Here is a 72,089-nt window from a genome sequence, read left to right on the forward strand (position 1 = left end):
TCATTATTATCCTTTGGGATGTTTGATTAGGAAACACTGAAAGACATGAGTTTAATTTCTCTTTCTGTTGTGTTTTATGACAATTCTTTTCGGTCATTCTGTTTTTTCAGTGCTTTGTATTTTTGTTTTTGATTTTATGTTTCCCTCCCTCTCTTCCTCTCTTTCTTTCTTCTTTCCTCACTTCTTCTCTTCTTCCCTCCTTCTTCCCCTTGCTTTCTTCCTGCCTGTGTGCTATTTATATAAAAAATATATTATGGTGATAAGCTCATTGTGTATTTACCTCTATAATTTGAAGTTCACTTATTTCCCTTATTGAATACTTTCAACTTCATATCAAAATGCTTGACATTATTATCAGAGATCCCTTTTTCTTTTTGTTAGCACTTGCCTAGAATGCATTTTTGCATCCTTAAAGAATCTGAGTTACCTTTCTATGTCATTTTCATTTTAGATATATCTTTTCTAGTAAACTCAGTACAGGATTCTTTGTTAACACTTGCAACTAATTATTTTAATAATTAAATGAGTTCTCTTTACAATACTTGGTAAGAAACAGGAATGTTCTGATTCTACTAACTTATATCTTCTTCCCAAATACTGTTTTTATTCTTTACCTTTTAATATACGGGATTGCACTTTTTACAAGTGGGAATTTACGTGTGTGTGTTTGTGTGTGTGTATGTGTGTTACTATAATAAATTGGAAACTTTATAGTTGGTTTCAGTAATATGAGTGATTTCATTTAAGACTTTGTCTACTACATTCAAACCTTTTATTTTTCTTTATCAACTTTAGCAACTGTTACATCATTGGTCCAATCATTTCTCACCCATGTAACGGCAACAACTTCTGCACTGGTCACCTATGTTCACTCTTACCATTCCTCTCTTTATCCTATCATCAACAGAAGCTGGAGTGATCCTTTAAAAAAATGTTGCTTCCTGTTCAAAGTCACTCTGTGTCTGACTGGTCTCAGAGCAAAGGTCGTGTTTAATCCCCGAAGCTTTATTTCTACTCACAAGTGATCCCTTTCAAATTCCCTTCCAACAACACAACTTCCTCACTGAAGCCTTTACTTGTCATCTTTCAGAAAAATGTAAGTTACCAAGTCGCCCTCACCTCACATTGAGAAAGACTTTCAAAAAGTCCCTCTTACCTATACTGGGAAGTGGCTTTCCCAGAAAATGAAGCTCAAACTATCTATTTATATTCAAAGATGTTATCTGTATAGATCCTTACTCAAAAGACAATTATTAGAGTGCCAGGAAACCTTTTACTCCATTCTGTTTCCTTCCCAACTGGTGTAACATCAAATTAGGAGTAGTAAAATATAATTCTGATGCTAAAAACCTACCCAGAATTAATGTATGAGTGACAAGCTACAAATTTTGATGGTTTTATAATCCCCACAGTTTTGATAATTTATTAGAACAACTCACAGAACTCACTGAATGTGCTACACATAAGATTACAGTTTTATCATATAAAGGATAAACATAAGGCAAGGTCTGGGAGGTTTCCAGAGACAGAGCTTCTGCGCCAGCTCTCTGTGTAGTCGGGCATGTCACCTTCCTGACATATCAGCATTTCCCAAACAGGTGAATGCAAGGCAGCTCTATTAAACTCTGTGTCCAGAGTTTTTATTGGGGCTTTATTATGTAGGCATTAGTGATTAAACCATCGGCCTCATGACTGAATTCAATCTCCTCCCTCCTCCATTCCCCAGAGGTCTGGTAGTTGAAAATCTCTACCCTCTAATCACAAGCTTGGTCTTTTTGGTGACCACCTCCCATCCAGAAACTATCGAAGGACACTGCATGAGTCACCTTCAGGACAAAACAAAGAAACTCTTTTCACTTTCTAGGGTTTTTGAAGTTCTGTGCTGGGAACCAAGGACAAAACCTAGGTTCGTCACAGTACACCTTTCTAATTCTCATGCTGTTCCCCACCTCATCAAGGCCAAGAAAGTCACCTCATATTTGCATTGAGAACATACATGACAGTGATAGAATGCTGAATTAGAAGTTCCTTGATTTCTTGCAAATCTACCCAAATTTCTTAAACCCTGCCTATCACCAACAACTTCATTAACTGAAGCCATTTTCTTTCGAATAAAATAACTTCCAAACTCGTTGGGTCCAGATAACACATATACCTGTTTAAGCCATAGCCACGGCCACCTTTAATGCTATTAATATCAGCAAGTTTATTTTTTATCAGTCAAATTTTATTCCAATTATTATTATTTTGGGGAGGGCCTAAACCAGTCATATTCAAACCAGCAAATTATAAAGAGCAACTTGATCCATTTCCCACTCCCAGTCATGAGTCTTAGGGTCCTGCCTATAATAAAAAACAAAACAAAACAAAACAAAACAAAATATTAAAAAAAAAAAACAACAGTGAAAACACTGAGTATAAAGTAACTGAGCCTCAGAATTTAGAAGGATTCTATTGATCAAACAACCACCATGACATGGAAGTTAGACACTGCCTGACTTTCTTCTGTTAGAGAAGCTAGATGGGAAATATGATTCATTCCTCTGAGTTTAGAGCCCAGGTATAAGGTCACCATGGCAACCTACAGAAGGATTCCAGGAAAGGTCTTTGATGTTATCTTCAAGGAATTTCTCATCCTTTGAAATTCCAAATAAACTATGTATAATTTCAAAAATCCTAAAAATCCTAAAAATTATTCTACCTAATAAATAGAAAAAGCAGCATTCTTTTTGTGTGCTAACCTATAATCTTTTGCACCTGATGGTTACAGATGACCAAAGGGAAACATTCTTCCAGAATTTAATGACAATATCCTCAAGATATTACTTAGTGACAAAAATTATACAAAATTCATTTTATAAATATAGAGCCTTCAAAGAAATATTCTACTTAAAAATAAAGTCAAAGAACTAATGGAGAAAAGAGAAGAAGAGTTTTAAATTTTCTCTGGCTTACAGAGTTCATTCTAAATCTTAAGCCGTCTTTTAATTAATGGTAGGCAAGTCTTGCATAAGGTCTCAGAATTCTTATCTTATTAATATACCTAAATCTACTGATTCCTGAAAATACTTGACTAAGTATACTTATCACATTAATTAACAAGGTGGGCAAAAGAACATAACCCTCCTAGTGATCTTAGAGTGAGTTCCAATGACTCCTAAGGGAAGTGAAAAATCATTTAGTTTATTTTTATATTTTGCCTTAAAATGTTCAGGTCTATTTTTAATTAAATCTATGATAATGTGATTTATTTACTATTTTTAAAAATATTTTTTAAAAATAAATTACCATAGAACAAATCGGTGCTCCAGGACTATGTGCCGTGTTTTTCCTATGGTTCCACCCAGCCCATGCACACATTGTCACAAACGTACATACACCTAGGGCATACAGCTCCTTCACGTTAGCAGTAAATTAAAGGCCCATGTCCTATAGTAAAACCATTTGTTATCATGAATGTTGATTCCCTGAATGAGGAAAGTCTCATGTCATAAAAGTCAACTCTTCCTGATGGTGGTGTTCAGTTATGTTTCAAACCTACCTTAAGAGTGATGAATAGGTTAATTGACAGGACTCATTCATTGGATTACCTGGATCTCCTTGAAGAAATACTTATTCTCATAAGCCATGGTTTATACCTTTGGTAAACAATGACTTCTGTACATAAGCATATTTGGATTGTGTAGAATGTAAAAGAAAAGACTCGGGTGACTTGTGGAACTAGACTTCGGGATACTCACATACCCTCCAGTTTTTGCCATGTCTAAAAGGAATACTTTTCAATGAAAAGAAAAAAAAAAAAAACATTAGAAGAAATTTGTCACTCAAAATCCTTTGTGTATGGGAATCATAACGCTAACAGAAACCATGGTAAAATCAGATGGAGGGAACATGAGATATTTTAAGCTAAAATAATAATAATAATTACTTTAAAGGTAGCAGAAAGCATACTAGGAACACAAAAAGGCTAAAGAATTAGAAACATTTATTAGGAAAAAGGTTTAACTTACAGATGAAGTTAGAACTGAATGAAGGAGGAAAAAAATCCCACAGCACAGAGCAATTGAACTGCTTATGATAGTTCAGGATACGAGACTGCTGGAAAGGAGGAAAAGTATGCAAGAGGAGAATACAATGAGTCTATGCAGAGGCAATATGCAGAGGAAATAAGTGTGGGGGAAATACAGGGAGAGGAGGAAGGGAGAATACTCAGGGGGAGTGTACCAGGGAAATATGCACAGGAATTAATCCAAATCTAGAGACATTTTATGAAGAAGAGAAGTGGAAGAGAGAAGAGTTCGCACAAAACCTTTCTGAGAAAGCCAAGATCCACAATAATATTTAAAGGCATTCTCTGAACAGAGAAATTGATTTTTTAACAAATGATTGGGAATTTCCCACTTGATGCTGGGGGAATTACCACAACAATCACAGCAGCCCACGTGCCCTCAATGTCATTCTATGGTGAACACAGTGCCAAGGATTGGCCTGCTTTCCATCAGGTAATCTTCACAGAAAATCTATGTGTCCCAAAATTTTTACTTATTTCCTAGAACAAAGGAGATATTGGTCAGCTTTGAGTCTTAAAGCTGACTTGCTTTTTAGCAAGACCATATTAGCCAAGGCAGACAGTAGTTCAGGGGAAAAAAAAAAAAATTCTGAAGTCCGATATTCTGTTCAATCTTTCAGCATAAAATGCAGTAGCCCTGACTACCATGAATATAGAATATTACATCAGTGGGAAGTAGGGTCTTCCTCAGACTGAGAGGATTTAAGGAAAGCCTATGCCACTCGGTTCCACTAGATTGTGGGGAAAGAGAGACTTAAGTAGATCTAGGGGGGTCAGAAACACATGAGTTATGCTTCCAAACTTGCCCAGAAGGATGAACATAGGAGCAGGGTGTCGCCACACAGCAGCCTAACCCTTTGTTTCCTTGTACCTGCCCCCAAAGAAAGGAGAGTCTGTAAAACGGATCCTTTCAGGGACTTTGCTAAACCTTTGTGTTTGCAACTTATACTCTCTGTTTGGTCCCAGAAAGATGGCAGGACAGTCGATGACGAGTAAATTTCCTCACGGAAGGAACAACTCAAGCCAGGCACAGTCACGTGGGGACCAACAGGAGAACACACGGGGTTCACAGAGGTGGGCACAGCCCCCCACCTTCCTCAGGCTAAGGAAAGCCTCAGCCTCTGTAGCTGCATTCCTTGCCAAAACCTGCAAGGGAAGTGATTCAATGAGGTGCTCAACATCTATTCATATGCATATAGGTTTTGTCCCTTGGGGAAGTTGAGACTTATGGTCTAGCTGCCTGCAGACAAGGGTGATTGACTTAAATTGGTTTCCTATTATGGTGTATGGAATTCACAGATCTTGAGATTGACAAAGTTTATCTCCTTTACTTCCTCACCTAACTAATAAAAGCTCATGCTTAGGCCTGATTGGGGCTTCCAGTCCTTGAGATTGGGGGTACCTTGGTCTGCTTAAACTCTACTCATGGCTACTGTATTTTCTTAACCCTGCACCGCCCTCCTCACTCCCCACAACTCTTATTGCACAGGACGTGACAGCAGGGGTAGAAATAATGAGTTATCTGGGGAAGCTGAGAGCTTTGAGGTCTATTGGCATACTTCCAGGCCTCCAGGGGAGGCTCCACAGAATGTCACTTTCTTCAAAGGTACAGGGTAACCCTGAAGCAGCTACAGCAAAGGGCAGCTAGATGGGCAACCAGAACCCAGTGTGGTTTCCTATGTGCCAGGAATTGTGAGAAAGGGACCCAGAATTGTCCATGTGACCAGAACAGAGACACAGAGTGTTGAGAAATCCTATGGACCAGAGAGACATGGGATTAAAAAGAAGCGTGTGTGTGAGGTGTGAGGACTTTGAGTCCAATGGTAAATGGCCAGTGGCTACAAGAAAATCAAGTTCCCCAAAGACAGATATTATTATGTCTTTCCCCAGGAGTTCCCAGTCTAGGAGAAGCCTAAACGAGGCACCTCAGAGCAGGGTCGAACAAGTCAGCAGATACAAATACAAATACCTCAATTTTCCTCTGTTGATTTGAACTCACAAGCCCTCTCTAAACACCTAATCAATGGCTTGAAGTGGGAATTGGAGAGGAAGAGGAGGGAGACAGAATAGGAAAAGACAGCATTCTATCCAAAAGTGGCTCAGTGTTTACAGAAAAATACTGATTACATTCTCTGGATCAAGACTTACAATGCAAAAACAAACAAACAAATTAAATCTCCCAGCAACCACCATCCGAAATCAATATGCACAGATAGAGGTGCTTATGTACCAAATGTGAATAAATTATGGGTACTGAGACACTAGATTTTGGGGTTTTGTTTCATTGTAGGCTTTTAAAAATCTATATCATATTGTTCTTTTTTCTTTAAAATGGAAATATTGTTTTGAAATTATCTACTACTTGAAGATTTTAATAATACTACCTTACAGTTCTGTTTTGGCAAATTTAAAATTGTTTGATAATTTAAAAAAATCTCAGGTTATTTCCATAATTTTGGATCAATTTTTGTATTTGAGTCAACTTTAGTTTTGTGCCATTTTTATTAAAATTATCATCTAAGTTTGATTTGGTCTCTACTGCAATTTTTTTCATTCCCATTATTTTCCCTAGTTGGCTTAGTATGTTAATTAATTTTAAACTCTTGATTAAACCTTAATTGATTTTCCTTGCTTTTTTAAAAATATATTTTTTATGTTATTCAAATGGTTTTTCTTGTAAAATATGATTAATGATTTTTGGTCAATATTACATGGCAAAGAAAATATATTCTAGATTTGCAGCAAATCAAGTTAAATAAGAACTCAAATTTAATCTTTTTAGTGGACATCTGTTGATTGCCTCTGGCATTAAGCATGTCCCCGTTGCCCTCCTTTCATGGCAACGTTCAGAATTTTGCGCCGACATAGTTTTAAATTGGAGATGATACTGGCCTTGAGGCCAGGAGACCTAGGGGCCTTCTGGGAGGTGCCAACTCCTCCTTGGGAGTTTTGTCAGAGACCAGGATGGCATAGACCAAAACTTTTCATAAAACAATTTTTTTTAAAGTCTCCATAAGTAAATACTATGTATTTATCTTTCTAAGAGAATTATAACAATTTCACCAAAGTTTAATTTTTCACATGAACACTGAAATAAAATTTTCATTTATATTTTCACTGTTTACTCGGTACCATGCCAAAGCTGATGCAAAAATTTACAGCATTGACAAGGTGTCTAGTTAGATTAGTTAGATTTCTCTGCAATTTCTGCTTTATTTTGGAGATGAAGTCTTAAAACTAAGCATAACAGCTGGGATGGGTAGGTATCTCAGTTTAACTAATTATAGCCTAACTACTGGTGAAATAAATTGTTTGGGTATCGATACCTTGTAAATATTCATGCATATTCATGCATTCTGAGAATGTATCCTAAGTGACCACTTTCAATTATTCTCTTACTAGATTTTGAGGATGCATTTTTTAGTATTTGTTTATTTATTATTTGTTTGTTTTAATAAGAAGCTTTGTTACTCTGCTATGAAAGCTTCATTTTTCTGTATTTGCCAGATGGCCTAAATTTATCTATGATTTGACTCCTCTGCAGCAGGAGTCACTGCCCTCATTGAAACTGTGTTATGCAGTGGCCACTTCATTTAGAAATTTGTTTTAAGCAAGGTCAAGCAGGATTTCCACAGACTTTCATTTTATTTCTTAAAATTATTCCCAGTATTGAGATTTGCCCCAGGCTGACTAGCCTATGTGATATCATCTCTGCAGTCCTAGATTCACTGATAATAAGAATATTTTGGAAATGTTATCTGCATGTACCATGTAATGTTTATTTTCTTTTTAAATCAAGAATCAGATCTATATTTCCTTCCATCCTTCAATTCTTCCTCTGCTATTTTACCCTGAAATTATTTTTCAAGTTTTTTCTCCTGTGGATGCTAATTTTTACTGTCCTCAAGTGACAATACAAATGTTTCCTAATGATTTATATTTCTGTAATATCTAAATCAAAATTTGACCAGAATGGGAAATTAAATAAATGGGTGCAAATCATGATGTTGATGGTGTACAGTCATCTTTTTTCCCCAGGGGTGCTACCATTTAAATGAAATAAGACACTTCAGTACCGTTTTACGTTATTTTACATCCATATGTGTCTACACAACCTGAGAAATGGAGCTTAGATAAACATTTCTCAAATAAAACTACCATCTGCTTTTATTGCCCTTTGATTTTCAGTAAAGCTTCTAAGATTTAACTATAAGAACAAACACACTGATGACTTCTCTCTTCCATATAGGAAGGGATCATAAACAATGAAAATACTCCCATGTCATATCCTTTTCCCCATGATGTCCTAAACAATAAAGCAGTAACAAAATAGCTAAATGTTTGGCAAATTCCTTTCTTTACAATAGCTGTATATCAATTCTTAACATACTCATATATTCGACCCTGGAAAATCATCAGGAACTATCTTTTGCTGTTGACAGTGCATAGCAAAGCAGTTTCTGGTTTTGAAAGAGCAACTTGCAATATTGCAGTGGCTAATTGAATTGTCATCATTATTTTAGGAAATATCTATAGATAAAATGTATCTATACCTATAGATAAAATTTAGATCGGCATGGTTTTCATATAATCTCTTGTATTAGTTTTCTTACACTGAATAATTATCACAAAGTTAGTGGCTTACAGCAATTCTTATCATTACCTCACAGTTTTCATGGGTCATGTATCTGGGTACAGATTAGCCGGATTCTCTGCTCTGGGTCTCACCAGGCTGAACTCAGAGTGTTGGCCAAGACTGCAATCTCATCTAAAGCTCAGAGTTTATTTAAACCTTACGAATTTGGGGCAGAATTTCATTCTTTGCTTCTGTAGGATTGAGGCATTCAGTATCTAGAGGCTGCCTGCCATTTCCTGCCACGTGGCCCTCTCCAAAGCATAGCCGTTTTGCATCCTTTTCAGGATAGCAGAATATCTCTCTGACTTTTAATCTCTGATTTCTGAGAAGTCATTTCAAAGAACTCATCTGGTTAGTTGGTTGTCACGCCCATCCTGGATAGTCTCCTTTTGGCTTAAAGTTAACTGATTAGGGAGCTTAATTACATCTGCCTAACCTCTTTTGCCATATAAACTAACAAAATCATGAAAGTAAAATCTCATCATAGTCACAAATCCCACTCACAAACCAGGGAAGACTATTATTCATGGCATGTTTGCCCAGACTTAAATACTTATATTATTTTACAATTCATAAGGTACATAATTATATAAAATATTGAATGTTATTATAAAAATATTCAAAGCATGTTCATTCCAGAGGCAGGAATCTTAGGGGTCATCTTAGAATTCTGCTTTCTGCAACTATTTATCCAATCACTGGTAATATTAGCTCTTATCAATTACATGAAAATCATACACAATTGAAACTTAGGAAAATATAACTAAATAATAGCTATCTTTTTTTAAATTTATTTTTACTGTATTCCAGGAAGTGTGCATTGTGACTAATTGAACTGAATTGGGGACTAATTGAGTCTTCACAACACCCTGTTAGTTAGGTATTTTATTATTGTTATTAATTATTATTATACATAAAGTTCAGAGAGGTTAAATATGTATTTCGAGGCCAGACAGGCTTTGAATGGGAAAGCCTGGGCTGAACCCCAAATTCTCTAATGCTGGTGTCTGTACTCCTGGATAAACCAGATTTTCAGTCCCATACAAGCCCTTATTATTTGTAGATGTGAAAGCAAGAGGGAGCTATTGGAATCACCACTGTTTAGAAACCTTCAGTCGTGGGTGGAGGTGCTATGAGATGATGAAAGTCTAGAGAAAGTGAGACTCTCAAGGGCAGAATTAACAGAATGTGTAATTCAGAACTGTAGCAAATAGGGTATAGTTATGATGACAGGTAGTGATGGACTCTCCGTCTCATGGGTATGGGATACTTCTGATGGCCTGAACATCTGTGCCAGGGGTCAGGCTGGGACACTGAAAAACTGCATCCCAGAAAGACACACCACCATGTTTGCCTTGGGTCACATTACCAGCTACAGAACAGGCCTTGACTGAAACTTTTGAGGATATGGGAAGTTGTGGTAATTTCAATAGCATGGCCAACAACAAAATTCACCCCAACAAATTTACCACTCTATACGTATGTATAACCAAGGCAGACTTACCACATCAAACACACAGTTGTACCAGACAAACTTAACATTTTGAAAAAGTGAGTACTCCAGACAAATGTACCATCCAAAACCCACTGAAATCTCCAGACACAAATTATTATAGATACATAATATGCAGTATTTCAGACATAGTCACTTCTCACACACCAGCAACATGAACATATGACAATTTGATGCACAGTGATAGCTCTGGACACACCAAACTCTTTAGGCATCCTGATTTTCTTATCCAAATTACCCATGCATATATTAAGATTCACATACTTACTTCAACTTAGATAAGGATAAGAGAGCCAGACTGGAATTTCTTCGAGGCCACATCTAACTAATTTGCTAATTCTTGTATGTTTTGTTATGTGAAACACTTAATTAAGTATGTTTCCTCAAGACCAGTTGTTTTCATGCAGCTACCAAGGCAATAATGTGTAAATAATTAGCAGTCATAGGAAGTATATTTTATTAATCTATAATGTGATACTAATAGGTGAGAAATACTTAAGGCTTTATAAGAATCAAATTTACTTTTGAGCTTTTGCTTAATGTTTTCTTTTAAAGTCATCATAGAAGTTGTGTGAAACATTAAATTCAATCACTAATTTTGAATGTAATAAGGTACATAAAGGTTTGACAGAGAAAGCTTTTCTAAGATTCTCCTAATCCTAATCAAGCCTGCATTTAGTTGTAGATATCTATAAATTGCTTTCTCAAAAACGCAATTATTTTGCTTCTTCATTTTTTTTATTTCTGAGAATACTGAGTTTGCTGCTTGTCTACAAGGGAACAAATAACAAACCTGCACTAAAAGTTTATCAAGTTATAGTAGAATTAATGTTGCTTAAGGTAAATTTTGCTTTATGTTTTAATAAAAGAGTTTGTTTCAGTGTTCCAGACTTTGTAGGTATATAAGAGCCTTGTTACAGAGTTTCAACTTGCCTTTCCTAATTTAACATCGCTGATCCATTCTTTAAAAGAACACGTTAGTATGTAAAGCCTTCAAGTTTTTATAGTTCTTGTCTTTTTGTGTGTGTGTGTCATTTTATTGCTATGATTACTGAATACTTTCTACCTTACTCAGTTAGTGGGTCTTCTAAATAATAGTTTGGGTCTTAATCTACTATTACTGTACCTGGAGCAGCGATAGGAGCACACACATGCCCAAATCAAATTATGAATTTTTTCCCCCCATTTTCTTGCTTTGCATGTTAGTTCCCCAGCTCTTGTTGGAACTGCATCGTAAATACTAATTTTAAGTGGGCTTTCCCACAACATTGCGCCCGTAATTTAACTGCTTAATTTTAAGGTGAGCATGTGACATTGATTAGAGTCAATGAGTTATATTGAGTTATGTTTCACTGTGTGTGCAAAAAGAGGCATGCTCTATTACCACTAGATGTGATCTTGGGAGGATGGGAATCTAAGACTTATGAAGACTGCCAGGTGAAATCTGAGAATGAGGGCAATAAAACAGAAGGTGGGGTCCTACTGGAAACTTGTTTCTGAATACCATACCTCAGTCAGGACCAAAACTTGGACTTTTCTATTACAGGGGACACTCAATTGTCTCTCTTTTTTCTTTTTGAGTTGGGTTTTCCCACTCATAATGGGAAGTGTTCTAAATAACTCCCTTTGCATCACAGCTGCAGAGCAAATGCTGCAGCAGTGATGAGAGTATGTGACCAAGGACCTTAACCTTGCCTGGACAGCCAGGGAACAGAAGTTACTTACAAGTAGTATTATCTAGGCCAAGCTGTGAAAGGTGTGTAAGAATGAGCCAGATCAAACGGAAGGAGCAGATGCAGAGAACATATTTCCATATGTAGGGAGAAACTTGTATGAGGGTCTTTTCAACATTTATAGAACTGATAGAAGAATGAGATGTGAGAAGGAGAGAAGAAACGTGAAAAGATTGGAGAAGAAGATGGAGACTTTATAGGTTGTGTATTGATCTTAGTTATTGGATATTTTAAAATATTTTTTAATTAAAAAGTTAATAAAAGCACATAGTCAAAATTATAACAGTGCTATAGATGCTGTTGATGAACTCTTCCAAATCCCCTAGGAGAGAGTTTCAGCACCTTTGCTTTTCTTCTTTTCTTTGAGTGAAGATAACTATGTTCACACAAAATGTTTATGCAGGAGAAAGATCCATGATGGTACAGAAGATACATACCGTGCTTGCCTCAATCCATGAACACAGGAACATTACAACTAAATTATAGAACAATCAACCTGGAGAACCATCTGAAGTCCAGCTCAACAGAAGTTTATAACTAAGGATAAAAAGACAAAGTCATGTCAAGACTGGTAGGAGGTGTGGAGACATGAAATGGGCTGGCCCAAACCTATGTGTGGCTGATGGAAACTGGGAGGGATATCTCAGTCACAGAGGTACCCCGTGGAGGAGCAAGGGACTTGAGCCTCACATCAGCCTCCACAGCCTGGAGTACTGGTGGCAGGAAGAGGAGCCCCCAAAACATCTGATTGTAGAAAACAGTGGGGATTCTGACTATCTGGGTGGGACAGAAGGCTGAGGAAAACCCAGATGCTCTCTTAAAGGTCCCACCCAGAGTTGCTCACAGGCATTCACCCTGGGCTCCGGTGATGGGACAGTGACTCAGAGGAAATCAGAAACATATGGGGGGTGGGGGCAGATTGAGGTATGTGGTGTCAGGAGTGGGCTGGAAGATTGCCATCATATTCCCCGTGTTGGATTCTTCTCCTGTGCAGCCAGCAGGTGGGCACCATCTTTCTTTTGTTGAGTCCACCCCCACAGGCCAAATCTGAAGGGCTTGGTGAGCCCCACTGCTCCATCCAGGTGACTTGTTGAGACCCCACCACACCCAACTCCATATCTCACAGGGCTTTATCAGTGGCTGAACCTCATGGGAGCTAGCAACAGGCAGCAGGCAGCAGTGCGTTCTGGCTTTTTGCAGAGCTAATCTAGGCATAGTACTGGTGGGAGCCATCCTCAGTTCACAGTGTAGCCTCTTCCACATGCTTCCAGATCTAGCACAGGCAGTGACCAATTGTGGATGCTTTGTAACTCTTACCAAGTAGTCCCTGACTGGTCACAGGTGGTGGGTGACCTGGGCCTGATCCAGAGCCCCTCCCAAGTGACCCCACAATCAACATATTTGGATGCTGACTTCAGACCACAGCAGAGCCCACAAAATTAGCCCCACAAGTGGCACACACAAAGGGTGGCCTCAACAGGCACTAGCGCCCACTGTGGTGAATCCTGCTCCATGTGGTAATCCCACTGCACAGCAGTCTGTAAGCTGTGGACATGGCCAAGCCCCACAGCCTGAGGGTCAATCCCACCCCCTGACGTACCAATCACAATCAATGCTCAAATATAACAAGAGGGCAGACACAACTCACACAAGGAACACTCCTGGAGCATCCACTGCCGTTGACCAGGAAAACTATGCCACTGGGTCCCACAAGGCACCTACTACATTAAGTCTCCCAGCCAAGACTTGGGGATGTAGCAGATCTATCTAATACATAGAAACAAACACAGAAAGGCAGCCAAAGTGAGGATACAAAGAAATACATCCCAAATGAAAGAAGAAGAGAAAATTCCAGAAAAAGAACAAAATGAAGTGAGGACAAGCAACTGACCAGAAACAGAGTTCAAAACTATGGTATAAGGATGCTCAAGGATCTTAGTGAGAACTTCAACAAAGAGATAGCAAGCATAAAAAGAGACATAATAACCATTTTAAAAAGCCAGAAGTCAAGAATACAATAACTAAAATTAAGAATGAATTAGAAAGAATCACCAGAAGACTAGATGAAGCAGAGGACTGAATCAGCAATTTGGAAGACAAGGTAGCAGAAAATACCCAATCATAACACAAAAAGGAAAAAAAAATAATAATAATTTTAAAATTTTAGGGTAGTTTAATAGATTGCTGGGAAAACATCAAGGATAACAACATTCACTTCATAGGGATACCAGAAGGAGAAGAGAAAAAGCAAAGAATTGAGAACATATTTGAAAAAATAATGACTGAAAACTTTCCTAACCTGGCAAATCAAATAGACATATAAGCACAGAGAGTCCCAAACAAGATGAACCCAAACAGTTCCACACCAAGATACATTATAATTTAAATGCTAAAGGTTAAAGACAAAGAGAGAATCGTAAAAGCAGCAAGAGAAAGGCAACTAGTAACGTATAAGGGAGCTCCCATAAGATTGTCAGCTGATTTCTCAACAGAAACTTTGCATGCCAGAAAGAATTGGCAAGAAATATTCAAAGTGATGAAAAACAAGGACCTACAATCATGACTACTTTATACAGCAAAGGTATCTCTTAAAATCAAAGGACAGATAAAGAGTTTCCCAGACAATAAAAAGGTAAAAGAGTTCATCACCACCTACCCAGTATTACAAGGAATATTAGAGGAACTTTAAGACAGGAAAAAAAAAATCAAAAATAGGAATAATAAAATGACAATACTTACATATCTATCAACAATTGCTTTCAATGTAAATGCATCAAAGCTCCAATCAAAAATATATGGTGGCTGAAAGTATAAGAAAACAAAATTCTTAGCTGCCTACAAGAGAATCACTTCAGATTGAAAGACACACAAAGGGATGGAAAAAGTTATTTCATGAAAATGGAAAAAAAAAATATCACCTGGGTAGCAATACTTATACCAGACAAAATATATATTTAAACCAAAGGCTATGACAAGAGGTAAAGAAAGACACAATAATCTCACTTTTGGATATTTATATGATAAAACCCAAAACATTACTTTGAGGGTCAGTTGCATCCATATGTTCATAGCAGCATTATTTACAATAGCCAAGATGTGGAGGCAGCCTGGATGTCTATCGATGAAAGAATTGATATATTCCATATACACAATGGAATACAACTTAGCCATGGAAGAGAATGGATTCTTGCCATCTGTGGCATGGATGGACCTGGAAGGTATTGGAGTATGTCAGACAGTGAAAGACAGATGCAATGTGATTTTGCTTGTATGTGGAATCTAAAGAAAAAATAAACAAACAAACAAAACAGAAACACACTCATAGATACAGAAAACATTTTGATGGTTGCCATATGGGAGGGGAGTTGAAAAGGTGGATGAAAACCAGGAAGGGATTAAGAAGTACAAGTAACCATGGAGATTTAGGTTATAGCATAAGGAATATAGTCAATAATATTGTAATAACTATGTATATTGTCAGATGGGTACTAGATTTATCGAGGTGCTAGATGGGAGAAGAGTTGCGGGACAGGGTAAAAAAGGCAAAGGGACTAAGAAGTACAAATTGATATTTACAAAATAGTCATATGGATATAACTTAAAGCATAGGAAATATAGTCAATAACATTGTAATAAATAAGTATAGTGCCAGGTGGGTACTAGACTACTCAGGGGGATCACTTCTTAAATTATACAAATGTCTAACCCCTATGCTGTACACCTGAAATTAATATAAAATAACATTAAATATTAACTGTAATTGAAAAATAAAAAAGGGGGGGGAAGCTGGAGGGGAATAAGAGGTTCAGATTTCCAGATATAAAGCAAATAAGTCATGGGCATGTAACAAACAGCATGGGAAGTATAGTCAATAATATTGTGATAGCACAGTACAGTGTCAGATGGTTGCTTGACTTATCATGGTGATCACTTCTTTAGGCATATAAATATTGAACAACTATGATGTACACCTAAAACTGATATAATATTGTATGTTAGCTATATGTTTTAAAGAAAAATGTTAAAAATAAATAAATAAATGTTTATGCAAATTATTTATTTATTTATTTTTTTTTTTTTAACAATTGCTAAAAACTAGAAGCAACTCAAATGCCCTTCATCTGATAAATGGAAAAACAAACTCTGGTACATCCGTACAGTGTAACACTGCTCAGCAAATAGGAAGAATGAGGAGAATAGGTATTTGTATATGGGAAGAAACACTAGAAATTAAAATATGTTTAGATATGATTTATTCATATTAATATAAATATTTATATATTTATTTTCATCATAATTTTGAGATTTATGTAAGACATCCTAGGGAGAATTCAAGTAAGAAATTGTATTAAAAATTTTGAGCTTAGTGATGTTTAGAATTTGACAATATTTGAGTGAATAACCACATTAATAATGCAGTTAAATTTGGAGAGGTAAGCAGTATACAAAATGTACAAGGATATCTGACCAATTCATAGTCTATACGCTTTTTTGCAAGAGAAAGAAAGTTAAAATATTTAGTATTCACAGGCTAGACTTTCAAAGAAGAGATTAGTTTTTATAAAAATAATATATTTCTCCAATCAAGATTTCCTATTTTATTGATTAAAATTTTGTCAATGAGAAAATTGGCAGCTTTTTATTTCTAACATGTGAATAACCTATGAAAAAGGAAGCCACAGACATACAAATTTCTAACCTTTCACTCTTACAATTGTTTTGAGGTTTTTCATTTCCAAAGAGAGTTCGCGTATGTGATCATTTCACCTTTGAAAAACTCTTGAAGAGAGACATTATTATCAATCTCATTCTAGACAGAAGGAAAATGAAGCTCAGAGACATAAAGAAGTATCTTGTGATGTGTGTCAGTAGCTAGCAGAGACTAAAATGAATTCAGTTCATTTGGTGCAGAGCACACTGAGCATCTACCATAAGCCAAATGAGCTGGAAATTTCTGGTGGTTACAGATAGGATTAGAAAGCATCGATCCATCTCTTTCCAGCTATTGTAGCTTCTTATGCGTTAGATTGGGAAGGTCACGGTCACCTGAACCTTAACGGGCTTGAGCACTCAGACACCATGCCCAATACTCCCCGCCCATCCAGAGTTTCCAGTGCATTTGCAGGCCACGTTTTGGTATTTGAAAACCACAGCTAACAGGAGAACCAATAACTCCCCTTCTAGACTCACTGTCATTTATGCCAGGCTTTTTATTTAGCACATAATATTAGGGGTAGGTTATTCTAAACAGGGTAATCCCTAGGATTGTGGCTTTTCAAAGCCCTGTGGCTTTTCAAAATCCCTGTGGCTTTTCAAAGCCACAACCCCAGAACTTCTTATCCAGGAGTCCGAAGTGCAGTCCAATAATCTGCCTTTTTAGCCAACTCCTGAGGCAGGTGTCCGATAGAAACCACGGTTTCTATAGAAATGCTGTGCAGGAAACCTATTTCTTATCCTCACTTCTTTGCTTTAGAGAAGCTAAACACCTTCATTTGAAAATAAATTGACGGCTAGAATATAAAACTGAGCTCAGGGTCTTAAGGTGGCATGTTATTGGCCTAATCAATAAATAGCCTCGTGTTTTTAAATAAATGTATAAGTATACCAAGTGGGACGTTTTCCATTTTCTCAGTCATTCATGCTTGAAATCGTCGACCTATTGTTTCTGCATTAGTTATTCTAATACTGTTGGCCTCATAGCAGTTAATACAGCAGACAACATTTTTTGAGATATGTCCTGAAATTCCATCCATTAAAAATATTAAATTAAATAGAAATATCACAACCTGGTCAGCTAAAACAACAATCTTCAAACAACACCATTTTTTCTCAACAAAATCTCAGCTGTTTTCTCTAAGTTTACCTTTCTGATTTTGAGTGGACGTATTTCATTAAACTTTGAAAAAATTAACAAATGATACCACCAACCTGAAACTTTGATGACATTTTATAACAGTGTTAGTTTTCTAAACATTTTTGCTTCTGTATTTAAGAGACATAATTTAACCTCAATCAGTAAATTGTAGAAAATATCCATGTATTTATGTTAGTATGAAAGATAAATTATTTACCAGGGAGCTTTCAGTGTAAATTGTATGAGCCAGGACAGAAGTCTAAATAGTAACTATTAAAACTTTTCTTCTGTGTATTGGTGGCACAAATTTTTGATGACACATGTAAAAGTTAATCCTTCAATGTGAATTTAAAACTTCAAAATATGTATCTGAAAAAAAATACATCAAGCATTCTAAGAAAACAGGTAAAACGGAAATAGTCCCATTCAATTTTATTATGTTTCTGGTCCTTTTAAGATTTAAATGGCTTTTGATTGAGTGCCACGTATTTATTGAACATGATCAATATAATACTTTGTCATTCTGTCTTTGACAGGGCCGCTTAAGCATTTCCCCCTACATTCCTATTCACTTTTATTCGTTTAGTTTTACTTTGTAAAGCCATTCAGTTGGCATAAGCCACTAAAAATGTCAGAAGATAGCAGATATAAAAATTATAACCTGTTTTTTTTAATCCCAAGCAGTTTTCCCAATTCTGTAACATATTTCAGTTGTTCAAATCTTTCAATTCTGAATTTAATTGAATACAGTAATCATTAATATTTAAGTTAAACCATAATTTAAATAGAATTTAAGCTAATTAAATTATTATTATTTTTCTCTCTGCATGGTTAAGACTTAAAATAGAAAAGACAAAGAAAAGATACGAATGGGAAATTGCATGCTGATGGGCAGTGGGATATTACTGAACTCTTTCCCCCATCATTAACATTACCTGTTCTCAGTTTTCGCTATTCACTGTGTTAACAAAACTGTAGTTAAAAGGGGACAGGAAGTCTTCCTTGTTTACCAATATAAAAGGTAGAGAAGAGATAGATGTTCAACAATTTGCAGCATCTTAATATTCACCTTCTGGAGGAATGATCTAATAATTGCATTATTAGCTCACATCGAAAAAATGAGCTCCTCCAAATCAACTAATGAAGGCATTCTATAAAGAAACAGGAAAGATTACATTTAAGATAGGAAACGTAACCTTACTAAATAGGTGTTGTGAATTAAAGATCTGAGATTGAATCTCAGACACTGATTTGGAAATGCTTAGTCTTCCATTTGTTAATGGCCATTTATCCAGGATGAGCTACCCCAGGAAGCAGACTCTGACTTGGAAATTAGCAAGCATGAGGATTTTAGGGAATGTTCAGAAAATGATGGACACCTGTGAAAGTAAATCGGAAGGAAGAAAGCAAAATTAGGCCATGGGAGAAGTTGAGATTCAATGTTCCCTCAGTGAAAGCCTCCTTAGCTAACTGTACCCAATGAGGAGCTGTGAAGTCAGAAAATCCTTTCAGCATTTTCCTGAGTTAGATGAATGGGGCCAGCTTTTACTCTCCTTCTTTCTGGATGCTGGCCAACCAGAAGTAGGCTTGACTGGACAAGGCAACTCTCTTCAGTGCAGTTCCTGTAGGTATCTAACAGATGAGGGTTTTCTGCTGGTAAAGCTTCCGGAAGCTGAAAAAAATCAGTCTTTCATTTCTGAAGGGTACTTCGGGTGGGGCATCACAGCATCCACCATATGACTAACGGTCAAATATATATATATCCATTCAACAAACACACAAAAAGTTACCATAGAAGAGGCTGCACTATTGTACTATATATAAGAACAAAAATATTTTTAAATTCAGCAATTTACTAGTTCTGTGACTTGAAAATCAATCAGAGCCAATCCTCATCTATAAAAATAAAAGTTCTAACTAGATTGAAGGTTGGTAAATATTTTATATAAAGGGCCAAATAGTAAGAGTGTGTGTGTGTGTGTGCGTGTGTGTGTGTGTGTGTGTGTGTCTCAACTACTCAATTCTGCTGCTGTAGTATGAAAATAACTATGGGCAATTTGTAAATAAGTAAGTGTATCAGTGTTCCAATAAAACTTTATTTGTCAAAAAAGATTACAACCATAGGCTGTAGTTTACTTACCCCATGTACTATATGATCTCTACTTTCCTTCTAGTTGCTAACACTCTGTTTTTATAATTCCTTCTTAGAATTAGCTAATAGATATCATCTTAAAAGTATGTATTATAACGCCATCTTAGAAATAGATAATGAAAAAGTAAGTTTGAAAATATGGAATACTTATACAACTTATTCAACAGGAAAACTGAGTTTTAAAAACTATTATCTTGGCCTTTGTAAAGTGCAGCCAAATTTAACAAAAGAGCTCCTGAATAGGAGGGTAAAGGTGCATATTCAGAGAATGTTGATTTTTCAACCACTACAGCCATTAGACATTTCTAGAAATAGTTGAAGTTTGTTTGTTTTCTACATGCTGACTTGTGCTGGGAAGAAGACAACGAATTATGGCCAATAAATCAGTACCCTCAAGTGCCTACTTGAAAACCAAATTATCAAGAGATCTTAAGAAAAATCCTAAAGCTATGTAATCTGCCATGACTTTAACTCAAAAGTTAAGCTACTTAAAGGAGTTATATGAATGTAAAAGATTAATATTTTGGAACATATGAACATATTTTTGTATTTTGCTTTTCTCAGTGTATGACCTGCTCCCCATTTGGCTCATGGCATTACTGTGAAAAATTATAAAGTGATCCTTATGAAAAGAATATAATGAGAATTAAGAATAAATATTGAGTTTATGACATTTAACATAGATGTTTGCAGAGAGATTAAAGCCTGGTAACATGGACATCTGCCCTGGGAAAGAATTTCTAAGCCCCTTTATGTTCCTGTCTATCAAATCAAGAGAAAAGGCTGAAGGACATAGAGAGTTTTCCCATAGTGATGTGAAGATGACTTTTTCACCTAAGATAATTAGTTATGAAGTTTGCCACTCTGTAACACGATAAATTACAAAGACCATGAACCAAATTCAACACCTGTACATGATTAAAAAAAAAAAAAGAAGAAGAAAAGCTCTCAGCAAACTAGAGACAGAGGGAAACAGCTATAGTATGACAAAGAGCACTTACCAAAAAATTTCTATAGCAAGCAATATCAACTTAACAGTATAAGAATGAATGTGTCCCCTTTAAGATCAGAAACAAGCTAAGGAAGTCCACTGTTATTACTTTTATTCAACATAGTACTGAAAATTCTAGCCATATTAACAGGGCAGAAAAAAATAAATACGGAATGGTAAGGAATACATAAAATTCTCTCTATTTAAAGATGACGTGGTTGTCTACAGAGAAAATGCCCTCCAAAAAAATACAGAAAACAACTCATAGTATATAAGATTAACATGCAAAATTTAGTTGCATTTTTATATACTAACAACAGCCATGGGGAAAACAAAATTGAAAACACAATACCAGTTACAATTGCTTCAAGAAATGAAATACTTATATATAAACTTAACAGAACACGTATAGAAACTTGTCCTGAAAATTACAAAATACTGTTTAAAGAAGTTAAAGAAGACATAAGTAAATGGAGAGGCATATTGTGTTCATAGACTAAAAGACAGGATATAGAAAGATGTCAGTTTTCTACAAAATAATCTATAGATTCAATGGAATTCTTATAAAAATTCCAACAAAGTTTTTTGTAGACATAGACAAGTGTATTCTAAAATGTATTAGAAACAGCAAGCGCCTGGGATATGTAAAACAATTTTAATGGAGAATAATACAGTGGGGGGACTCACACAATTGAATAATAAAACTGATTAAGTAGCTACTGTAATCAAGTAGTGTTTTATTGGTGAAGAGATACAGAAATCAATGGGACAGAATGGAAAAACAATAAATACCCAAAGAAATATACACAACAGAATTTTGACAAAGGGGGAAATAAAATGATCCAATGGAAGAAGAGTCGCCTTTTCAACAAATGGTTCTGGAGCAGTGACAACTATAGGGAAAAAAAAATAATCTCAATCTAAATCTTATACTTTATACAAAAATTAACTCAATATTGATCATAAACTTAAAAGCGAAATGCAAAATTACAAAACTTGGATACAATTGTTGGGGCCTAGGATTGGGCAAATATTTTCTTGACTTGAAACCAAAAGCATGATCCATAAAAGGAAAATTTAATAATCTCATTGACTCTGTAAAAGGTGCTATGAAGAAGACGAAAGGAGAAAGTACAGACTGAGGAAAAATATTTGCAAACCATATGTGCAACAAAGTATTTGCATATAAAATATATAAAGAGCTATCAAAACTCAACAATGAAAAACCAGACTAATTTAAAAATGGGCAAAAGGCAGGTATTTCATTGAGGCACATAATTGATGGTAAACAACACATGAAAATATGTTCAACATCATTAGCATCAGAGAAATGCAAATCACAATCAAAATAAGATATCAGTATGCATACGTCAGAATGGCTGAAATAAAAATACTTAAAAGTAAATTATAAATAATAACACCAAATGCTGATGAAAATATGGAATAACTGGATTACTCATATATTGCTTGTGGAAATGTAAAATCTCACAGCCACTCTGGAAAAGAATATGGGTGCAACAAAACGTCCATCCTCAGCTTAGTGGCTAAACAAACTGTGGTACATTCATAACACAGTATACTCCTCAACAATAAAATGAAACACACTATTGATACACAAAATACTTGGATGGATCTCAAAGAATTGGGATAACAAATCCAATCACAAAATTAAATACTTTATGATCCAATTTATAAAACATTCTTGAAATTACAAAATTAGAGAGCTGGAGATGAGATTAGTGATTTTCAGGAATTATGATGGGAAGGAGGTAGCTGTTTCTATAAAAGAGTAGCATAAAGGATCATTGTGGTGGAATTTTCCATTTTGTATCTTGACTTTGGTGGTCACACGAATCTACACATATGGTAAAACTGCATAGAAAAAAATGCAAATGCACAAACACACATACACACATGCACACACACACACAAATGAGTGTGAGACTGGTGAAATCTAAGTAAGGTTGGTGGGTTTTATCAATGAAAATTTCCTGACTATAATGTTATATTATGCTTATACAATATCTTGCCACTGGGGGAAAACTTAGTGAAGGGTGTACATGATCTCTATATATTATTTCTTCTTTAAATGTTTAATATCATTTACCAGTGAAATCATTTGTGCCTGGAATTTCCTTTTCCATAAGGTTTTAATTATTACTTCTGTATCATTAATAGACATTTATTTTTGAGTGAATTTTGATAGCTTTCCCTTTAAAGGAATTTCTCCACAACATCTAAGTCATCAGTTTTTTTGTTCATAAAGTTGTTTCTAGTATTTTTTTAAATTAACTTTATAGTGTTTGTGTAGTCTACAGTGATAGCCAATATTTTATTGCTGATAGTAGTAATTTATGTCTTCAATTATGTATTTTATTTTTTTATCATACTGGCTAGAGATTTATCAGTTATATCCATTAATTATGTTTATATATACATGATTCAAAACATATATATATATATATATGTTTGTTATCAATTTCATTGATTTTTTGCTCTTATTTGATTTATTCTCTTCCTTCTGCTTACTTAGGCTTATTTTACTGGTCTTGTAGTTATAGTTTCATAAAGTGGAGACTTTGATTTTAAGCATGCTTGCTTTCTAAAAAAAGCACTTAATGCAATAAACATGCCTATAAGCATGTACCTGTCCACATCTTAGGTGATGGTTTTGATGAACATATAGAAATGAGGGAAATTATCTAATAAATAAAGTTGAAGTCATGCATAGGTATAAGAGTACTTCATGAGAGATGGCAGATTGCTAAAAGTACAGGAATAATACAGCAGCCTTATTAACCCCAAGGGAAGAATGGATGACTATGTATCTAGGAAGTGTAAAAAAAAAAATCAGAACAAAGTGATGCCATGTTATGAAAGGTGGAATAAAAAATTATGGAAAAAAAAGTAGTAGTCAATAATGAGATGTTCCACAGGGAATTCTTTGTTCACAATAACCAAGAGGTGGAAACAATCTAAATGTCCATCAATGGATTAATGGATAAAGAAAGTGTGGTATATACATACAATGGAACATTATTTAGTCATAAAAATAAGAAAATATTATCGTATATCACAACATGGATGAAACTTGAGACATTATGCTCACTGAAATAAGCCAGTAACAGAAGGACAAACACTGCATGATTTCATTTATATCAGTTATCTGAAGTAGTCAAACTACAGAAGCAGAAAGTAGAATGAAGGTTGCCAGAGGTTGAAGGGATGGGCAAATGGGGAGTTGTATATTGTATATGCAACACTATATAAGCAGCAACGACGAATTTATTGCTATAGGCCACAAAAATATGGTTGAATCTTATAAACATAGTATTGAACCAAAAAATAGTTACTTTTGGTAAAGAAGGATATACTTATAAGAGGAAGGGTTACAGTGGTTTTGTGATATTGGTAGCATTCTATTTCTTCATCTGGGTGATGGTGACATGGGTGTGTACACTTTGTGAAAACTCAGTAACACTTATATAAGGATATTCACAGAAATTTTATGAAAGTGTAAGTTTTAAATATAAATGATCAACAAGAAAAATTTTAGGCAAAATTTAGTCTGTGACCACTAAACAGCATATTTTCAAAAAAATATATAACATATTATTTAAATTGTTGCAGATGTACAAAACAATATGGTGTTAGACATTTATATACCTCACAAGGTGATAACCTCAGTAACTCTATTATCTATCTGACACTGTACATAGTTATTATAATGTAATTGACTATGTTCCCTATGCTGTACATATTAAGTAAAAGCATTTAATCATTAGGGAAATGGTCATCATACATAATCCAATTGTATACTCTAAATGGGGAAAAATGACTGAGAAGACACATATCAAACTCAACTGTATCATCTACAACTAACACATATTACTTTTTTTAATTAGTGGAATATTTTAATGGAATACAAAGTCAATTGAGTTTAATTAAATTCCTTATTTGACAACCTAAACTGAAATTTCTAAATTGGTTCACGTCACAGAGTGGTTTTATTGTTGTTGTTGTTTTGTAATAATTGAATATGTATAATCCTTTTTTTTTTCTTTTCTTTTTTCAGCCTCTTTTGCAAGGAAAGTAGTAAAAGAGTATGCATATTGCTGCTTTCTAAGGGTTTCAGAGTGCTGCTTCATTGAATTGATGTCTTTAGGATTTTTATCCATGTATTTATTGATTCAGTTATGCTTTTTTTCTCTTTGCTCACTGTAGATTTATCAGAAAACTGCGCTATGATTGGGTTTACATAATACACAAAGGTTTCTATTTTCCAGAAAGAGAATCAGACAGTTGGTGGTTTCCCTGTGTGAATTGCCTTCCCTGTGTGAATCCTCACACCTATCAAATTAAACCAAATTCAGGAGTTGATTAGGCATGGCTACCAAAGACTTAAATTATTACAGTTATACAATTTTGTCATTGAGAGCTTTAAATGCTTGTTTGCTCAAAACTATCATCAGCATTACATTTCTCTTTCTTTTCTAACTTCAAATCAAATAATTTTGTTTTTGTAGAGCATGAACTATAGTTACTTTATTTTTAGCAATAGCATATTTGCCCACAAAATAATTCACATATATTTTTTTTAAATGTTCATCTAGACGTTGTAATTCTAACCAAGATTTTTGGGTGCCTTTGCCACTATTGTGATTATGGAGTTATCATTGAATTCTATAACTTGCTGACATGTACTATGAAAGTGTTCTCCTAATAGAACAATCCTGAGCCATTCCTCTAACAAGAACCTTCCTTAGCTCACACAGAGGAATTTATAATTTCTTCACTAATACTTCCCATCTAAGAAAAATATGCAAATATCAAGAAAGCAAACCTTTAAGGTGAGATGAATATACACATTAATTGATAACACTTTTTTCTTCTAATTATAAAAAGCAAGAAGCTAGACTATATTTTTCAATTTGAATTCCTAAAATAGTGATTCTCAATTATTGTTAGAAGGACTGAATTTAATCCATTATACAATTACCATAGAAGAAATATGATATCTAGTTTAAAGAGTTTTAAAAACAATACTGAAATTTTAAAATATGTATTTAGGCTTAAAGCTTATCAAAATAACTCATTCCCTCAGATTTCTAAATCACCAAAATAATATGTTTGTTTACTTTTCTATTGAAATAGTATGCATATAAAGAAAAAGGACACAAGGCTCATGTTAATTTATAGAAATCCTCCCATAAAATAAACTTTAGAATCAATTAAAGACAATTTAAAATACCGACCAATGTGGAAATAAAGAAACTGATTAAAAAAGAAAAAAGCCTACAGAAAACAAAAATAATGTTAATAAACTGAAAGAACCTTGAAGTTTGCATATTTTCACAAAAGTTGGAATATAACTATCATAATATTTAGGTCACTTAACTACTCCCCCTTAAATAGTCGTCTACCTACATTGAGAACCATATAACACATTTTTATGATTGACAGTTCTTAACTGTCAAGCATAATTTTAAAAATCAAAAAGTCTTATATTTATCCATATAATTACCTTTTCTTTTGTTCATTGTTTGCTCTTCATTTCCAAGTTCTATTATGTTATCATAGCCTTTCTATCTGAAGAACTGTTTAGTTAGTTGCATAGAGCAGTTCTGCTGATGATAAATTCCTTTTGCTTTCCTACATGTAAGCATATTTTCATTTAACCATCATTTGTGAAAAATACTTTGCTAAATACAATATTCTGGGTTAACAATTCCTTTCCTTCAGATCTTGAAAATGTTTTCACTTTACCATGGACCCTATAGTGTATGATGAGAGCCAGCTCTCATTTGAATTGTTCAAATTTACTGATAGGTAATGAATCACTACTCTATGGCTGATTTCAAGATTTTTCTTTGTCTTCAGTTTTCAGCCATTCTATTGTATTCGGCCTGGACATGAAATTATCAGGATTTATCTGTTTGGATTTGCTCAGCTTTTTAAATCCGTATGTTTATGATTTTTTTTGTTACATTTAAGATGTTTTCAGCCATTGTTTCTTCAAATATATTTTCACCCCCACATTCTTGTCCTGTTCTTTCTGAAATTCTAATTTTGCAAATGCTAGGTCTTCTTTTATTTTTCCATAAGTCCTATGAGCTATCTGTTCATTTTATGAATCTATTTTCTTTCTGTTGTTCAAATAAGATAATTTTTATTGATCAATCTTCGAGTTCACTGAGTCTTTCCTCTGTCACTTCCATTTTTTTAGTGAGTCCATTCTGTGAGATTTTGATTTGGGTTATTGTTATTTTTCCTTTAAAAAACTAATTTAGTACTTGTTTATATTGTCTATTTCTTTGTCAAGTTTTTTCTATTTAAAAATTTTCAAAGTGTTCATTATTGATTATTAGATCATTTTTTATAGCAACTTTAAAATCCTTGTCTGGTCATTCCAACATGTGTTACCTCTGTGTCAGTGTCTGTTAATGATATTTTCTTATTCAATTTCAGATTTCCCTGCGTTTGGTTTGGGCCTATATCTTAGATGTCTTGAAGTTTATATTTTGCAACTCTGGTTCTTATTTAAACCATTCAGAACGTAGTCAACCTATTTAGGATCAAACTGGATTTCCTAGTCAATTTTTGTAGACTGTGGCTCAATTGTCAATTTACTGGTATAAAACTCTTGTAGTGCTAATATAATCCATGCTGCTTGCACGCTACCCAGAGGATAGGCGTCCACCCACATGCATTCTCTGAAGCAGTGACTAGATGGTAGGGGAGGGGACCTCCACTCTTGTGTGTGCAGGGTAGGGATGGTTCTTAGGGATTCATCATACAGTCTCCATGGCCACTGAGGTGAGGAATGAGAGGGACACCACCGCATTATTACATGGCAAAGATGGGAGGTAAGACTCTATCTACAGATTCTGCTAAGAATGGATGCCACCCTCTTGTTTTAGGGATAAGATGAAAGACAAGATTTTGGTCATAGTCTTTGTATCTGAAGTGTTTGGTGGGGAAGGAGAAGAATGAGGTCAGTCATCTTTGAATTATTAACAGTAGTCATTGTGACTCAGTCAACTAGTACATTAAAAAATAAGTAGAATGAGTTCTTCAGTGACTGTGTATGTTTGAGGCAAGGCAATGGGTAGGGAGAAATTCAATATGCAGTAAATCTGTGTTGAGAAGACCAGAAGACCATGCAAGATACATGTCATGATAGCTAGAGCTTTATGAACTAAAACCACAAGGTGACCCCAACACTAAAATATTGACTGTTTTCTAAAACAAGCAAACAAAATACCTGACACCGAGCAGTGAGTAACAAAGCTTTTATTTTCCAAAGTGTGATAATTGATCATTGCTTTTTCCCAACTGTCAATATGATACCATTGTTTACCTCAGATACCTGTATGGATGCCTATCCTAATAGACACACATATATCCATTGTATGTGAACTGTTTTAAAGAACATAGACCCAATACAAGTATCACCCACCACCATTTTACAAGTAGCTCGGTAGGCAGCGGGCTATCACTACTGATGTAAAGGAAATTTGGACTGAGAGTCTTTATGATAAATCCTAAGTGTGTAGAATCATATTAGTTAATTACACAAATACTTTAGTCCAGGCTTATACAATAATGAGTTTAATATTTTTAATTACTTCCTTCATCAAAGATAATTGCTGTTGAAGTAATATGTCTTTGAGTTGCTTTTTATTTGGTCAGGGAAAAATGATAATATCTGCGGAAACATGTGGAAAGAAAGACTTCTAAGATACCTTAATATTTTAGAATATATATGTATGTAAGATAAAACACCAGGACTAATCAGAGAGAAATGGTTTTATCATTACTCAGATGGTATTTCAAAAATTTAAAGCCATATATGAAATCCTTTAGAATTTAAAAATATTAATATCACTTGTTTTTCAATCATGTTGTTTAAAATGGATCACACTGTTGTCACAATGTTTAAGAAAATAAAATAAATGCAGTTGTAATCGTCTGAATGTTTCCTTCTTATAAAATATGTTTCCCATTGTTTCTGCTAAGAAAAAATAAAACTATTATATTTTTTAAAAGAGCATTAGAATCATAGAAAGTAAATTTTCTGTCATATCTCCTGCTGGTATGAAGCTACTTTAATTATAATTGGTTCATTTGAGCATTTTAAGCCAAAATTTTCAGTTGAAGTATTTTTATAGGGGAGAAAGGACAGATTTTGTAGGCTTACATAATAGTATTTAATACATCAAAATGACATTTGAAAATGTCAACATAATGTACGTTTGCATGTGTGTGTGTGCATATGTACACACACACTAGTCTTATCTATGGGTACACTTTCCGTTGTTTAAGTTGCCTGTGGTAAACCACGGTATGAAAATATGAACTGGAAATTCCAGAAATAAACATGTTATAAGTTTTAAAATGCACAGCATTTGAGTAACAGGATGAAAATTTACAATGTTCCACTATGTCCTTCCTGGGAAGTATATCATCCCTTTTTCCAGTGTGTCTCCGCACTATACACCCGCCAGTTAGTCACTGAGTAGCCTTCTCAGTTACCAGATCAACTGCAATGGTATTGCAGTGCTTCTGTTCAGGTAGCCCTTATTTTACTTGACAACAGCCCCAAAGTGCAACAGTAGTGTTGCAGACAATTTGTACATGCCCAAAAGAAGCTGTAAAATTGCTTCCTTTAAGTGAAAAGTATGTATCTACAGGAAAAAACATAATATATAAATGTACATGTATACATATACATGTACATATATATAATACATACGTATATATACATATATGCATATATATATCATGTATATATAATATATAGAGAGATGATAGCAACTATTGTACTGTGGATAGTATATATATTATAATGTTTATGTATATAATGTTATATATATTATGCTATATATTACATATATTATATATATGCTATAGATAATAGATAATATATGGAACTATATATATACACACATATGTGTGTGTATGTGTATATATATATATATATATATATATATATATATATATATTATACTACCATGTTTCCCTGAAAATAAGACCTCGCCAGACCATCAGCTCTAATATGTCTTTTGGAGCAAAAATTAATATAAGACCGGGTCTTATATAATGTAATGTAATATAATATAATATAATATAATATAATATAATATAATATAATACCAGGTATAACATAATATAATATAACATAACATAATATAATATAACACCGGGTCTTATATTAATGTTTGCTCAAAAAGACACATTAGAGCTGATGGTCCAGGTAGGGCTTATTTTCAGAGAAACACGGTATATATACTATCTGCAGTATGTTAAGTACTATCTTCGGTTTCAGACATGCACTGGGGGTCTTGTAACATATCTGCCATGGATAAGTGGGGACGTGTGTGTGTGTTTATCAATACATACATGCAGATATCAAAGACTTAAATTTCTGGACTCCTCATAAGCTAGTTGGTCTCTTAAAAAATTATTACTAGCATGCTTTGATAACCTGAAAAAAGACTAAATAAGTAGTACACAAGATCAACTAATAATTTAGTAGCATGGCTCATTCAGTGATGTTAAATGTGCCTTTTTTAAACTAGTACTATATTTTATCGTTTGCTTCAAGAAACTAAAACAAAAATATCAAAAAAGAAACCAGAAAATCTGTTTTTTAGTCTCTACCCACTTTATTTTAAATAAATACACATTATAATGTATTTATCATTCAAATTTTTTTAGCCATTACTGTATGCTTTGCACCATGTAGGACACAAAAGCAATCAATGGAATCCAAGATAATTTAACAAAGAGCAACATCGCAATTATTCACTAAAAGTGTCATGGAATGATTAATCCTTTGAGACTGAGACATATCTCCTCTTTTTATCAGCTACTCTGGATATAGTGATTATTGGCCCTTCTGTAAATGGTTCCCATTAAATTTTCTGTACTGTTACATTATCAATAAAACTGCAACAACAATAGTTATTATAATTAATTCCTCCTATGTTATATTGATATTTATTATAATAAAAATTATGCACATACTATAATAAAGTGTTTATAAACATTAAAATATTATTATTGTTATTTCAACTTTGTGGACTTAAAACTAAAAGATATGAGCAAAAACATTCAAGTTTCTTCCTAATTTGAAAAAACAAAGCCACACATCTCTTCCAGAGTTTTATCTTATTAACTAACATGAACACCTACTCTATTGCCGAAAGAGAAGCCTGGGGAAAATTCCTGCTCTTTATATTTGTTGATTTTGATTTTTTTTTATTTTTCATGGAGGATAATTGGTTAGATGTTAGTTTATATTTTATTCCAGGAGGAGTAAAATGCAATGATTAGACCATAGGCTGTGAATCCAAACCACCAGTGTTATAGCCCACTTTCTGCATTTTAGCTGTGTAAACTTAGACAGGTTATATTATCTCTGTGGGATTCATTTTTGTCATTTATAAGGCACAGATAAAAATAATTGTATATACCTCACTGAGAATTAAGTGATTTAATACTACATATAAATTGCCTTGTATATGGTACCTAACAGCCCCTACTATCTGCTCTTTGGGGCTTTTAATTTCTTTGCTTTGATACTTCTATTATTTTTTTTACTTCTATTAATTTTATCACATCTATTTTCTATTGTTTAGTAATTACTCAATTTTTAACTTTCTTTGTAAGATAATAAGCTTTCTAGTTTTTCAGCAATAATATGGTTTCATTTATCATACTAGGACATACGTTCTCACTATAACATTTTGAACTGAATGTCCTTCCTAGAGAGTCTTGTAATTTCTTGAATATCCCTTTTATGTACATATACATATACATATACATATACATATACATATACATATACATAATACATACATACATACATATATATATATATATATATATATATATATATATATATATATATACTTTTTCCCCAAAGTTGCCACCGTAATATGGTGGGAACCATGCCTATCCTCTTCTCTAGACTGTGCCTAAGAAAAATTCTGGTATATACTAGGCACTCAAACGAGTTTAATTAATTAATATATTTAAGAATAAAAAGTGCAAAGATAAATATATGTAAGTCATCCTCAACTGGCAAGACAGTCTCTAGGGGAATGATAGTCCACTGTAATATTTCTGTGATGGTGGATTTTAGATACCTTTAAGTGGAGAAAAGTAAGGAACAACCATTTAGGGACCCTGTGGTAGTTAATTTATATTTATCACTTTATTTATTTTAATCAACTAACTTATAAAATAGGCCTTTTTGTCTTCTTTTTTTCACATGAGGCATTTAAGTCTCAAAGAGATTGTGACTCTGATGCATAGGTGTTGGGTTATGAAGCCTGTATGCCAATAAGTCCTTATAAAAATAACTCATGCCTTCCATCCACCATAATGATCCCAGTAAAATGGATCTTTCTGAGTTTTCAAGGTATCTCCAAACAGCATCATCTTTGCCCTACCAGAGAAGGACCATCTTCAACTTATTTCTTATCTCAGAATGTGTCACAATATGGTTTTTAACTGTGGAAATAAATGAAGACTACCCAAATAAGAAGAAGCACAGGCTTGCTGCACTAAGGGAACCAATCTCCATCCCTTGCATTTGGCAGAAACTCAAAGGCAGTGAGAAAAGTGGAAAACTTTTATAGTGGAAAAAGGATTGGCTTTAGGTACGGCCTGATTGGAAGCTGCTGGCATGGGTGCAATAGTGGGCTAACAAGAAGTGGTGTGATCAATTAAGAGTGAATGTTTAACTTTCTCCACTTGGTCCTAAATTGGAAGCAGTGCAAACATTAGGATAGCTGTTAGTTATTAATCAAGTCCTGGTCATTTGTGGCTAATGTCTATAGGCATTATTGTTTAGCTTCCTGGACTGGTTGAAACATAATAGGTTGGCTTCCTGGGCTGATTGCTGCAGGTTATGAGGCAGACTTTTATTTTCGTATATTGTCTGGCTATTGTTAATTCGTATATCCAGTCTCTCATTATGCATATCAGGAAAAAGCAGATGGTGAATAAGAATGATCAGAACACATTCCAACACTTTTCAACTAATGTGAAGAATGGACTGAAGGATGTTAATCATCTACAGGGACAATCTAAAATGACATGTTATTTTAATGAGCAAAGAGTATGGCAAGGGTTTGGCTCTATATTCTAAAATAAACCAACGAATGTCCCAAAGGTACAAAAAAAAAGTGGCTCACAGTACTATAATTACAGAACTTAGAAAAATGGACTCCTATGTGGAGGGCAGCTCCAATTACCCTATCAAGCAGGAGCACAAACACCACCATGGCCTCAGAGAATTGACACTCATATACCGGAGCTTTGAGTAGTAGGGTATGAAGGATCTATTATCACAGCAAGTAGATTCAGAGCATTAGAAGGTAGCTATAACACCATGGTGATATGTGAGACTGAGGTGACACAATTATGGGCAAAAAAGAGGGTCAGAGGTTAGAGATGAATAAAAACAAACAAGGAGGTCCATGCTGTGAATGACAGAAAGTGACTTCAGATCAATGACTGGGCCAGGAGTTTGCATTAAATCCCATATATGAGAGGCAGGTGTTGCTGAAATACTACAAAGTCGTATTTGGCCTGGAAACTAACAGAGCCCATCCTATGGATTGAAAACTCAGTAGTAGCTCAGTTTTGGCAAGCTCCAGCAGCTTGGGTGAGGGAGGGCAATAAAACTGTGGCTGAAAATCAAACATAGTTACCCCAGGAGAGCAGCTTCTGGCAATGATGAGTCTTTCTGAGAGTAGAGGAAATAGCCCCATTTTGACACATCAAAATGGTGACAATTTTCCTGCATGAAATGTCAGCATCTTCTTGCTCTATGCTGGTTTAGAGGTCACACAGACTTTTGGGATTTTCACAATTTCTGTCAACTCCTATAAAAATCTCAAGTCCCATGTCATCTCAATATAATATTCTCAAAATTGATCAACCCAGGAAAGTTTGGTTGGCAGAAGACTTCTTGAGAGATATGTTAGGGAAAGTATTCAGAGTCATGTGAACTTGGAGTTTATAATCAACGTTGGCCAGGAGGCCAGGATTTCTGGAATCCAATGTGAACTAATATCAATGAATCTATAAAGAAAATGAGTATGAATATGTCAAATTAGAATTTCTCATAATATTGGGAGATATTGATGGAGTCACAGCTCTCAGAAACATTAATAGTCTTAGGCACTGAGTATGTAAAAGTATGAGAATTCAATTTGATATTGCAAATATTTGAGAAACAACTATATGGGAAACACAATGTTAGCCACTGAAGACATCATGTTGAAAAAGAAATACATGTTCCCTGGAACTAAAAATCCCTCAGGGAGGCCATTATATTTCTTAATATAAGAACAATTCAAATAAAATATAGAAAAAATAAAACTAATGTTAAGTTTAATAAGCATAAAAACATAACCCAGACATACGAACTGTGCTTACTGCAATTTAATTCTACAAACTGCTTATCGTAAAACATATATTGAGAACATATAACTAAATCAACACATATTAATCTATGATACAGCATGTGTGTTACCAAATATTACAGCTAATTTAAAAAATCTGTATAAAATACAAATTCATAATTTTAAATGTTTCTATTATTTCAAAGAATGTAAATTCAATAAATATTAAAATAATCAGGCTAGAAAATTACAAAAAAAAAATGAGTTCAGGTAAGAAAGGGAAATTTAAAAAAGAAAAAGCAGACATCAATTTTAAAACAGAGAAATAGAACCATAAAGAAAGCAAAGAGCTGACATCATAACAAAAGGCTAATGAAACAAAATTTTAAAACCTGTAACTGAGTACATCTGACAATGAGAGCAAGGGAAAAACTCTGAATAAACCAGAAAAATTAAGAAAAAAAAAGTATGAAAGAAAGCTCTAATGGACTTATGCTAACACATTTAAAATTTTGATGAAATATATATCCAGAATTAACTCAATTTATTTTAAATGCTCTAAAGAACAAATATTCCTACAAAAAAAAAAGTTAAGATTGTTTTAAAGAATCTTAAGAAATGGATCTGTGCCTGTGGGTGATGTCATCAAAATGGCGGTGTGAGGTGAGCCTCTGTAAAGCTCCGCTGGAATGTACAACTAATCGAACAACAGTAACTCCACAAAGGACTCCCTGCACAGCAGACAGGCAAGACGAAGAGGCCCACTACTGAATTCACCTAAAGGTGGGTAAATCACACAAGCGGGGGAGGAGCGAAGGGAGAAGTGAGGAGATGGAGCCACGCAGGCGCAGGGCGCAGGACGCAGACCTAGCTCAGTGATCCGAGCTGGCTGCATCCTTGAACTACCGCAGCTGTGGGAGAGGGAAGAACTCGGACTGCTAGGGCTCTGCTTAGGGCCCACAGGGCTGAGGGGGTAGCATATAACAAGGCTGAACCCAACGCTCACAGCAGAGACCTTGGAGAAAAGACTGAAGGAAGAAGGCTGTCATGCAGGGGACCCTGCTCGCTGCACCATTTGTCATGCAGGGAGGCCTGCAGGGTCTCTGCTCCCGCTCCCCACATAACGCAGGATATGGTGAGGCCAAAAAGGAACACCCACGGAGCCATAGGTAGGGGAGTCATACCACTATATTCTCTCTGGCGGCACTATACTATCACTGGAGGCTGGATCCACACTGTCCGCAAACCGCCATCCACGCTTGCCAGCCCAGCCGCCATCTTCTTGCTAGCCCCCATTCTTTCTCTTCTTCTTCTCCTCTCTCTGCTAGCGTAGCCACAGCAATTATATTAGCGGCTAATTGGCTAACTGGCTACAGCTGACGGCCAATCAGCCACAGCTGACGGCCATCTACTACCCGAGCCAGCACTCCTCCACGTGAGGCCGAGAGCCTGTAAACTACTTTCTGGGGCTCTGTCCCCACAAAGGCTGAAAACAGTGGTTTAAGCCCTCACTGCCGAGCAGAAAACAGAAACCTTAGGCACTGAGACTATCTGCCCCCTCCCTACCCTCCCAGAGCTCACCCCACCCCCACTTGCCCGGTGCTAGAAGCGGAAGAGTAGTAGTGTCAGATCAAAAGAAGAGAATATTTGCTGTTCTGAGAACTGTGCACCGCAGACACAGAATCACAGCCCAACTAGTTCCGGCGAAGGGGAGGGAGCTGTGGAAGCAGGACCAGCTGTGGTGGTGGTCGCCGCCATTGCTCTGGGCCACCTCTCACAACTCACCCCGCCCCTGACCCCACCAATCTGGGCGAATCCCTAAAGGAGTAAACAGAACTGCTGAAAAATACCGACTCTGAATCTGATGCAGGAAGAGCTTTGGAACTTCAAAAGTTCTCCACATACCCACACGGACACTGTGCCCTGTGACCCAGGCGAGCTATTAACAAAGGAGAAGCCTGTCTCCCAGGGAATCCCCCCATTGTGTGAGAAACTGGAAGAGTGCAGAGAAAACAGAGCAGTACCATGTGACAGAGAGAAAAAAAAGGCTGCAGTCAGAGAGAAAATAAAACATTCTACCAACAAGTACTGGAAAACAAAAGACCTCTTCCTATCAACCTGTTGCAGAAGCCACTCCTGTAGATGTCTAGGAAGAGAAATAATAAATCAGTAATTGCCATGAATAACCAAGGCAACAAGACAGCTCAGAAAGAAAGTGAAAAGTCTCCAGAAAAGGAAGTTAAAGATATTGAAATATGTGACTTAAATGACAGAGAATTCAAGATTGCAGTTCTGAAAAAACTCAACCAGATGCAAGAAAACACAGAAAGGTAGTTTTATGAACTCAGAAACACAATCAAAGAACAACATGAGCATTTTACCAAAGAGATTGAATTTTTTAAAAAGAACCAAACAGAATTTCTGGAGATTAAGAACTCAGTAGAAGAAATTAAGTATGAAATAACCAGCTTAGGTAGTAGAGTTGACCAAATGGAAGAAAGAATCAGTGACATTGAAGATAGAAACCTGGAAATTACACAGATGGAAGAAAAAAGAGACTTGAGACTTAAAATAAATGAAAGAACTCTACAAGAGCTTTCTGACTCCATCAGAAAGAGCAATATAAGAATAATGGGCATACCAGAAGGAGAAGAAAGAGAGAAGGGAACAGAAAGTATATTCAAACAAATTGTTGATGAGAACTTCCCAAACTTGTGGACAGAACTGGATCCTCGAATCCAAGAAGCAAATAGAACACCTAATTACCTCAATCCCAATAGGCCTTCTCCAAGGCACATTGTATTGAAGCTGTCTAAAATCAACGACAAAGAAAGAATCCTCAAGGCAGCCAGGGAAAAGAAGACGGTAATCTACAAAGGAAGCCCATTAGATTATCAGCAGATTTCTCAGCAGAAATTCTACAAGCCAAGAGGGAATGGAGCCAAATATTCAAACTATTGAAAGAGAGAAATTATGAGCCAAGAATTATATATCCAGCAAAGATATCCTTTAAATATGAAGGAGGAATAAAGGCCTTTCCAGACATACAGAAGCTGAGGGAATTTTCTAATACACGACCTGCACTACAAGAAATATTAAAGGAGGCTATTCAACCACCATCAACAGGGACAATTTGTGGCAAACAAAACATAAAAAGGGTAGAGTAAAGGCCTGAACCGGAATATGGGAATGGAGAAAGTAAGCGTGCAGAAGAAAATGGAATACTGTAAATATCAAACTTTCCTTTACATAAACTTAAGGGTAACCACTCAAAAAAAATCCAGAACTGAAATGTATACTGTAATAAAGGAAGAAACAGAGGGAAACATCATAGAATACCACCACACAGAAATAATAGACAACAACAAAAAGGCAAAGAAACAATGGAGACACAGCCTTACCAGAAAACTAAAGATAGAATGACAGGAAATCCTCACATATCAATAATCACCCTAAAAGTAAATGAACTGAACTCACCAATATAAAGGCACAGAGTAGCAGATTGGATAAAAAACTAAACCCAACCACATGCTGTCTCCAAGAGACACATTTCAGTTACAAGGACAAGCACAGATTCAAAGTGAAAGGGTGGAAATTGACACGTCAAGCAAATGGTACCCAGAGAAAATCAGGTGTAGCCATAATGATATCAGATGAAACAGACTTCAGGGTGAAAAAGATAACAAGAGACAAAGATGGACATTTCATAATGGTAAAGGGGACTGTACAACAAGAAGACATAACAGTCATCAATATTTATGCCCCCAATCAGGGAGCACTGAAATATACTAAGCAACTACTAACAGAACTAAAGGGAAAAATTGACCAAAACACAATTATACCAGGGGAATAAAATACATCATTGACAGCTATGGATAGATCATCCAAACAGAAATTAAATAACAAAATAGCAGCCCTAAATGACACATTAGATGAAATGGACATAATTGACATATATAGAGCACTTCATCCTAAAACATCAGATTATACATTCTTTTCTAGTGTACATGGAACATTCTCAAGGATAGACCATATATTGGGACATAAAATCAGCCTCAGCAAATTTAAGAAGACTGAAATCATACCAAGCATATTCTCTGATCACAAGGCTTTGAAATTGTACATCAACTGCAAAAGGAAAGCAGGAAAAAACACAAATACATGGAGATTAAACAACATACTTTTAAAGAATGACCTGTTCAAAGAAGAAATTAGAGGAGAGATCAAAAGATACATAGAAACAAATGACAATGAAAATACATTCTACCAAAATTTTTGGGATGCAGCGAAAGCAGTTTTAAGAGGGAAATTTATATCACTACAGGTCAATTTCAAGAAACAAGAAAAATCCCAAATAAATAACGTCATGTTACACCTTAAAGAACAAGAAAAAGAAAAGAACAAATGAAACTCAAGGTCAGCAGAAGAAAGGAAACAACAAAAATCAGAGCAGAACTAAATGAAATAGAGAACAAAAAGACAATAGAAAACATTAATGCGACAAAGAGCTGGTTCTTTGAAAAGATTAACAAAATTGACAAACCCTTGGCTAGACTCACTAAGATAAAAAGAGAGAAGACACTAATTAACAAAATCAGAAATGAAAAAGGGGAAGTTATCACGGACACCACAGAAATACAAAGGATCATCCAAGAATACTATGAAGGACTATATGCCACCAAATTCAATAACCTAGAAGAAATGGACAAGTTCTTAGAAACATATAGCCTTCCAAGGCTGAACCATGAAGAACTGGAAAATCTAAACAGACCGATCACCAGTAACGAAATTGAATCAGTCATCCAAAACCTTCCCAAAAGCAAAAGTCCGGGACCAGATGGCTTCACTAGTGAATTCTACCAAACCTTCAAGAGGATCTAATACCAGTCCTGCTCGAACTCTTCCAAAAACTTGAAGAAGAGACAATACTCCCTAACTCATTTTATGAGGCCAACATTACCCTGATACCAAAACCTGGTAAGGACAGCACAAAAAAAGAAAACTACAGACCAATATCTCTGATGGATACAGATGCAAAAATCCTAAACAAAATTCTAGCAAATCGAATACCACAGCATTAAAATGATTATTCATCACAACCAAGTGGGGTTCATCCCCGGGGCACAAGGATGGTTCAACATCCGCAAATCCATCAATGTGATACATCACATAAACAAAATAAAGGACAAAAATCATATGATTATATCAATTGATGCAGAAAAAGCATTTGACAAGATACAACATCCATTTATGATTAAAACACTGAATAAAATAGGTACAGAAGGAAAATACCTTAACATAATAAAGGCCATGTGTGACAAGCCCTCAGCTAATCTCATAATTAATGCTGAAAAACTGAAGCCCTTTGCTGTACATTCAGGAATATGACAAGGCTCACCCCTATCACCTCTGCTTTGCAACATAGTATTAGAAGTCCTTGCTATAGCAACCAGGCAAGAGAAAGAAATAAAAGGCATCCAAATTGGGAATGAAGAAGTTAAATTGTCACTCTTTGCAGATGACATGATGCTATATATAGAAAACTCTAAAGACTCCACCACAAAGCTATTAGAAACAATCAATGAATACAGTAAAGTTGCTGGCTACAAAATCAACGTACAAATGTCCATTGCATTCCTATATACTAACAATGAAATCTCAGAAAAAGAAATACAAAACACAATTCCTTTGCAATTGCAGCAAAAAGAATAAAATACCTAGGAATAAACTTAACTAAGTATGTGAAGGACCTATATGCTGAAAACTATAAGACATTTTTTAAAGAAATTGAAGAAGACACAAAGAAATGGAAAGACATTCCGTGCTCATGGATTGGAAGAATCAACATAGTTAAAATGGCCATATTACCCAAAGCAATATACAGATTTAATGCAATCCCCATCAAAATCCCAATGGCATTTTTTAAAGAAATAGAACAGAAAACAATCGGATTTGTTTGGAACCACAAAAGACCCCGAATAGCCAAAGCAATCTTAAGAAAAAAGAACAATACTGGAGGTATCACACTCCCTGACTTTAGCTTGTACTACAGGGCTACAATAATCAAAACAGCATGGTATTGGCAGAAAAACAGACACATAGACCAATGGAATAGAATTGAGACTGCAGAAATAAAACCACATAAATATGGACAGATAATTTTTGACAAAGAAGCTAAAAACATACAATGGAGGAAAGACAGCCTCTTCAATAAATGGTGCTGGGAGAATTGGATAGCCACGTGCAAAAGAATGAAACTGGACTGCTATCTGTCACCATGTACCAAAATTAATTCAAAATGGATCAAAGACTTAAGCATAAGACCTGACACAATAAACTGCATAGAAGAAAACATAGGTACTAAACTTATGGACCTTGGGTTCAAAGAGCATTTTATGAATTTGACTCCAAAGGCAATGGAAGTAAAAGCTAAAATAAATGAATGGGACTATATGAAACTTAAAAGCTTCTGCACAGCAAAAGAAACCATCAACAAAATAAAGAGGCAACCAACTGAATGGGAGAAGATTTTTGCAAACAGTGCCTCCGATAAGGGGCTAATATCCAAAATATACAAGGAACTCATGCAACTCAACAACAAAAAAACAAACAACCCAATTGAAAAATGGGCAGAGGACCTGAAGAGACATTTCTCCAAAGAGGGCATACAAATGGCAAATAGACATATGAAAAAATGCTCAACATCACTAATCATCAGAGAAATGCAAATAAAAACCACAATGAGATATCACCTCACCCCAGTCAGAATGGCTATCATCAACAAGACAAATAGTAACAAGTGTTGGAGAGGCTGTGGAGAAAAAGGAACCCTCATACACTGTTGGTGGGAATGCAGACTGCTGCAGCCGTTATGGAAAGCAGTGTGGAGGTTCCTCAAAAAATTATGGATAGAATTACCATATGACCCAGCAATCCCTCTCCTGGGTATCTACCCAAAAATTCTGAAAACATTTATACATAAAGACACGTGTGCTCCAATGTTCATCGCAGCTTTATTTACGGTGGCCAAGACATGGAAACAACCAAAATGTCCTTCGATAGATGAATGGATATAGTTGTGGTATATGTACACAATGGAATACTATTCAGCGGTAAGAAAAGATGATATAGGAACATTTGTGACAACATGGATGGATCTTGAGAGTATAATGCTAAGCGAAATAAGTCACACAGAAAAAGCAGAGAACCATATGATTTCACTGATATGTGGTATATAAACCAAAAACAGCAAAAGAACAAGGCAAACAAATGAGAAACCAAAACTCATAGACACAGACCATACTTTAGTGGTTACCAGAGGGTAAGGGGTGTGGAGGGTGGGAGATGAGGGTAAGGGAGATCAAATATAAGGTGATGGAAGGAGAACTGACTCTGGGTGGTGAACATACAATGGGATTTATAGATGATGTAATACAGAATTGTACACCTGAAATCTATGTAATTTCACTAACAATTTTTACCCCAATACATTTAAAAAAAGAAAAAGAATTGGATTTGTTCAAAATATTTTATGCGTAAATATTAAGATAACATCAAGCAACATATGATCTGTGGTTCTTAATGTGTTTTACTGCATAGATTATAGAAGAAATGTCTTTATTTATTTTACAAACTACATTAACCTTGATATTAAAACCTAGACAACACAGTATTATGTGAGGGGATTACACCCTGAGAAGGTTGTGTTGCTTGCTTCCCACCTATGGCCATTTCTACATCTCAGTTATTATCTCAGTACTGCGATCTATCTCCCCTCCTTTTCAATCCTTCAGTTCCTTGTATTGCTACACAAGCTCTGACAAGTATTTCAAATGTGTAAAAGAAGGTTTCTTAAAATAAACTTTTGTCAGATATGTGAGAGCTCTCCTATTCATTACAAATATTATGGGAAAGATAGTATTTTAGGATGAAAAAAAAAATTGTATTGTAAAATCTGGCTTGGCCACCAACTAGCCATTTGCCATTGAGTGAATTACTAGTTTTCTGCTTTCTGGTAAAATAAACATCTATACTATAGCACCTCTACAATTCCATGATTTTACAGAGCAGTCACAGTTACTCTTAGGTCCATTACTTATTCTAGTGAAAAATGTGGACCTTATCCAGGGAAACAAAGAAGAAATCACAGATATTATTTAAAAAAATCAGAAGGTCAAAGGATGCCAGAACTCATACGTTGGGACTAAAGAACTCATTGGCGTGAGAAGAAAGGCACAACACAATATTACACTAAAACATATTGTGGTAGCAAAAGAAGTTTGTGTGACCATGTCTCATTACTCCTTTACTCGTTGCCTTTAACTAGATGCCCATGCTTTATAGCCATGGTGAATATAAACATTGCATATAACTGAAAACAGCTATGTGCAGCAGACAAAATTCTTTCCAGACAGTTCTTGTCAGGGAGGAATTTTTAGGCAGCATCCCCATAAATTCTGTAACTCTAAGCAAGTGTTTTGTGCATAATGTGGCACTTGAGGAAAATAAGAAAGACATCTTTCCCTTAAGTCTAGAAATGGTATTTTCTATGAATGCCTCATTTCCAAAGGGACTTTGAGAAGAGAAGGCCCATTTTATGATCTCTTCTTTTTGCATGAAACCACATCAAATAAACTTATATCATCTGAAAAAGAACAGTAAATAGCAATTATTTCCATATCTTTCCCCCGTGGCTAACACGGAAAATAAAATAAATTGTTTAACAATCCACAAATCATAACTAGGTCTTAAATTTTTGTATTGCTTTTGGGAAGTGATGAACTTTGTCATTGAGTGTTTAGTGCACAGAATTATTCCTTGATGGCACATTCATAAATCAAATCAGAAGATTTTTAAAGCCATAGTTGATAGCTGTTTAGTACTAAAACTGTTACATGGCACAATATCAAAATACAAATCCATTTGGCCTAAGAACTGAACAACTGATTAATGAAAAATAGCATTATTTCCTATTGTCTTAAATTCACTGGAAGAGTTATGACTTTTTGAGGCCCTTCATTGTACTTTGGACAGTATCAGTAAAATACAGCATGCTGATTTGTATTCATACACATACATATATGTGCTGTACATATTTATATACAAATACATAAATATACTTAGGCATATAAACATACATGTTTGCATACAAAAATGAAGAATAATAATAGCTGTTATTAAATGCTGGGTAACTTCATAAAAAAAAAAGAACCATTATATTTTATTTTTGCTGTTTTCAATAAAATGTACCAAAAAAGTTCAATAGAATAGTCCAAGTTTTATAATTGTATATTAAGATATAAAACCAATAATTTTTTAAAATATGAAAAATTATTTTTATAATGCAGTGAAAAAAATCATAATTATAAAATCAACGTAAAATATGAAATGATGTAATTGTATTAACTAATATCACCCCAAGAAATTTAATAAATAAATAAAAATATGAAATGGTTATTACTGTATATTAAGTGAAATTATATTATGTAGAAGCTATGGTACTAAGATTGTTTCTGCTAGAAAGGAGCTCTTTCATTGTTCTGCCTTCTAAGGCCTGACGATAAAGTTAGCCATAGCCCTCCCAGCTGATTTTCCTCAGAGAATATCATGAGAGCAAAAATGTTGGGAATATTTCGTTCTTTGAGTAAGAAAAATAAATGAGCTGACACTGTGGAGAAAGGAACCAAGGTTATGGGTTCCACAAAGGGTTCCACTTCGATGCAACTGCTCTGAGAAAGGAGAACCTGTGAGTAATGGGAAGGAGCACTGTGAGAGAGCATTGCAAAATTCTCCCATGTGTAGCTCTATTAGACAGAGGCAGGGAGGCACAGGGAGAGATACAGTATCCAGGAGCCAGGGAACGATGTTCAGGGCCCTTCCTGATCGAGAGGGTGAACTCCTTTCAAAACAAGGTACTCTCTCTCTCTGTGGTTTGGGGATTATCCAAGATCGGGAGAAAGACCACATTGACTGATGGAACTACTTTCCCAATCCAGGCATTTGTGATTTGAGACAGATTTAATTTGATTTAGACAAATCAAATGCAATTTAAACAACTCAGTTGTTGAGAATGTCATGCCTTTTATATTAGGAGGATGGATTTTTGTGTGTGTGTGTGGGGGGGGGGAGGATGGAATTTTAACAATGTTTTTCTCTATCATATTTGTGTCATTTTAAAAAAATTGATAGCATAATTACTCTGATTTACTGAGTCCCTGCTTTGGGTCAGATGATACACCCATTTCTGCAACTGTCACCCTTCCTGTAGCATAGGAAACATTGGTTTTACTGAGGTTCCGAGAGTGTTCTGGTTATCTATTGCTACATAACAAATCACCCTATAAGTCAGTGGCTTACAAAAATAGTAGTCACTTTATTCTATTGAATTGTGTGATTCAGGAATTCCAAGGGATCTCAGTCAGTGACAGTGAGGGTCTGTCAACCAATTGCAGCTAAAGGAAGTTTAGAGCTAAAACTATCGGATAGTAACACGAAGAAGATGGCTGAGCTCCACTTTCTCTTCATGCAATCCTAGAGTCTCTACCTGTGATTCTTCAATGCAGTTTCTTAATGTGGGCTAATTTGGGCTTTCTCACAACATGTCCGTTTCACAATGCAGTCAGTCAAACTGTTCACATGGCAGCTAACACCTTCAAGAGGGAGAGTATTCAAGCAAACAACAAAGAAACAAGATTGGCTTTCTCTATTGCTCAGAACCATCATAAAAGTTTCCCATTTTCAAGGGGAGGGGAGATATAAATTCCTCTTCTCATTGGGAGGAGTATAAAAGTATTTATGGACATGTTTTAAAAGTACCACAGAGAGTACATGTAACACGTAGTGAGCAAGTGATGGACTCCAGATCTTTAAGAATCCAGGCCTCTTCCAAGCTAAGCATTTCTCCATTTCAATGTGATCAAGGGAGATCAAGAGAAAGTGAAAATTTAGATGAGAACATCACTTCTTAGTCTAATTGGAGCATGTTTCTTATTTTTATTTTAAATCTCCAACAATAGTGCCAGCTGTAGAAGTAACACAACATGGCATAATCAACTTTTATCTTTGTTACCTAAAATAATATATTACTAATTCAATACATATGCTGTCAATTAAAGGGTAATTTCTTAAAACTTTTAACATAAAAGGTCTCCAAATAGGTGATTCTTCTGTTCTTGCCATTGTCTAGTCCCTGTGGTTTCCAATTGTGCATTTGATTTCCTGCTTCTTGTCAATCTCTGAAAGACGCAGCATTGAAATCATTCCTTTGTATTCTCTGCCTTTGTGATTAATGACAGTTTAAGTTGGTACACAACCACAATAAGTAAAAGAATTTAATTTCATAGTAAATGTTTAAATTGCAAAGGTGAAACAACAGAAGGCCCCCTTTGTGGGAGAGCAATGTCAAGACAATGAATGATTTCTCCACAGTAAAAAATAACTCAGCAATGAGTATTTGTCATTTGTTGTCAGAGGCAGGCATGTGAGGCATTCGGGCGTTATATACAAATGTGTTGGTTCCTACCCATCGTGCACTAACTACTCCCTCAGTCTCTATCTGCCTGATAACATAGAACAATAACTTTGCTTAGCCTGTGTTGTTCCCTTCCGCAACTACCATTCATGCAGTTATCTGCATTGAAGTTTTCTCTTGAGATTCTGTTGGTTTTTCTTATAGAGAAAGCATATGACAGTCATTTTGTGCTTTTCTGCTTATAAACGTTAATGTTTCTTATTTGCATCCAGTTATACCTCATTATATTTTAACCCTTGCTTGTTTATTCTTCAGAATTGAGTCACTAGATTGAAAGGTGTCATTTAATTCATGGAGACACAGAAATTTTATTCACTTAATAAATATATAGTTAAGACTACATGGACTATGAGGAAAATATGATGTAAAACCATGTGATAAAAGAATGCAAAATATTTTCGTATTACGATGGCAATTGTGTAAAAATATGTATGAGTGTGGGTAAGCAGTAAACATGATATGCAAATTTGCAAACAGGTTTCAGGAACACCTCTATTAAAACAATGGATGACAGTAGCACTACTCACAACACATGGTTAAGGACAAAATTGCACCAACCATAGATAGGATTTTTCATAACATCACAGCGGAATATTAGAAATAAGGAGAACTCATAATGAATATTTAATTTTAGTCATGATTGGTTGATTCTTGGGGGACATGACACCATTTTAAAGATGGAAATTTGAAAAATAGAAATCCAATTTATGATTAATGTCAACATTTTTCTTGTGGTGTTGGGTAAGGTCATTGAGGATGGCGTATCTTCACAAATAAGTTAACTTTTCCACCCTATGTTATTTCACTGGAAGTGGAGAAACATATAGGGAGCAACTGCACATGTCAATATAAATAGAAAGGATGGAGGCAATATGGACACAAGAGACAAGCAAGAGAGGTACTTTAAAACACATGGATTTATGGAGAACTGAACATTTCTTTTAAGCAAAGAGCCCTGCAATCAAAACACTAGTGGAAATTATGAGTAATGGTTCCCTTCCCTACTCAGCAATAACGAGAGAGAGAGAGAGAGAGAGAGAGAGAGAGAATGAATAGAGTCAGACAGATTTTCATTTTTGATGAAATCTTTCAAATTTTTCATTTAAGGATCTATTGTACTTTCATAGGAAATGTATTTTGCATTTTGCAAAAAGAAATACTGTGGCTAGATTTACGTATCCCTTAACTAAATAATCTTTCTATGTAGAGGCTCAGTTATGTTTGTTTTTATATCTTTGCATCAACAGCATTAGAATATATACTAACATGTAGTAGGTGTTCAAGACAAGACAGCTAAATTAAAGAATGACACATTTCCTAGTAGTTACACTTATTCATCAAATTCTATCAAGTGTACAAAAATAAATTGCCACTGCAGGCAGAACCTATGATGTGTTTCTAGGCAAGTTTAGTGTCAGTTGGCACTTGTCATCACTCTGCATCTGTCTCTGTTACTTTGTCAAGTGCGTTGAAATGGCTTAGCCACCCTGGATGAAATAGACTCAGGCACTATCTAACCACATTATATAAGGAAGCATACTAATTACCTATTGTTGCAAAACAAATTACTCAGAATTGATTACCTCAGCTTAAAAAAACAAACATTTATTTTTTTCACACACTATCTGAGAGTCAAGAATCCAAGAGGTAACTAGCTAGGTGACTCAAATTTAGGATCTCTCATGGTTGGCCAAGGCTGCTGTCACCTGAATGTTTAACAAGTGCTGGAAGATTTGCTTCCAAAATTGTAACCCACATGGCTATTAGCTTGAGGCCTCAGCTTCATGCTTAGTATCTTACCATAGAGCTCTTGCTTTATGTACCTTTCCATGGAGCTGCTTGAGTGTCCTCATGACAGGGCAGCTCGCAGGTGATCCAAGAAGGAGAGTGAAGAGAAAGATATGATGTATTTTATGTTTTAATCTTGGACATTGCACATTTTTCTCTTCTGTCACATTCTGTTTGTTAAGAGTGAGTCACTAACTATACCCTACATTTAAGGGGAGGGGAAATATGCTCCACTCTTTGAAGAAAAGAGTATCAAAGACTCTGTGGCTATATTTTTAAATAACCAAAATAGGATCACAAGGCTTTCCAAGTTGTGTTGTATTATATGGGCATATATATATACACACACACACACATACACACACACACACACACACACACACACACATTATGTTGAGGACTTTTTAAGAAGATCATTTGCGTTTTTATGAAAGGTAGTTGGAAATCTAAATGTAACTCTGCTGTCCCACACCAGAAAGGATGCCAAACATACCAAAAAGAAAATATAGGCACAGAGGAGAATGATGAGGACAGCGTTGGCACTAAGACAAAAGGGAAGAGTCCATATTGATGGGCATTATAATAAATGCACGTGTAATTGCACACAGCACATCTGCCTCCATTCCTACCCCATGTCCTGGCAATTGTATTTTGATGAGAGTCAATTGCCCCCGCATATAAGTACATTATCACCTTCCCATTCACTCACACACCAGAAGGAAGTGACAAAATATAAAACACAAAATCTTTTTTCCGTGATTGCTAACTACTGACTACATGTCCTTATGATATATGCTTTGTCCTCACACCAGTATTTCACAGACTGATTGCATATGTCAGCATAACACCTACCACCCACAGTTGTTGTGAGCTGCAAGTCTGCCAACGACTATTATAAATATAGGAGGACATCTACCTGCAAAATCTTTTAAATACACAGTGTTGACAGGATGAATCTTCAGTTTGATATTGCTCAGTGAAACACTAAACAAACATAAAAGTAACTTGTAGAATTACCTGAACACATTGCTGTTTCTAAATGCTTTGTTTTTATGAAATGTCTCCAGGAAACTAGGCAACTGGTGTTACCAAGTTTAAAATGTTGTGATTTTGTGAGTCTATGAAAATGCAGGCACTATAATATCACCCTCGGCAAATATGCACATTTTTGGTTAGTTGTGAATGTTCCCTGATGGAATTTGGGGAGTAAAGTGTTTTTCATCATTTCCATTTCACTGCTAAAACTTTGTTATTTATCATAGGGGTCCAGACTGCTGCTGAGTTTTATTCCATAATTAGAGATGTGTGAAGCAGAAGAAAAAGAAAAGTCTCTCCTGACTATATTGACTACTTCTTGTGATGGAAAGTTCACCAAATTAGGGATCTCACTCTTTATCAGCTATCAAAAGGAGAAACTGTATTCAGCACATTTTGAGGAGGTGAGGCTACATGGTCAAAATTAAGGACTATCACAAAATACTTCATAACCTGCTTCTGTCAACCTAAGGGAAATTACACAGGTCTAAGTGAGATTAATCTTATTTTGTTGTCTCCCCTGCTCCATGATGGTTCATGACTGATATGTGCACAAGTGACCCTTACTTCTTCTGCAGTCCTACACATTTGGATGGGCTATGGAGTCAATCACAGATGACAACCTAAAATAAATACATAGAGAGCCGTGGTATGATGACCTAGAAGTTGGAATTTGTGTCTATAATAACTTGTTATGGGAGAACTAGTAACTATGAATCCAATATAATACCCAGAGTACATTCTCAGGGCTGGAAAATAGACAAGATTATAATATAAAAAAAAAATTTTTTTGAATGCAGATCTAGATGCTTTGGTTGGTTTGGCGGTGAAGTTGTACGACTTTGAAAAGTTAATTAACCTCACTGCACCTCAAGTCCTCTTCTATAAATTACTCACCTCATAAGGTTGATGAGAGGATTAAATACAATAATGTTTCTAAATTGCTTATCTTAGTCCCTGGTGCATAGTAAGCACTCAGTAAATAGTGTGAGATGTAATTATTGTTTATTATTTTATTTTATTCAAAGATACTAGAGATTAGGGTTACAGAGAGGACTGGAATGGCTAAAGAATGACATTTAATCATATGGTCAATCTTCATCACTTTGAGGGATCATCAATGTAGTTTAGTACATCTTAAATAAATCAATCCCAAGATTGATGGAACATTTGCATCTATTTGAAATGTAATGTGACTCCAATGTTGGCCCATGGACTGGTGTAGTCTGAAAAAATGTTTGTTACTGGTCCATAATGAAATAATAGAAATTGAGAACAATTTTTAGAAATGTATTTAGCCACCCGATCTCGCCACATCATTCAAGCATATGAGTAGTGGACTTGTTGTACAGGGCATTTTGTAAAAGTACCAATATGTGACAAACTGGAAAGTAACCAAAATCTGATCCGTCACTACTGACATTTCAGAAGCACTGCTTCAGAGTTGATCCGAGTATTGCCAAGAACTTTCTCTGAGTGAACCCAAAACCTGGCCAAGTTGCTGTAAAGGGTTCAGAATGTGCACGTGTATATATATATATATATATATATATATATATATATATATATATATATATCTGCTTAAAATAAAATCTCTAATTTTATTTAGTTTCCTCTTCTCAAAATTGTGAAGAGGGTGACATCAAGGAGCCACTATTATAAGAATTCAATATGTCAAAGGCTGATTACAGAAATCCATAATCCAATGAGAAGGAACAGATAAATGACTAGTTAATGTGTTCAAATTTTCATCAAAATATGGGCCAGGAATCCATCTGACAATCACAAGTAGCAGGATATGAATGGAGCTGGATGCCAATGCAAAAACCTTCTAAGTCAGAGATTACTTGTTCGCTACCATTTCTAAGCACTAGTATTCAATTTAAGAGCCCTGAGCCCACAAACAAAGAAGAATAGAAACACTTGATTAAATGGAGAAGTGAATTGGCAAGGAGCTAGTAAATTCCTGAAAACTTGCTGTCTGGCACTGATGGATGCCAAAGTGCTGAGAATATGAGTAAAGCATTTGCCACTACTCTGCTACTAAGGTGTTTTTAGCAAAAATGAGCACTTCACCTTAGCAAGTAAGAAATCAATTTTCTCTAGTATCTCCAAAGCATGCAATTTCTCAGTTCTTATAGCTCCTTTTAGATAGACTTCAATGGTCAATGTACCTGTTCTTTCCAAGCACTAAATTAAAACTCATTCTTTCTATGTTCCAAGCTATGATTTGAATGTTTTAGTAAGGAAAGTAGATATGAAAATTATGAATTAGGAAATATAAATGGATTGAAACCATGAGTCATATAGTTCTTATTTAGAGGATTCAGATAGAGGTCATTCAATGTCTTTTCTGAAATGAAGTCCTTGAAGAACTAAATCTCTAGCCCTTAATCGAAACCCATATTTTTGATTTTTTGAAAGACATTTTTGCTTGGACTTCTCACCAACACCTCAGTCCATCAACATATTTAAAACTAAATTCACTATTCCCTCAACCTTTTTCACCCTCCTCATTTTCTCATTTGTAAAAGTGAAATCTCTTTCTCCCAGGATTCAAGGTTGGTAGTCTTTGATCTACCAGTTTACCTCTTTCATCCTCGCTACTCATTTCCCACCCATCACTACATCTGCCCATGTTTCTTTGGATATATAACTCTGTCCATCCTTTTCTTCCATGCTTGCCACACAACCCTAGTTAAGGCTCTTATCTTTCTGTACTCTGCCCTCTTTCCTGGAGTAATGTTTCCTTGCCTTTTGCTGCCTCTATATAATAAGGCACATTTTCTGTGTGTTTTATGTGCTGAATGAATTTTGTGAATGTTGTATCATATTGAGATGATGGCTACTCTGTGAGGGCTCTATAAGATGAACTCATTAAAAACTAATATTAAAGGCTGCAGTTTCCTGTAGATGTGGAATTAAATTCTCAGTATTAATGTTTCAGAGAAAATGGAAATAGAATCTGAAAAGGTGAGCAATATACAGTAGAGTAGTGCATCCCTGGAACTCTTACAGTCTCTTGGAGCTCTATGTGCTTTGAGGGAGGCAGCTACCCAGATGGGAGCCATTTGTGTGGGTGGTAAAATGGAATCCACTACATGAAGGAAGACAGGGAGTCAGGAAAGAGAATACCCTTGTAATAAAGCACAATATGAAGAGAATAAGACCACAACCTGTAGACGGAAGCATGTAGATTTTAAAATATCCTTTGTATTTATTTCCCTTGTATTATCCACTCATCTTTGGCTAAATTAAGTATTAAGTAGGAAGAGAATGAGCTTGAGCCATTGCTGTGGCTATAAACAACCGCTGTCAGAGAAATGGTGCCCTCTGGTGTCTCGCCAGGTGCAATTATGCCATGGGAAGGAAGACTTGAAGTCCACTGGGAATTTCTTTTTTCTGTACTGGCCTTAGAGAATCTATGTTTTAATTTCATTAATTCCAGTCAATTTCCTTCACACATGCCTCCATGCAAAAACTATCAATACGTTCTAGTTACCTAGAGTAGTGATTTTCAAATGGTGCTTTATGGCGTTCTACAGTTGCACAAGTGTGACTTAGGGAGTCTAAAAAGGCAGCACTTTATCTGCTAATATTGCTCTACCCCCCTTCTCCCTTCCTCCCTTCCTCCCTCTCTCCCTCTCTTTCTTTCTGAGAGTTTGTGGTTCTGTATAAACTTTCTTTTGAAATAAGCTTTAAAACTACAAAAATAAATAAATAAATAAATAAAGCAGGAACAACAAAATAAAAGTTTGTAAACTACTCACCAAGAGAGTAGCAACCACATTCTTTAGGCATTCATAGTCATAAATAATCTGAGGTAAATGTTTCTGGTTTATAGTTTACTCTTTATCTCTTTTAATGTCCAAATGCTATTATTTATGTACTCCATAAAACCCTATGTAAACTGAACTATTCATTGCTGCAATGCCAGTTTTGACTTTCTGTCACAAGTTTTGTTCACATTATTCTTTCACTTGATATGTTCTTTCTAAACTTATTTAAACCTTCCTTATCCTTCCCTGACTACCTCTATCCAACATGACCTATCTTTTGGTTCCTGTAACATTTCTCTTGCCACCTTTCATATAGTTTCTTACCCTTTGCATTAAAGAGTATATTATGTAAAATAATTTTCTAAACTGTAAATTACTATGTTTTTTCTAATTTTAATTTCTGTCAAGTCTGGACTTCCCATTGTTATGTGCATCTGCCTCCCCTGTTTGATGTTTTTATCTTGGAAGCAAATACGTCTTCCAATATTTATACTGCAGTAATCAAACTTTGACTTTCAACCTATATGCCATTCATACATAATAAATTTTTTGTTAGTTTACCTGAAGCCTGTCATCTTTATCAGAGGTCATAACTACAGCAAATTGTGTTTATGAGGCTTAAAATAAAGGCAAGAGGTGCATATGAACTTCAAAAATATTTGAAATGAAGGTATTATTAAAAATAACATCCAACTGATACCACTGAGTAAATTTTTTATCAGGTGCTGCACAGAAGGTATATCTCTGTTATTCAAGGAAATAATTAGTTTTCAGTTCTGATTTTAAGCAGAAGGTTTTCATGCATATCCGTCACACAGGAATTAGTCAACACTAATCCTACAGAAAGAACAATATTATTACCACAGGGACCCTAGATATAAAATATTCTAATCTAAGTTTATTACATAGAAACTCATGGAGTTACTCTAGGAGTTAAACAAGCGAGGCCTAAAAGTCATCTATGCTTGTCAATGAGGGCTCTGAAGTAAGAAGCCAACGTCTCCTCAAGACATATAGGGCAAGATGATGAAGAATGTGTAAGAGGACTCCCCACCTTTGGGAGAAGCACCCCTTTTTCAAATGGAACATTTCCTAGCTAGAATGTTCCTTTATCCACTTATTAAGGATTATCTCTAATTCCTGATGCGGGATAACAGACACCAGAATCTTCTGTATATTCTTTATTGGTAGTTGTAAATAATTTTAAATAGTAAATGTTATAATTATAGGTATATTTATAGCCATAATTACCGTCACAGTTATAATTGCCATATATTTATAATTATGATTAAATTTGTGATTACAATTATATTTATAGTTCTCGTTAAATTTCAAACACCATGGCAAAAGGATCTAATCTATGACTTTAACCACTAAAGCCTCAGCACTGAGCAGGCTCAGCACGTAGAATACAGTAAATTATGCACCAATAGAGGCTGAATAAAATAGTAGCTACCTTTACCAAATGGGAACTTAATTATCCTCACCGTAAAATTTTGACATTCTCTAAAATAAAAAGTCACTCTTGAGGCATTTGGAAAATACCGATGCTGGAACAAGGCGAATCCTATCTGACTATTTTAGTTCTAAAGTCTAGTGCTCCAAATGGACCCAGCCAGATAAAAATAACTAAATAAATAATTTGGTCTTCTCAAAATCTATAGCTCTTGAGAAGCTCCATTTTACCCTAAAAATTGATATTTTTATACTACTTCTGCATGTCAGGAATCATTAAAAACAGTGAAAAGAACAAGTCACAAGATTAATAATAGTAATATCAACTTAAATATTGTGTATTAATTTGTAGATATTGTGGTTTCTCGAAGTGTGGCAACTCACAGGTACAATTATATGTGCATATTTGTGATTTTTATCTACCTACATGTGCTTATACATATTTTTGGGTCCACCATCAGTCCTTAGAGTGGAAATTCTGCCCAGCGATACTCCAAATTCCCAGGCTAGGTAAAAAGGCAACATGCTTTTGAAGGCTAGCTGTACAACAAGGAGCCTGATACAGTTCCTAGGGCATCATCCTAATGCATTTCTAAATCATTTACAAAGTACTGTGATCTGACACAGGGTACTATGTTGGAGGAAAATGTCATGAATCCAGGAAACTGAGAGGCACCAAAATCACAGAGAACATATGTAAACAAAGTTTAGGAATAGGAAATAGGTTTGGTACTAAAGAAAGAGAATATCCTGAACCAAAACTTTCCATGGTATCCTTCCACCTTCATCAGCACCAATGGATGAATTTAACTTTCTTTTACCCCTACACATTTCAAACTTTCCAGCACTTGCTGATGTTTCAAGCATAGCGCAAATTTTCTACCATTCCCTTACACAGTGGAAAGTTTGCGAACTTAATTGTCCAACCTTCATATATCTTCCCAATATCCAGTATCCCTTCATCTAATACATGAATAGTCTTATTTAATTCATTTAGCAGGGCTGAATCTCATTCCACAAACTTGTTGGACATGTCACATTATTTTATTCAAATCAAATAAATCTGACACTAACAATTCATCCCATCACAGCAACCCGTTGTCTACACTCAGTAACCTTGAAGGAGCACATCATTCTTTTTGACATTACAGATATGTCCCTACCCAGCACAGTTGCTACTTATATCTTCCTTGTCTAAGATGGCATTGTCAAAGATATCTTCCTGGTTTAAGGAGTTGTGCTTCTTCCACAATGAGCTTGAACACAAATTTATGATTCTGCTTTTGGGGTGTATCACACAATTTCCTTGCACTTGCACGGCCGTGCCTCTTCACCAGGTCCTGGGTCTGGCATGCAGGCCTCTTTGCATACAGAATTTGAACACCTCAGTTTCCACCTGGTCTCTGAAATAGCCAACTATTACATTTCTATTTCTGTCTATTTCCTTCCACTCATAAGTATGATCCCTGAGCCCCGTCAGACCCGCCCACTCCCACAGGCAAGAATGCCAAAAGGGTCCATCTATCTTCTTGATAGGAAGGAAAGAAAACTATGAGAAAAAAATACATAGGCATTAATATTTCAGTAAGTTATCTTCCGACATAGCAATTTATCATACGGATAGGTAGAATTGTTATTCTTCTTCACCTTTCCTGGCAAAGAGGCAGCAAGGAGTCCCAAGAAAATGCGACACTATTTTACCTGAACTTATTCTTGAGAAGGGGGGAAACTGCAGTTTGCGGAAACTTCATCTCCACCACCAAAGTTTCAACCAAGAGGAAAAGAGAGCAATTTGATAAACCAAGTGATTCACCATTTACATTTTAGTTCTTCTTTGATTCTATTTAGGAATTTAGTTAGGATACTAGCTAAGAATGATAAAAAAGGGAAGGGCAGGAAAACAGACTCAAAGCTATTTACTCTTTATCCATGTCCCCGTATTTCTATGTTATTTATCCACATAATTAAATTTGGTTTTATCATACCAATATTATTTTTAAAGTTTTGTCTATACAACTCTTTGTGCTTCGAAAATTTTCTATTGATGATACTGTTAAAGTTTTAAAAAAAGGAGTACTTTCTTATCTTTAGAGAGTGTTGCTTAATATGCATCATGATGTAAAATTTTATTTTACTAGAACAACTAATAAAAACATTTTGTTAATTGATGATTAGAATGCATATGACCTGGTATTTTAACTTGGGATAAAGTTATAACAAGTGTTTTTATGCATTGGTGAATATTAAATAATTTAGCTAACCAAATTATATTTAATGTCATCCTGGGATAGAGCTGTGGTTTGGCAACCACTCCAGTGACAATGACAAACTGGAGGAACACAGCCAGCTACAAAATTGCCACTTACTAAACTCCTTGTCAGTTCACTTCTGTGTTCCTTGAAAAGAGTGATTTCATAGCCTTTCTCTATAGTCCTAATGCCCTTTATAAGATAAATACCTTCCTAAATGGTCACATCTGCTTTCTTTTGGCCGACAAAATGCTTAGTCAATGAAATAAGCTACCATAGCTACTTTCCTCCTTGATATTAAATCAAATTTTGTGGCAAAGGAACATTGAAGACCAAATTGTGTATGCTATTCATAAAACTTGCATTACTTCAAAAGTCATTTTATCTCCCCAAGGTCTTTAAGAGTGATTACTTTCTTATTCATTCATTCATTCACTCATTTTTAAAAAAAATTTATTCAACAAATATTTATTAGATGCTTACTAAATGCCGGGCATTGTGCTAAGTGTTGCAGATACAAAGATTAATAAGTCACAGTTCCTGCTCTCAAAGAGTTTACAGTCTATTATGAGAGAGAAATATAACCAAAGAATTCTAAAAACAATGTAATTAGAGGGATGAGGGTAGAAAGGGGAAGCAGGAGGAGGAAAAAGAACGATTAACTCTACTAGGCCCTGAGGATATCAGGGAACGCTTTACATGTGAGGACCCTCTCAAACCAGGTCTGAAGGATGAATTTTTAAGGCAGACTGGTGTGGGAAAGAAATGTGGGGATTAACAGATACCGATAACAATTGGGGAGTTGTACATAGGTCTGATGGAACTGGAGGAAAAAAATATGACTTGAAAGTGTTGATGAATAAGGTTGAAGAAATGAGCAGGTAAAGGGCATCCTTATATGTAATGTTAAGGAGTTTGAACATTGTTCTACAGGAGATGGGAAACTGGTGGAGGATTTAATTTGAGGGGGGAGTGTAATATAACCTAATTTGTATTTTAAAAGATTATTCTAGACTCAGAGAGATCTGTGATCAAAGTCAAAGATAGTAGCAGTCTCTCTATGGCTTAATTGTTACCTTTATATGGAATTTAACATTATTACCCACTCTTTCCTAATACATCTCTTCTACTGTAGGTTCCATAAATCAAGATTTATGTTTTAACCCTATATATCATCATGTTATTTCTCACTTCCTTTCAATGGTTCTAATAATAAAGAGAAGAGATAAGACCTTACTGAGAGTAATAACATAGAAATATTAAATAACAGAAAAAAGTATCAAGAAATTATTGGTTATATTCATGAGAACCTAGTAAATAACTGGTAGAGTTAATTGTATTATATCCAAGAGTCACTGCAAATTTTAAAATAAAATGTCCAAGAATATTGACTTTTGCCTTTTTAAAATATTTTAACTTTCACAGTTGGCTTTTAGGTTAGAAAACTTTAAACGAGAGCCATTTAGTTGTATGTGTTCAAGCTTATCTTTTATAGGAATATTTATATTTCTTTTGCATAACAAACAAGTATATGATACAGAGAAGAAATTTCAAGTTCTATATTTTGCTCATATTCTATCTGTTGGATGTAGCCTTTAACAAATCAACAATATCAAGCTAACATTATTACTTGCCAATGAAATTTGTAGAGATATAAAAGGATGATATAATGTGCTCTGAGTACCTCAACAACCAAGAAGATGGATTAGACAAGGGTATGACTTTTCTGGAGGACATTTTGACAGTATCAAAAGATTAAAGAATTCTCATATCTCTTACCATCAATTTTTTATTTGAGTATTCATCTTAAGTCAAGTGTTTTAAAAGTGCACAAAATATGTTAATATGAATGTTTATCACAGTGTTAGTTATAAAGAAGAAAACATGCCATCTAAATTTTGCATATTAGATTACATAACTGTGTTCTAGAATCAGTAAATAATATTGCAGGTGTGCATTTCCCAGTTTTTACAATTGTTTGCTACTTCTGATTAATAAATAAAACTGGTTATCAAGTTTTTTGGATGGTATAATGTCATTAAAATTTGTTAAAATGTTCACACATATGTACAAAAATCTACAGACAGTTTTTATTAGATATAATCTAAAATATTAAAAATGATTATATCCATATTGTAGGATTATTGATACTTTAAAATTTCCTTTTCTTCATTGTATTTTGTTATTTTTAATAATAATTATGGAATATTGCCGAAATATTAAAGAGGACCAAAAATTAGTACCAGGAAGTCAGAAAGAAAAAGAAAAAAGAAAAAAAGAAGGAAAGAAAGAAGGAAAAAAAAGGAAAAAAATATATATTTATGAAGGGAAGAAAAATGCTATACAGAGATGGCTATAATATGCTTAAGAGCATTCTGGGGCATTTCAATGGTAAATACAGAAACAGAATCATAGCGTTCATGCTAAAGACCACAAGTCCAGACGGAAAATCACCAATGTGTTTCAGAGACAGAAAATATAGCAATGATTGCAAAATGAGCCATTTAGAGAAAAAAGAAAGTCTTAAAATGGCTCGTGGTTAGGAGGGCTCTTCTTTACCTATAAGAAAAAAAAAAAAAAAAAGATGACACACAGAAATGGAATTTTCCAGATAACGAGAGCTTTGCAAAAGTTTTACAAGGGCGAAAAATCAAAATACCCATGTAAGCTTTATCTGGGGAGAAGGCTCCATGCTTGAAGATGTCATTGGGATGCTGCTTGTAGTGGATATTCTAGTATCATTACATTATTTAGAGAAGGTAAGGATGAAAGTTGTATTAAAGTGATGTTACAGGAAAAAGTAACTAAATGAATTCTTAGTTTTCTCCAAGTTGAGTGAACAATAAGTAAATAAGTAACTTATTATAATAAAACATTTCCAAAAATTAGTGCTGATATAAAATGGAATGAGCTGCCTTTTGAGATTGTCAGTTTCCTCTTGGAGATTTGGTTGCAAAAAGGTGGAGTGGATATTGTTGGTGTTGCTGTAGGTTTCTTTATTAGATAAGATAATGAATTGGATAATTCCCACCTTTCTTCAAATTTTAAGATTGTTTGATTCAATGAAAATGCACAGAACATTTCTGATCTCAGCTTGAACTAGAAGCTTGACTTTCTTAGTTCAATTATAAAGAGCATAAAAATCCATTAAAACACATGAACTGTAAAATCCCTTAGTTATCCCCTTAGGAAGAGCTAGAGCAATGGAACTATAATGTAAGCCAAAATATAATGTTAAATTTTCTAACAGCTATGTTAGAAAAAAATAAAAAGAACGGATAAAATTAATTTTACTAATATATTTGATATATCCCAAAGTATCTAAACTATTATTATTTCCATAAATAACATATATGAGAGCTATTAAGAAGCTTTGTATATTGATTTTTGTACTGAATCTTCAAAATCCGGTGTGAATTTTATATTTAGAGAACACCGTAATTTAATTAAGGCATTCACATTACATTTTCATTGAAATACTTGATCTATGTTTAGATTTAATTTTATTATGGTAAGAGAACTTAACATGAGGTCTACCCTCTCTGCAAACATTTAAATGATGCACAATACAGTATTGTTAATTACAGTGTTGTACAGCAGATCTCAGCACTTATTTATCTTGCATAACTGAAAATGTCTTCCCACTAAACAACAACTTCCCATGTCCTCCTCTGCTCAGCCCCAGGCAACCACCATTCTACTCCCCGTTTCAGTGAATTTGTTTTATATCAGAAGAAAGAATTAGGGAAGTCAAAGACCGGTCATTTGAAATTGTTTAGTCAAAGGAGCAGTACGTACAAAAAGAATGAAAAAGAGTGAAGAAAGCCTAAGAAGGATCTACATTTAGATTTTATAGTTAAACAAGTAGATTCACATACCCAAGTTGTTCCAAACTTAAAATTTTCCAATTACTGAATAGACTATCCATTTTTCAAACTTAGATTTAAAATATTTGGAACTAAATAAAATTAAAAATTCAGACCTTTGGTTTGTCTATGTCCAAACTCATCAAATTTTATACACTAAGTGTGTACAGATCTTTGTATATCAATTTACCTCAATAAAGTTGTTATAAAAACTCAGACCTTCAGTTGCTATACATTTCAAGTACTCATTGGTTTAGTAGCTATCTTATTATACAGAACAGGGCTAGAAGAACCCAGTACCTTCAGTACTGAGTAAAGCCATGGGGAATATCTTTTGGTGGAGTTACGTTGACAAAAATTGACAAAGAGGGTACATGTAGACTGGAGATGACATGGGAATTACAGTCAAGAGATATTATTGCAGGGAAAACTAAATTTATTCCCACTCCCTAAAAGTGTTATTTTAGCTGTTCCAATCCCTCTTATCTCAAAATGATATATTTTTCTTATTTTGTGAAGATATTCAGCCTGTCCATTTTTTCTGCATAAGATCTATGCAATCTCTGACTTTGCTATGTTCTACCTAAAAACAAATATAAAATATATTTATTATTTATCTAGGAAAGTATGAACTTTGTTTAATAGGCATGACACACCTGTGAAGTGGGATGCAAACATGGCGGCACCGCAAGGTTAAGCAGTTAGAAAGCACCAGCACTAGAAATCAAATTGAAGTCTCTCCAGCGCTTAACCATGCTGAACTACAGTCTTGATCAATACTGTGTCATGATATTGAACGGTGTAGGTCATTGATTAGCGAGAGCCCACAAGAGAAGATACAAAAGCATTCGAGGCGCTAGAGGATAAACACTAAAATACCCACCACTTGTAACTCAGCGAGCAAAGTGTTCACTGACCACGTGCAGGAATTCTGTTGTAGCAGTTGAATGATGGGAGATAGGGTTTAGAAAATATTTATAAATCGAATGCCTGCACTTGTACCCTAGTCTTAAAGAAATAACCATGAGTCTGTAACAAAGGCAGTTCTCTCTATTCTCTATACCTCCTGGGGAAGAGGCCACAAAACAAGGATAATAAGCTGACTTTTTTACCAGGGAAAGATAAATATATATGCTAAATATTCACCTTCTGATTTTCCCTTCAACAAATTAGATTTCTCTCAAAAATTAGCATTACAATGATATCAACATAAATAAATAAAGGGAATATTTTGTTCTCCCCTGTTCTTACCCTGTAGATCAAAAGGCCAGCTGGGAATTGTTCTCTGGAATGTCATCTCAGTTTCATATTTGGATTCCACACAAACAATTCAGATTGTTAGGTTTTGCCTAGAATTGGCCTGAGAAGGGACACTGTGGAGAAAGAATCTGCCAAGTACATAAGCAGGGCCACATGGGGTTGGACTTACCGTGCAGGTTAGAGTCCGCTCTATGCTCATGTGGAGCATTTGGAGGAGACGTGAATATAAATTAGGTATCGTTTAATAATTACAACAAAGTGACTATTTAGCAAATTTATAGGGCAAACATTTAAAAAATGCTTTTCAATTTCTTTTTTAAAGTATCTAAGTGTATCCTATTTCCTACTTAACTTTTATATAGCTTTAGCTTTACTCTAAGTCACTCTCATCTTGGGAACCACCTTCCTAAGAGTCTTGTTGATATCACTCTTGCCTTGCAGTGCCCCTTTCCACACAGCCAAGAAAATGCAAATTAGATTAGGTGATAGCCCCGTTTGAAACTCTGTCAGCAGTTTTTAATTATACTAAGAACAATTGTGAAACTTATTACCTGCAAGGCCCCACTTCCCCTTCAGGCTTCATCTCTTTTCTCAATCTACTTACCACATCGTACTAGAGTCATTATGGCTTCCCTTCTGTCATTCAAACACATAATTGATTTCTATCTTAGGCCTTTTGTACTTGCCATTACTTCTGATTGAATATTTACTCTATTCCTACATTTTCTTGTGTCTGCTTCTTCTCTTCAGTCAGTCTCAGTCCAACAGCTACCTCCATAGCTTCAGCCTATCTTGTTCATTGCTAAAGTCCCTAAAAGATGTCCAAAAATATTCAGTGACTAACTGACCAAATGATATCTGGGGACATCTTAACAGAAATATATAACAAAATAATCAAGTTAATACATTCATAGACATGTATATCCCAGGCAATGTTTTAAATGTACTGAGCTTATCAAACGTATTATTGGGTCAGAGATATGAGTTAAGAAAATGGGTTCAAAAGTCCCTCTCACCAGTGGTATGTAGGATCTGGCTAGTACTGGCTTGCAAGCGTCAATTATATTACACTCATCTTCTGTTCTGGTAGCTAAACAGAAGCTTTATTAAAAATTTAATTACATAAACTTACAATTAAACAAATTATATTAAAAACAAACATTAGAAAATCCACCTAATTACTTTAGTACATTTTACTATAGGCCAATGGTTAGCAATTCTTTTTTTCTTTTCTTTTTTTCTTTTGTAAAGGGGCAGATAATAAGTATTTGGGGCTTTGTGGGCTATACAATCTGCCACCACTACTCAATTCTGTCTTTGTAGCATGTAAACTGTCACAGTAGATACATGAATGAATAGGTGTGGCAGTGTTCAATAAACTTTATTTACAAAGCTAAGTGATAAGCCAGATTTTGTTCACAATGCATCATTTGCTGACTCCTCATCTAGATTCTTGAGGTTCCTTGAATATTTCCTACATACATGATGGAGAAATTCTAAAACAGTGTACTACTCATTGCTCGCTTCCCAAATCCGTGTTTTGGGACTTCATGTTGGTAGCTAAATACAGGCCATAATAGTAGTATGTATAAATACTTAGGAAATTGAAATTAGCAATGCTACTTATCAGTCTTTTATTTTCCCCCAGAGAGCTGGTTATTAAATATTACCATCATATCATGCTTTTCTCCTAACTTAGATTTTGGTGATATTAACTGGAACAAAATACTACCCTCCTAAGAAGTCTGTTTTTCTTGGGACATCTATAGTGCTGTCAATAGCAGGGCCTGGCAGGAAAAGGGACGTTTTCATTTATCTCTTAGGTTGCAACACAGCTACATGTTTAAAGGGTTTTAAAAATATATAAAAGTAACATGTTATGTCAATGATTAGAACATGCTTAACATTTCGTCTCCACTAAAAACTTGCAATATATAATCAATGTTAATATTGAAGATATATTTATGGAATACCATGCATATACCCGACACTAGGTATACTCATATATCTGCATATACTTCATTAGTAAGCAAAATAGTGATATAATAAAAAATAAAGCAGGGAAAGGGGGATAGATAGGTGGAGTGTTGGTGGGTAGCTTCGGGTGCACTGCCATTTTAAATTGAAACCTAGGAAAATCTGTCGCTTCAAAGTAACATTTGATCAAAAACTTGAAAATGCTGAAGGAGGGATCTGTTTACACAGAGGCAAGGAGTGGGGAGAAGAGAAGGTTTTAGGCAGAGTGGGCAACAAGTGCAAATTTCTAATGTGGGAGTGTGAGGATGACAGTGTAGTTTTCAAGATTTAACAAATCTGCATGTATACCTCTTTAATCTGGTTAACCATCAAAATTTGAAAGAAACGGATTGAACCCTGAGACATCTGAACAGCAGCAACTAGGATGCAATTCACTCCTACAACAGGGTATGAGATAGCATTATCTCTGAACAAGTTAGTCTCAGGAAGCCTTTTCCCTGATGTCAGCACCAAGGTATCCCCTGACTAAACCCCCCTTTCCTTTGTTCTGCTTCTTCTTGCATACCTATAAAACCTTCTGGCTGGCCTCAGAATGGGGAAGATGGTCTTTGAGACAGCAGTCTGCCATCATCCCAGAATGCTGGCATTTTTAGTAAACCTACTTGTCTTTCCACCAATTCTTTTTATTTTTTTTTATTTTTTTAAGGAGGGCACAGCTCACAGTGGGCCGTGCATGTTTGGAACCTGCAACCTTGGTGTTATTAGCACCATGCTCTAACAAACTGAGCTAACTGGCCACCCCTCTTTCCACCAACTCTTGCCTCTTGATGATTGGCTCATAAGCGGCAAGCGGCCAAACCCAAGTTGGGTAACAGGAGCAGACCAAGGTGTTCCAGCAATAGCAAAGGGGCCGGTGGCTGGAGCAGAATGAAGAGGAGAGTTGTGAGATGGTGGAGGTGTCAGTGATGGTAGATCATATAAGAAATACAGGCCATTGACAGAGTTAGGGTTTCTCCTGCCTTCTCTGAATTTGGAACCCTTGGGAAAGTTGTGAACATGAGTAACCTGATCTGGCTTCAAGATTAAAGGAACTACTAGAGGACTGGGAAACGGCGAACAATGTGGTAGATGAAATAAGACTGGCAAAATGTTGATAATGATGGTTAGAATGGCCATGTCATGGATGAAATCAGTGGAAGAAATGAGAATTAAGACAGGGCCAGATTCTGGGAACATTTTAAACATAGAGCCAATAGCACTTACTGAAAGAATTAAATGTATTTAAAATCTATTTTTATTTTTCTCAACTTCAATGATTTGTTTATTGTTTACTTATGCATTGTTTTACCCCAGGATTTTCCCACTATTAAGACAACAGTTGCTGGTAATTAAATAGTATTTTAAAAATAAAATATTTGTCTTTCTTTTTTTAAATTTTTACTTAAATGGGGCTTATTTAACCTTTAGCAATGTGACTGTAATTAAAGGTATTTTATGAACTTGGCAGTAGATGAGTCTCTCTCCTGTCCAGGTTTATGAATTCCAATCACCAGGGTCTCATTGAAGCCAGGAATCTCAGGCTGTCACTACCCTTGAGAGAGAATCAGTGTTTCTCTCAGCATTTCTCTGTGTTAAAATAATGCCATCTGTTGTTAGCCAAGCTGTAATTAGAATCTCACCTGCACGGAAGGATATTTGTTAGGTTTTGCCATAAATTATGCCCACTCCAGCTTGTGTTTCAGCTTTCTAAAGGAGGAGAGACTATTTCAGATGTTGGTAACACTGAGCCAAATTAGGTCTATAGAAAAAGTCAAAGATATACAATTAGTTTATTTTCCTGTACTTAAAAAAAAAAAGTCAATTGATTAGGTAGTTCTGGATCTCTAAAATGTTATTTACTTGGGTAAAATTTGAAGGGGCAAGGTTGAAGATCCTCCATATTTGAACCAGACTTTGATATTATGTCCTATCTCAAGATGAAACCTAGCATAAAGGAAAACTAAGGTCATATGAAAAATGTTGAAGAAGCATTTAAGATTATAACTAAGATCTTAAGAAAGAAAGATAAATTACAACCAAACAACAACAGTAACTGAAGAGGTGACTGAAAGTCACATGTGTAAGTATAAAAACTAGTTATTGCGACTGCCCTGGAAAGTTGAGTGGAAGGAATCAGTAATACCTAAGGGCTTAGGTCTTACTGACAGTATGGGGTAGACAGTTGGATCTGAGATGTCTGAACAAAGCTGGATGGTTCCCAGAGAAAAATGGGAAATAGAAAGAAATTCATCCTCCATCACTGGGTGATGACAAGTAAGCTTGTCTATCTCTGTCTAGACTCTCATTGCAAAAATAAAGTTTCTCCTAAAATATATAATTTCATAGCTTGTACATCTATCAGGTTTAAGAATGATTTTATAATACCCATTTAGATCCAGAATCTTAAAGATGAGAAAATAACACAATGATTAGTTATAGGTGGGTGACAGTGCCAGAGTGCTGTTTTGGAAGCAAACATATAACCAGCCCATTTGGAGAGGGGCTTCAGGAGCTAAGTCCAGCGGGCATATCATCTCTTAACACTCACCAAGACACAAGTTGAGGAAATAATTTGCTATGATTGTGAATCAGCATCAGAACACTAAGATCTTCAAATAATAAAGGAGCAATCATAAAGAGCATAAGATTGGAATGTGAAAATACTTAAAAATTTTTTAAAGGTGACTGATACACTTTTAAAAGAACCGTATGCATGTGGGTGGCTGATTAACTCAATTGGTTAGAGCATGCTGTTGGTAGCACCAAGGTTGCCGTTTTGATCCCTGCATGGGCCACTGTGAGCTGCGCCCTCAAAAAAAAAAAAAAAAAAAAAAAAAAAGAACCATATGCAGAGGGAAAAAAAATAAATGAGAAGATTTGAAAAAGAAACAGGCAATGTTTTTAGAAAAGAAAAATATGGTCCCTGAAAAAGAAAAATAAATGGAATGGTAATACAAAAATTGACAACAAAGTATCAGACATGGTGTATACATTGACATAAGAATGAGAAAGAATGATATAAGCAACCTTGAAAGCCACAATTGTTGAACATTTTCCATCATTGTTTACAAACAAAAATTCTACAATTCTATATGCACAATTTTCTGAGCAACAAAAATGAAACTAACATATTTCAGATGTTACATATTATGTAGAATCCAAATGAGATTGAAAAATCTTAACAATGACAAAAAAGTCAAGAACTTTTATCTAACAATGAGTATTAGACAGATCACAGGTTTCCAATGACAAGAGAGACCAGAATATAGCAGAATAAGATCATCAAATTACTTTTGGAAAAGCAATCAACTTTAAATTCTGAATTATATACAAATTATTTATTTATAAAAATAAAGGTGACTCCAACATGAAATGATGGAGTGTAAGAAAGAACAAGGGCTTTGTTGTATTTTGTTTGTTTGAAATCTTTAATATAAAACTAAATTTAAATTTTGAAAAAGCAAAAATTTTCTGTGATTACCTTAAACCAATAACTGCTCTTGAAAAACAAAGTGATGGAGGCACTGGGTGTTTATGCAGCAGCCTGACAGTCACTAATTTCGTGCAAATAGAAAGGTGTTTTTTAGCAACATTGGTGGTAGCAGTGAGAGAAGCAACAACAGCAATGGCTATGATAGTATGTTCTAGAAGTCAATAATTCTAGTAGTTCTCTAATTTGAGTTTCCTTCTAGATGCCCTACCCCTCTAAATCCATCAGTAAGCTGGTTTGTGGATATTGTTCTGGAAGTGATTCCTGGAAGTCCAGTATAGATCTCGCCCCTCTACTCATGTCCAGGATTTTGTAAATATTTATTTCCAAGTACATCCCTTCCTGCTTTAAAGTAACAGGAAGTCTGAGTGAGAAAAGTTTTGAAAATATTCAGGGACCATAGCTTTCCTCTTCTAACTTCAACAAGTAGAAGGCCTTGAACTGATGCTTGGGCTCCAGAGAGTAAGTGAAACTGAGCTCTGCAGTGATAGAAACAGCCAGTATCTTGCATCCTGACTCTATACACCCTCAGGATTTTGTGTCAGGGGAAATGCTTGCCATTTAAATTATATATTGTTTACTTAAAACCAAAGAGTGATTCCTTATCTCAGAAATCAAATAAATAAAGTACAAATGCTCTCCTTCAGTGCTAAAAGTGGGCAAAAGGAGGGAATTATTTAAGTAAGAGACCTAACTCTATGTTCTTGTATCTCACCTTGAATAGAGCCGTAAATTTGCCTTATTATTCAGAACATCTTTTTTCCTAAGCTGTCACCTTCATCTTTATAAAAAAGATGAATATAAAAAAGAACCCATCTGTGCATTTGTTTTTCTGAGGCACTCAGTGTGCCAATGAATAAATAAAAATAAGAATCTACAGGTCCAGGAAAAGTGTCACTCCCAGACATGTCACATTGATTAAGAACGGTCATTACTCAAAAATACTGTAACATTAAATTTCTATCTAATCATCCCCCAAGATTTGGGATATTCTAACTTTTATTTTACATTTTAATTAATATTAATTAACAAACATGTTTCCATGAGGCAGTTTAAAGAAGGGTGCAGTTGAAAATGCTCACTTCACTTTATATGATCAAGTTTAAATAAAAATTGAAAAAAATTAGTACATCTATGCTATATTCTTTCCAAACACTACCAATTTATAAGTTTACTCATAAATAATTACTTCTTGTTTGGTAAAATCAATAATAAAAATGTATATTCTTTCAAATATTGTTTTGAGATTAAATATTTCAAACTATAACAAGATTAATTCAAATAAAGCTATAAACAGAAAATCTTTATTCAGTGAAAAAGAGAGAAATGAAGTGTTTCTGATAATAATGGAATTATGTTACGGAAATAGATTTTTTCCCAAAATAAAAACGTATAATTGTACATCTCTTATTGATTATTCTGTAAGGTACATATTAATATGGGTAATATATTGAATAGTGATGACTCAATTAGTATTAATATTAAGTGATTATTTTCTTAAGACTGGTAGTACTTGAAGTTTATATATAAAGAAAAGGAAAAATAAGAAAGCAGTATGATAAGGCAGAAAAGTGTGTGCTGGGTATCAGCAGGTTGAAATTTGTGCAGGATTCTTTCCAAGTACACTGTTTCAATTGACACACACCAAAATCTTTTATAGTAAACATACTTTTGTCCTTCTTATTTTCAATTCCCAAAACCGAGCTATAAAGAGGATTAATAAATCATTTGAGTTATGGATCAAAAAAATAATAAAGCAAGAATATAAATAAAAGTTTCCTATTTTCAAAACCTATGCATTTTATCACTAACTAGTTGTGTAATTTTGGATGCAGTGCTCATATTCTCTGAAATTCATGAGATTAGTGGTTAAACTCAATGAGGAAGGATATTGGTATGTTTTTATGATTTTTGAATTGCAAACAGAATTGCAAGAGCCAGAAAACATCTTTCTTCACAGTGCAGCCTGAGAAATCCGATTCCGTGTCCCTTGTTTGTTTAGATTCTGAAAGAGTCAGGTAAAGGAAGGAAAACAAGATGGTACTTCAACAAAGCTGTATCAGGTGAATACTCATTAGGTCAACAAGGATTGGACTAGATGCAGAAACAGAGCACTCCATTTTAATCTCAAGCCATTAATTTAATGACAAACTGGATCAAGGAAAATATTCGTACCTTGCCTTTTTTTTACAGAGTTATGCCTATGGAAAAATAAAGTCTAGTAAATGGAGAGAAGTATCATTATTTTGAGGATCTAGTGTGTTTATCACAAAACAATACATAAAATAATCCAAAAGAAAATGTTTGGAACGAGTTTCCTACTATAAAGGATGTAGAAATACTTAGTTTCTATGAAAGAGAAACACGAACTCTAAGGAAGTCAGTCAAAAATTGTATGTAATGTTAAGTAATTGTGATGAGGTGGGAATATCACAAAACACTTATGCAAATTCAATAGCTTTTTCATTGAGAAATGTATACACACAAGGAAAAATGGATCCTAGCTGTGGTATTAGTAGAATTTTAAACATCTAAGAATTAATGTTGTGATATAATTGTTTTATTTTATACACTAAAAAGACTCAAAAATAATGAGACATACATAGTCTGTGTAATATATATTATATATATATATATATATATATATATATCCAGCTTATAGGTAAATATAGATAAATGATAGGTAAATATAGATATAGATGATGATATAGATGTAAATTATATATAGACATAGATGTAAATATATAGCTATGGATGTATCTGTACTAGGATTCAAGATAAAATGCAATTCTTATGTCAGTAACATTCAGAATTTTAATCAGATAATGCAAGATGAATACCTTACTGTGAAATGGCAGGTTAGCTTTAAATTTAGAGGTTAAGGAGAATAGCTCACCAAAGTGGTAATAAATACAAAACACGCAAAATCTCTTGATGTTAGAAATCATGCAAGAAGCTGCAGGCAGCAAGAGAAGTCTTCCATCTAAAAACAGTCACATTATTGATACTTGACCACACTGCCCTCGGTGGTATAATAGCTACTTTACTTGCCTCATCTCATTTAATTTCAGAACACGAGGACAGTACCATTATTATTATTATTATTATTATTATTATTATGTGATTTACAAACTAAGAAACTGAGGATAAGGGATATGTGAAGAAAAATCCACTCAATCTGATAGAATATCCAGTCTGAATGTGAAAACATACAAATCTGTCAGTTAAGGTTCCAGCTATGGGATAATTGAGGAGAAACTGATGAAAAACACTTTTCTTTTTCAATTTTAATTAAGAAAGTGTGAGCAGACAAAAGGCAAACAACCCAGGAAAATGAAGTACTTTCGGGGCTTAGCACCATCTAAATAAAGTCTTCGCCACTCATTGGCATGAGGGGCTAGAAGAGGAAACATTTACCAGGACCCTGAGAAAGTAGCTGTAGAAAAGGGTGCCCTACAGAACTGGAGGTCATTGGTAAGGGGACAGAGTCACCTCTTGGAGACCTGGCTGTGAGGGAGTCAGAGGAATAATTAACCCATCATTACTCATCTCCCACCCTCTGAACTTTCGGCAAATGGCTTTTTTTCCCCAAGCCCAAACAGAAAATGGAGAATAAATGAATATTTTGATCCAGATCATAAAGATCAACTTCTTGTAGCATAGGAAAAACTGGAGAAGGGTATAGAGAGTGAATATGGAGAGGAAAATGCAAACTATATGTCGCAACTTTTTGTATAACACACAACCAGATAAAAATTTCCAGATCGATAAGCAGATTCCAGTAAATCAAAATAAAGATCAAGAGCAAAAGCCCCTTACAAAACAGTATAAAGACCAGAAACCATATGAAAAAAACCTATGGGAAAGGAGGTAGAATTTGAGTGTGTGCATAAATGGGGACTTTGGCTTATTAGTCTGTGTGTTTCTATTTTGTTTGAATATTAACATGAGAATGTATTTATAGTTTACTTTTGTGTTTACAATGGAAACTAACAACCACTAAACTGTATTAATATGTGATGTTCTCTCAATGATGGAGCAGAGTTTAGGTCCTCAGACTTGCCCCCGCCCCTTGCTTATGACACTGTAAGACTCAGAGGCAGAAAAATGAGCATACCAGGTACACTGCAGGAAGCGCAAGAGCCAAGCCAGAGTGAGAATCAGAATGACAGACTACCAAATGTAGTGGACCCAAGCATAGTAGGAACAGTGGGGGTCAAAAATAATTTTCCTCCAACCTTTCTAAGTTCTTGTGGCTGGGCTAATCATCAAATTAATATGAGACAGACTAAGAGGAGAAACTTCCCAAAATGTATTACAGATGTGCATGTGGGGGTGCCATAATAATAATATGAGATCCAAGGACACTTGGGCAGTTGAGGTTTGTATGCTAAGGAGAAGGTCAGCAGGGGGCACTTTAAAGGGAAGGAAGGCAATTTATATGAAGATAGAAAAGCAAATTCTTGGTGAATAAATGTTTTCTGGGCCCCCTTTAACAATGGGACACAGAGAGGACTTTGACCAAAGGACCTTACTAGGTTCCTCCCTGTTTATCACAGATAGTGCATATTTAACTATAGTTATCTGTGATGATAGCTCCCTTCTTGGAATAGGTCCTCTCTCTAAATTCTTTTAGACAGTAAGAGGGGAGGTCAAAGATTTTTCTGAATCTTTCTTTCTTAAAAATCACCAGCTTAAAATAGTCAACATCCCAAAGAGGCATATTTTGCAATGGCAAACTCTGCTCCCCCTCAGAACCAAATATGTAGGAGACACATTCAAGATGCAGACATGACACATTGTTAGTGGGATGAAAATAAGGAATGATGAAAATTCTGAGGGAAAAAAATGGGGGGTACAGCTTCACCCTTATGGACAAGCAGTTACATAATTAAAATCCCCAGGGTTACATACACAGCTTCCGTGAGAGCTATACAAAAGTCACCATATTGCTCTTTACACAGTGGCTAGGTCTATTCAGAAGATTCAAACGGGTAAGTGTAAGAAAATATTTCTAGGAATCGTATAATGCAAATCAACCTGTGACTATATTTTTCTGGAATAAATTCTTCCCTTTCTGCCCAAAACAATGCTTGACATATAGCAAGCATTTAATAAATATTTTGGAATAAGTAATAAAAAGTATAAATGACTCCAGGGTTAGAAGATGCTGGAGTCCTGAAGAGACTCAAATTAAATTCAGTACAATCTCAGGAATTTGATAATTCCTAAGAGATGTGAAGGAGAGACAG

This window comes from Rhinolophus sinicus, linkage group LG05 (genome assembly GCF_036562045.2).
Source record: "Rhinolophus sinicus isolate RSC01 linkage group LG05, ASM3656204v1, whole genome shotgun sequence".
Classification (NCBI taxonomy): domain Eukaryota; kingdom Metazoa; phylum Chordata; class Mammalia; order Chiroptera; family Rhinolophidae; genus Rhinolophus; species Rhinolophus sinicus.